This window comes from Hoplias malabaricus, chromosome 2 (assembly GCF_029633855.1).
Source record: "Hoplias malabaricus isolate fHopMal1 chromosome 2, fHopMal1.hap1, whole genome shotgun sequence".
NCBI lineage: Eukaryota > Metazoa > Chordata > Actinopteri > Characiformes > Erythrinidae > Hoplias > Hoplias malabaricus.
The window spans coordinates 53816046-53876993 of NC_089801.1; the positions used below are offsets into that span (position 1 = coordinate 53816046).

At 39.0% G+C, this 60948-nt stretch overlaps 4 protein-coding genes across 8 annotated transcripts; 2 read left to right on the forward strand and 2 right to left on the reverse strand.

Annotated features, from left to right (window-relative positions):
- Positions 1 to 15386: 15386 nt before the first annotated feature.
- On the reverse strand, positions 15387 to 29312 carry LOC136687641 (coiled-coil domain-containing protein 81-like). 3 transcript variants are annotated; one of them, XM_066662148.1, is made up of 14 exons: positions 29225 to 29312; positions 27633 to 27694; positions 26945 to 27098; positions 25941 to 26197; positions 25664 to 25829; positions 25379 to 25493; positions 22326 to 22431; positions 21642 to 21788; positions 20532 to 20639; positions 20096 to 20262; positions 18179 to 18257; positions 17371 to 17597; positions 16113 to 16238; positions 15387 to 15524 (listed from the first exon to the last, which is right to left on the reverse strand). In XM_066662148.1, the coding sequence occupies exons 1-14, from the start codon at positions 29259 to 29261 to the stop codon at positions 15404 to 15406; spliced, it is 1872 nt and encodes a 623-aa protein (XP_066518245.1). In that variant the 5' UTR covers positions 29262 to 29312; the 3' UTR covers positions 15387 to 15403. The 3 variants fall into 3 exon arrangements, with proteins under 3 accessions (XP_066518245.1, XP_066518246.1, XP_066518247.1); XM_066662149.1 differs by having other exon boundaries at positions 26945 to 27114; positions 29225 to 29291; XM_066662150.1 differs by lacking the exons at positions 27633 to 27694; positions 29225 to 29312 and adding an exon at positions 27223 to 27348.
- Positions 29313 to 32046: 2734 nt separating this feature from the next.
- LOC136687276 (uncharacterized) lies at positions 32047 to 38975 on the reverse strand. Of its 2 annotated transcripts, none has more exons than XM_066661617.1 (19): positions 38675 to 38975; positions 37226 to 37329; positions 37057 to 37116; positions 36462 to 36572; positions 36249 to 36347; positions 36085 to 36129; positions 35891 to 35971; positions 35455 to 35586; positions 35313 to 35359; positions 35139 to 35208; positions 34965 to 35051; positions 34768 to 34866; positions 34588 to 34671; positions 34334 to 34438; positions 33728 to 34199; positions 33549 to 33630; positions 33146 to 33445; positions 32941 to 33040; positions 32047 to 32861 (listed from the first exon to the last, which is right to left on the reverse strand). In XM_066661617.1, the coding sequence occupies exons 1-15, from the start codon at positions 38862 to 38864 to the stop codon at positions 34059 to 34061; spliced, it is 1455 nt and encodes a 484-aa protein (XP_066517714.1). In that variant the 5' UTR covers positions 38865 to 38975; the 3' UTR covers positions 32047 to 32861; positions 32941 to 33040; positions 33146 to 33445; positions 33549 to 33630; positions 33728 to 34058. The 2 variants fall into 2 exon arrangements, with proteins under 2 accessions (XP_066517714.1, XP_066517715.1); XM_066661618.1 differs by lacking the exon at positions 38675 to 38975 and adding an exon at positions 38212 to 38424.
- A 4222-nt stretch (positions 38976 to 43197) lies between these two features.
- On the forward strand, positions 43198 to 49547 carry LOC136677017 (uncharacterized). The gene is made up of 19 exons (XM_066654367.1): positions 43198 to 43327; positions 44673 to 44776; positions 44886 to 44945; positions 45430 to 45540; positions 45655 to 45753; positions 45873 to 45917; positions 46031 to 46111; positions 46416 to 46547; positions 46643 to 46689; positions 46795 to 46864; positions 46952 to 47038; positions 47137 to 47235; positions 47332 to 47415; positions 47565 to 47669; positions 47804 to 48275; positions 48373 to 48454; positions 48558 to 48857; positions 48963 to 49062; positions 49142 to 49547. The coding sequence occupies exons 1-15, from the start codon at positions 43198 to 43200 to the stop codon at positions 47942 to 47944; spliced, it is 1395 nt and encodes a 464-aa protein (XP_066510464.1). The 3' UTR covers positions 47945 to 48275; positions 48373 to 48454; positions 48558 to 48857; positions 48963 to 49062; positions 49142 to 49547.
- A 4033-nt stretch (positions 49548 to 53580) lies between these two features.
- LOC136686894 (uncharacterized) lies at positions 53581 to 60106 on the forward strand. 2 transcript variants are annotated; one of them, XM_066660965.1, is made up of 19 exons: positions 53581 to 53881; positions 55227 to 55330; positions 55440 to 55499; positions 55984 to 56094; positions 56209 to 56307; positions 56427 to 56471; positions 56585 to 56665; positions 56970 to 57101; positions 57197 to 57243; positions 57349 to 57418; positions 57506 to 57592; positions 57691 to 57789; positions 57886 to 57969; positions 58119 to 58223; positions 58358 to 58829; positions 58927 to 59008; positions 59112 to 59411; positions 59517 to 59616; positions 59696 to 60106. In XM_066660965.1, exons 1-15 carry the CDS (start codon positions 53692 to 53694, stop codon positions 58496 to 58498), a joined length of 1455 nt encoding a protein of 484 aa, XP_066517062.1. In that variant the 5' UTR covers positions 53581 to 53691; the 3' UTR covers positions 58499 to 58829; positions 58927 to 59008; positions 59112 to 59411; positions 59517 to 59616; positions 59696 to 60106. The 2 variants fall into 2 exon arrangements, with proteins under 2 accessions (XP_066517062.1, XP_066517063.1); XM_066660966.1 differs by lacking the exon at positions 53581 to 53881 and adding an exon at positions 54133 to 54344.
- The last annotated feature ends 842 nt before the right edge of the window (positions 60107 to 60948 follow it).

Sequence of the window (60948 nt, forward strand, 5' to 3'; positions counted from 1 at the left end):
CCTTCGCAGAGTGACCCACACTCACACCTATGGACACTTTTGAGTAGCCAGTCCACCTACCAACTTGTGCTTTTGGACAATGGGCGCAAGCCGCAGCACTGAAACCCACAGCGACACAGGGAGAACACACCAAACTCCACGTGGAAGGGAGTTTGAACCCAGGACCCTGGAGCTGTGTAACAGTGACACTACCTGTTGCACCACCGTGCCACCCATGCTATAAAATGTATTGAAAGTTATGAGGTAGCTTGTTTTACAAAAATTAGTGCAGGACCACGGTAAATTAATCTCTTCCTCTTCACCTCTGAGCTCATTCATCTGACTGCAGAAGACATGCAAACAGGGGAGGTTTGTACATAGGGCGATGGGGTGACGCAACACTAAAAGGAAAAGGGAGGATTTTTTTTTCATTCTACTACAGTAAAATAACATAGCTCTGTATTAACCAAATTCTACCAGAAGATTTGTCCCACCTCTAAATATCACAGACCAATCAGTGTTAGGCTGTTCCGTACAGTCCCAAGCTGCAGGGCCTTCAGTACATTCTCAGTGGTTTCCAGGAGGGCTTGCCCCATCATAATTTTACACATACAAGTAATATACAAAGTGAGACATGAGACATGGCCCCTACTCTATTCCCTACATTGCTCACTGTGAAGTGAAGTATATAGTGAATAGGGCACTGATTAATTTTGGGCACAACCATGCATGAATACCCAGAGCATCCAGAGCCATGTAGAAAGAGCAGCTAGAGATCTGGTCAGTATGACTTCTGTAAACTTTACAATACTCTTTATTCTGGAACTCCTGCACCTAAAATTAAATATCTGATGAGTGAAATTTTTATATAATTTTATGTAAGTAGTGCTAAAGCGGGTCTCTCTTCAAAAAAATCTGTGAAGTCGACTCAATGGCAATTTATTTGTTTATGTGCACAGTTGATTGATGATTTGCTGTAAAGGCAAAGCAACTTTATTAAAGAAGACCTTTATAATGAACTCCTGGATAAAGCTCTCTACAAATACTGTACTGTATGATAAAGAGAAAGCTTTATGAATCTAGTGGTTACTGGTGGTGTTTCTACATGAGGTGACCACAGAGATAAAACTCTTCAACGTGAGAGATAACACTTTCAAGTTAGATTAATTTGTATGGTACAATGTGCCAATTGTCTAGATGACAAGCTCTTAATTTGTCCAGTGAACAATTCACCTTAGCAGATATCGCAACAATTGCCCCCTTGAGAGATTTGGCAGGAATCACCACTGCATGCAAAATCGTGATGTGAACAATGACAGGTGATAAAGTATGTTTAAAGACACTGCAAAGAGACAAGAAGCTCATCTTGTTCTCTGCTTAGTCCATGTCAGGGTCATGGTGGCAATTTTTGTGAAAATAATGGTGAAAATTTGGTGAAAATAATGTGTCCAGTCTGTCCTGGGTCTACCCAATGGGCTCCTTCCAGGTGGCTGTGTCTTTATCAGATGCCCCAACTGCCACAAATGGCTCCTCTTAATGTGAAGGAGCAGCAGTTCCACTCTGAGCTTCACACTAATCTCTAAAATTCTCACCTGATCAAAGAGTGTATGCCTCACCCTGGCCACTTGTATTAGCAATACCTTTCTTTCAGTAAATACCCTGAGCCCATGACACTAGGTAAGAATGTATATGTAGACTGAGGGGTAAAAATACTGAGCTTTACTCTATGCCTCAGCAGCAGTCTCTTCACCACAGTGGTCTGGTACAGTGACCACATTACTGCAGATGGTTCAACTAACATACAATTAATTTCATTGTCCCCAGTGGCTTGAGACTTTGAGGTGTTGATCTGTATACTAACTGCACTCTTGGCTGCAAACTGCTCAAGTGGACGCTGGAGGCCTCATAGGATGCCAAAAGTACATCGTCTGCAATTAGCAGAGATGACACCTCCCAAGTCCCACAACTGAAGCCTTCCTCATCCAGGCTATGCTTTGCCTCACTGTCCATGGAACATATCCATATCAGGAACAGTAGTGGAGACAAGGCACAACTCTGACATTGTCTAATGCCCACTGCAAACAGGCCTGACTTACTGCTGAGAATGGAATGATTCACCTTAATGACACTGGTAACCATACTCCCACATAGTATATGTACAATGGAGCAGCAAACCCCTATGCACCCTCAATTATCTGTGAGTGAGTGAAGAGTTGATCTGCTGTTCCATGGTCAGGATAAAGTCCTGATAAAGGTTTGACTTTCGGATGGATTCTCCTTTCCAGAACCTTGGCATAGACTGTTGCAGAGAGTGATGCCATGATAACTGAGCCACACCCCTTTCTTAAAAATGAACAGTCTTTCTGGTGTACATGCAATATTGTAGAGGCGTGTCAAACAATACAGCCCCTCAATATTGAGGGCCTTCAGAGATTCTGGGCGAATCTCATTCATTCCAGAGACCTTTACACAGCAGAGCTTTATGACTACTTAATTGGCTTTGGACAAGGAAATGGAATCTAGTACCCGACACACCTCTGGCACTATGTCCTGCATAAGAAGCATGTCTCCTGAGTTTAGGAATTCTCAAAGTATTCCTTCCAGTGCTTGACAAAGTTGAGTTCAGAGTTTCACCATTGTTAGAAATTCGGCATTGAAGAGTCAGGAGACTGGAGTTCGGCGTTGACTGGAGTTTATTTACACATACACAGGATCATGTATGAGTACAACTGGATGAACTCAGTCTATCTCAGGATGAACTGAAGTTTGGAAACTGGAGGTTTAGAGGTTTCCTTCACGTGCATGCAGAAAAGCACGGGCACAGCTTGGTCATCAGTTTGTTACCAGTTCAGTCTATAGTCAGTTCATTCTGTACCCAATCCAGTCTGTTTTCAGTCCAATCTGTGACTGTTGCCAGTCCATTCTGTTCCCAATCCAGTCTAACACCAAATATTTTAGAAAGGCCTTATATACATTGGAGTAGTGGGGGAAGGGAATTGGAGGAAGAAGAGGAGTTTGAGGAGGGGTAAAGGGGATGATGAAGATGATCAAAGAATGAAAGAGATAAGATAGAGGAAGGAAGGGTAAGAAGAGGTGTGAAAGGAGGGGTATGATATAAGTGGGGGAATGATTGGTGGGAATGGGGGATGGGACTATGAGAGGGATAACAAAAGGTCACACAAAGATACAAAAAGACCATATAGTTTCTTTCACCATCCTTGCTCAGCACAGCTTAAAGAGTGTCCCCCACTGAGCTGCCAGAGTGTTTGTCAGAACCTTTTGGAGAGGCCATGGAGAAAGATTTCTGTGCGGCCTCAGACCCACATGCTCTGGATTTTGATTCTGCAACTGCCAGAACCCTAACCTTTTTTTGCCTGTCGTGCCCTTCCAATGAATCTGGAGTTCCCTGAACCAGCTAAGTTTATAAGGCCTCCTGGAGTTGTATAGAGATATTTCAACTGAATGAAAATAAAAACATATTTGAGCGTGGGCTTTGGTCCTCGCCCTAAAACATGTGCTTGTTGGCGACTGAATATGCTTCCCTTATTTGATGAAAACAAACCAAGACTACAATATCCTTTCCAAGAATACATCAACACTACTTGGTTCCAAGGAACCTGCTTATGCTTCTGGTGAAATAGCTTAGGTTTAGTATTGAAAACACACAGCCTGGAAAAATAATTTGCACAGAGTTCACATGATGAACAAAACAAAACCAAACAAACCAACAAATAAAAGCAACAAAAACATATTGCATTAAGTTTGCTGCATTTGTAACTCTATATCATTTACATTAATCTGTACTGCTAATCGATGTATATTTAGCTACATTTTGTACATTTTCTACCAGTAAAACTGGTCTGAGCTCTCTGCTGTTCTTTAAATCGGTTCTGTGGTGGTCATGACCACTGAAGAACAGAGCAAAAGGGGCAAACATATATGGAAAGCAACAGATGGACTATAGTGTGCAAATATAAAACTACAAAGTGCTCATGAATGGTCAGTGGAGGTGAGACAATGAAGAGCGAGTGCAAAAATAAGGAAGTAGTCATAATATTAGGACTGACTGGTGTCTTTTTGACTCCACCATGCCCTACACTACTTTAATCTGCCCAACATTTTATTCATGTTATAAACGATTTTATTTGTATGTAACTAGCTATAATTTAACAATTTAGGCACTAATCAGTCAATTCATCAATGTCCCTTAAATATTATTTGCAAATGCTAAATCTGTCTATGATTATATTCAGTCAACTACAAACACCTACGAGATGCAATATGTGACATTTTTCCAGCAGATATGGCACTGGAGCACTTGAATCTCAGACCAAAACAAACCCTTCCTTTTCAGCCCTCCCCCACCCCGCTTATGTCGAGCAGAGTAGAACAAGAAGCATAAGAACAAATCTTGCCTACTCTAACCAGTCACTCATGAAAACCAACTCTGAACATTATTTAGCCATCCTGTTATTTACGCATCAAGGAAAAGAAACCCCAGTTTCGAATTATGTTGAAGGTTTTCATGTCTACTTTGTTTGGTCGGAACAAACATATCAGGTTTGAAAGCTGCCTCAGACCACAGTCTGGCCCAGAGGATTTAGTCTGAAAAGAGGTGGTCACAGTCCAGATCAAAGAAAACATTGGTTTGGACATTCAGACCAATTACAGGTAATGAAGACAGTATAAATCAATCAATCAAATTTTATTTATATAGCGCTTTTCACAACAAAAGTAATAAATATAAATTGAAAAAAAAAAAAAAAAGTATAAATGAGAGAGATGGATGCAACCAGGTGATTTACTCACTGCTTTCAATAAAAAAACTGAAACCATGGTAAAAAAAAACAAAAAAACCACAACCACAACCACACTATGCTGCCTTATGTGAAATTATTTGATATAAAACATTTTCTGGGGTGCCGACTATTTTAACGTCCAGATTCCCAAAGCATAACTTTTGCTTTAGCTCACTACTTTGGCTATAAAAAAATACAATATTATCAGAAGGGCACTATAAATGTTAAAAGTGCAATCAGGTCGTGCACAGCAAGCACAAAGAATTCGGCTATTTAAGGTGGAATCAAAATTACGAATGAGAAGCCAGTAAGTGAGCAAACATTTAACAACAAAGTTCTTGAGTCGGCTCACTAAACTGCAGTGTGAAACCAAGACTTGTTTTGAGTTTTTTTTTTTATCCGAACAATCAAAGTTTGTTCTCTCTATCTTGCATAGCTCTCTGCTTTCTTTTCTCTCAGGTTTTAGTTTGCCCTCCCCAGAGACAAGTCAGTGACCATAAATAGCACTGTACATATTTATGGTCACTGACTTGTCTCTGGGGAGGGCAAACTAAAACCTGGAATTTTAGGAATAACATATAGGCTCCACCAGACCAGCTATGAACACACAGGCGAGTAATTTCACTGCTGCTCAGGACACATTTACTCCACTTGTACATTGAAATTAGTTCTTTGCTACTATATTTGTGATTAAAATGTCAGATATTGCACCTTATGGTAAGTAACAGAAAATTAAATATTTGAAATAAGTGTGTGATAAATTCAGACATGCATTTTGCACAAAATACTAATCAATGGCTATAAGCTTCCATTACACTTCTTAGCCACAATAGTCATGGGACCAAAAATGTCGGACTATATAGTCTAAAAGGAAAATTGCGTAAATCTGTTTTTATTCAGTGCTTTTCCTGTTGGATTCACTCACTCTTTGCAGTGTCAGTGTAACACGTCCCCCTCTCCTTTTTCTGCTCACTGTGGTGATTAAACAGCACCTTATTCTTTTTGGTGTTCAGATTCTCCTGGTAGGGCATCTGAGCTCTCTGCTGTTGTTCAGCCAATGCAGCTGGAGCTCTAACCCTCACTTCGAACACAGGGAGTGAGGGGGGATCTGAGGGGGATCCCTGTGCCTTTGCACTCCAGCTGAGGAGTATATTCAGGAACACACGCTGGTGAGTGTGTGATAAATTCAGGTATGTAATTTGCATAACTCTAATGTATAGCTGTGCCATTGCTTGTTAGCCACAATAGCCATGCAGCTCCCATACAAAACCAATGAAGTAAACATCTGATACTACAGTTTCTGATCAACTACATTTCGGCTATTGCAAATATCGTGTAAATTAAATTTTTTTGGCTGAAGCATGCGTTTTTTTAATTCAGAGCTGATTTGTGGTATGCAATCATTTGTTGAATATGCGTTGTATCACATCCATCTTGTTCATGGTGTTGGATTCTCCTGTTTCTCCAGATTCTCCTGGTAGAGCATCTGAGCTCTCTGCTGTTTTTCAGCCAGTGCAGCTGGAGCCCTAATCCTCACTCCAAACACCGGGCCATCTGTGTCAGGCTGCTGAGAAGGGATCCCTTGTGACTAACACATTCACACCTTTACACATACTGAAACATAAGACACCTGTCTCTTTATCACCTGTCATGCCTAGCACTAAGCCAACCAGCAAAAGCCATTTCATGCAAGCTAATAAACATAAGCTGTTTTTACTTAATACTCGCTGTAAAGTTTAAATTTGCCTATGACTATATTCATTCATTCTTGAGGCTCTCGACCTTCTCCTTGTGCTGTTGAACATCCTTAGATTGCCATTCTGCAATCCTGAAGAAAAAAAGAATACATGATTACATCACAGGTTTTGAAACTTGCTGATGGATCACAGGAGGGGGATAAACTGACAAGCAGCGTGGGGAATAAGGCTGTGAGGAATATGCATCAGTACATATTTTGTGTTTCCATAAAAGCAGAGTTAAATGACCTGGGTAAATTTGTACTGCACAGCTGCCATTCCAAAACGCTCCTGTATAAGAAATGTGGTCTTTTAATTGGCCACAGAGGCATTAAATGTAGTTATTGCTTCCTCAAGTATATATAAAAGAAGATAGTAGTGGTTACAGCATTTAAAATGTATGCCATTTGTCACCTGCTTCATGCCACTAAAATGAATCTTACAACCATCATGTAAAAAGTGTTATACAAATATTGATTATGATACAAAACATGCTTGCTTTAGACTAATTTCTGCTACCAGTATTGTAACACACCTGTACATTAAAAATCCAGTAGATCCAAATATATATATATATATATATATATGGTGTTTTATTTACGCTGGAAGATCTATCATTCATTCAATGTTTGAAACCGCTTATCCAGTTCAGGGTCGCGGTGGGTCTGGAGTCTGCCCGGAATCACTGGGCGCAAGGCAGGAACACACCCTGCTTCACAAGGTGACACACACTCACACCTATGGACACTTTTGGGTCGCCAATCCATCTACCAACATGTGTTTTTGGACAATGGGAGGAAACTGGAGCACCCTGAGGAAACCCAAGCGGACATGGGGAGAACACAGCAAACTCCTCACAGACAGTCACATAGAACGGGACTTGAACCCGCGACCTCGAGCTGTGTGAAAAAACCTGTTCAAAAGTATATTGCACATGACAGATGTTACAGCATGATTATCTGTAATTTAGTCCGTTTAAATGAAAGCGTATCATAATTTTTTCATACTTCTCCTTTAACAGCTTGCTTCCACTATTTGTTAGTTGACTGTCTTTGTAGCTGCAAAACAACTGGATGTGGTCTGAGGCAAGTGTAATGATTTGGCATGACATTTGTGTGATGCAAGAGAGTGATTAATGACTTCTTTTAAAAGTTTCCACTACATGATCCTCTGTGTAAAAGGAGATGAAATCCTTATACATATAACAAATACAGTGGTTCTTTATTTTAATTCGTCAAGTTGGAATTCATAACTCTTTGAAATCCACAGCCAAGTCACATTTTCTTTCACGTGTTTCCATCTTAAATTCTGTTCTGAAGCTACGAGGCAGCTATCAAATTTCAATACAATTCAGAATCTAAGGTTGCTACAAATATTCTCAACTTCATGATATAGCATTTTTGATGTAATATACTGTCACTGGCCAATTAAAACATGAATCTCCCAAAATGCTGACATTACAGGAGTAGGAAAAATCCTTTGTCATTTTCAATGGAAGTCAGTGTAAACATTTTGGAGCATTTCTCTTGGTTCATTCATCATGACATTTTCACACAGTGTGAAGGACTGGTGCTGTGTCCAAATGATAAAATCTACCAAAATGGAGATACAGGTTTTAATTGGACAGTGACAATATGTAAATGTATGTCATAAAATGTAAGAAACAATTTACAAATATCTATTTAAATTTAGTTATCTATATTTATTAACATAAATCTAATATTTGAGATGTGTGTATAAGGCATGCACTTTGCGCAATAATAATGGAAGGCTATAAGCTCCCATTGCTTGTTAGCCAAAATGCACATGCAGTTCCTATGCAAAACCAATTAACCAAATGTCTGATACCAAAAATATCTGACTGACTACATTTAAACTAAAAGCAATATGCTGTAAATATTATTCCTGACTGAATTATCACATTAATTTATTCAGTGATGTTCATGTTGGATCCACTCACTTGTTGTGTATGCGCTGTATCATGTCCCTCTCCTTGCTCTGCTAGTTGTAGCAAATAAACAGCATCACTGTCTTCTTGGGGCAGCATGGTGGTGCAGTCACACAGCTCCAGGGACATTGAGGTTGTGGGTTCGATTCCCGCTCCGGGTGACTGTCTGTGAGGAGTTGGTGTGTTGTGCGCATGGGTTTCCTCCCACAGTCCAAAAACACACGTTTTTAGGTGGATTGGCGACTCAAAAGTGTCCGTAGGTGTGTGTGTGTGTCTGTGTTGCCCTGTGAAGGACTGGCGACCCCTCCAGGGTGTATTCCCACCTTGCGCCCAATGATTCCAGGTAGGCTCTGGACCCACCGCGACCCTGAACTGGATAAGCAGTTACAGATAATGAATGAATGAACTGTCTTTTTGGTATTGGCAGCATTCAGGTGCCTCAGGCTCTTTGCCATGCACACTTTGTACTACACAAATGAGACATAAGTCACATCATATCATTGAGGCACCGCCATACATACAAATATATCTTCAGTGCCCTTTTTTAATTTGGCTGTTAAAAGCTCACATTTTGTGGGGACCTTCCCTTAAATGGTGAAAACATAAAACATAAAACCGTCTCTTTTCTCCTATCATGCCCTGCACTCCTTCAACATACAAAATACATTTCACATATGCCAATAAATAAACTCTTTTTAACAAACCATTTTAGCCTTTAGCAGTCACTCAGTAATCAGTAATCACCCTTTAATACTATTCACAAATGCTAAATCTAACTAAGATTATTTTCATTTCCTCACTTGGGAGCATGAGGCATTATTGAGGCTCTCGACAAATCAAGTCAAATCAAGTCCTTCTCTTTCCTCCAGTCTTGGAGGCAATTTAACCGCACCTCATTCTTCTTGGTGTTGGCGGTGTTCAGCTTGTCCTGGTTCAAGGTCTGAGCTCTCTGCTGTTGTTCAGCCAGTGCAGCTGGAGCTCCATCCATCACTCTGAACACAGGTCCATCTGAGTAAGGATGCTGAGTGAAGATCCCAGTGCTTTGGCACTACAGCTGAAGTGTGTTCACACACGCACACACACACTCACATTTACACTCTACAGACACATCTCCTGCAGTTCAAAAGTTTAGAGTGCACAAAGAAACTATGCTGGGGTGGCCTATCTAATTCAAAAAAGGCAATGTGGCTGTAGGTTCATTCCAATCAATTTAAGTTGATTTAAGTTTCCACACGTTTAATCAGTTGGTCTTAAGATGTAGAAAGCCATTGTAGGTTAGGTCTATATAGAGCACTATTTAATTTAATTCATGCTTCTATAACTTAAAATGTGCTCATCAGAAACTTCAAATTATTTGTTATGATATTATAATTACAACATGTGATCTAAAGATTTTAGTTAGAAATAAAATGAACTGCGTGTAATGGCCAACTTTATTTTCTTTCTTTTTCCTGTCATCAAAGATAAGAGCTGCACAATATACTATAAATACACTGTTATTATATTAGCCTTTCCAGTACATTTGTGCTGCAATAAGAAAATGAACCAACCAAGTTTACAGTGTGCTGTAATTATCAGGAAATTTCTAACCAATCCTGATCAAATTTCTAAGCAGTTTAATTCATCAAATACCAACACAATGGATTCTAATTTCATATACCATACAAAACTGTGAGAAATACAAATTATGAGCAAAACATTACTCGATTTTTCACCACCACCCTTATTTGCAGTGTTTCAAATATGCTGTATGTTATACAGATATAATATTTACTATATTCTGCCAGACATTGCTACATGCAGTGATTTTTCTCGAGTGCCCTTATATTTGTATCACCTTTTCTTGCTACATGCCTAAATCCCTGTCTCTTAAATGCTCACATATGGTGAAACGCAATTTCCTTTCTGTTTTATCCTCAGATATGCCCTGCACTCCTTCAGCCTGCTCTTCAGTTGAACTACTTGAGATCTCTGTTTTGCAATTCTGAAGAGAAGAGGATTTCATCATTTTATCTTTCATTCATTCATTATCTGTAACCGCCTTTTCAGTTTAGGGCAGCGGTGGGTCCGGAGCCTACCTGGAATCAGTAGGTGCAAGGCAGAAACACACACTGGAGGGGGCGCCAGTCCTTCGCAAAATGACACACACTCACACATTCACACCTATGGACACTCTTTGAGTCACCAATCCACCAACGTGTGTTTTTGGACTGTGGGAGGAAACCGGAGCACCCGGAGGAAACCCACATGGACACGGGGAGAACACACCAAACTCCTTACAGACATTCAGTCACTCAGAGCAGGGCTCAAACCTACAACCCCAGCCCCAGGACCCTGGAGCTGTGTGACAGCGAGACACCAAGTCGCTCAGATCATCATATTAGTAGTTGTCAAACGGTGCATCAAGATTTGCTGGTAAGGTGCACAGTGGAGGCAGAGTGGGTCGCAGTGTTGGCAATAAACAGCACTGCATACCTGCCTTTCCAAAATGGCCCTGTATACATAATCAAAGATTAAAGAAAAATTCTTCTGACTGAAACTTTTTTGCAGATTCTTATAGGATTTCAGGTAAAAAATGCAGAGGCAATGTGTACTTCAATGGGGTTGAGGTCAGGACTGATGGCAGGCCATTCAATCCTATCCACTCCCAAATTCTGGAGTTAGTTTCTGATAAACCCCGCTCTGTGGGGGGTGAATGTTGTCATTTTGGAGGATAGAGTTTGGTTTGAGACTGTGGAGATATGGGATTGTCACTGGTTTCAAGTTTTCTTCTTGATATCTTGATATCTCTCTGCGCTGAGATTTCCTCCAATGATGACAAGCATTGTTTTTCCAGTGAGGGAGATGCCGCCCCACACCATCACACAAAATAAGCTGTTTGGCATTGGCAGAGAGGATTTGGCAAAGTTTTCATGGGCATAACCCACATACTCAGCTCTATTGCTCAACCCACAAATTAATGTTTCTTACAAATGTGGCACCATTTAAAAGGGAAATTAACAGGCTTTCAAACGGTATAAGATTTATTGTCAAGAAGCATGTTACAACAAAGAAATAATCTACCAAACACAAATTTCCTTACATTTTGTGCATTTGTGTGTTTTCTCTCTAGTTTTTTCCTTATTAGTTTTGTTTTTCTTTCTCTCCATCACACACACACACACACACACACACACACACACACACACACACTTCCTCTTCAAGCTGAAATTGTTGCTAATATCATTACACTGCTGGCTGTGTCTTTTGCTGCCTCCTGCAGGTCAGTTGCAGTCTGGGAGGGCTGACTGGGTCGCCACGAAAAATATACAATTCTTACAGGTGTATTTATGTCATATTATTAGATTTATAATGACAGTCAGAGGGACAGCTTCTTCTATATAAAAGATTAAAGCTAAAGAAAAGATTAAGTATGTTTAATTAAAGTATATCCAGAAGCTCAGAAACTGAAAACACGAATCAATTATTAATTAGTAAAAATAATAAACCCATAAACTGAGGCTTACCCGTCCGACTCTGGGGTAATCATGGCAGGTCATAATGGAACTGGAATCTTTCCCTTTTTCCACTTGTTCCACACTGACCTCTGGTGGCTTTGAGAATCCAGCGCATCTAAATATGAGTTGGTAAGAGTTTTAGTCTTTTGAACTCATTGGGTTTGTGCAGAGATGAATAGCAGCTAGTGAAATTACTCATATACATGTTCTTAATTTTCATGGAGTTGCACGTTCTTCAGTATTATATGTATTCAAAAAAACACATTTTTAAACTATATTTACATGTGTAAATGAACTTAAAGGCTAAGCACCACTTAATGGACCTCCATGAATATTTCACGTTATTTTAGTTACTGACATATATAAGTATGAATTAAAATGAAAATAGCATGCTTAATTTGCTTTACAACTGACAATTTTATTAAATTGACGGAAAAACCCGAGCTCGCTACGGAAATTCTTGAACGCAACCGTAACGTCACTGGTCGATAACAGCTGAACAACGCCGCGGTAAAACACTGTTATGACTGACTGCTATGACAGTATCTGGGGGGGGGGGGGGGGGGGGCAACGGTCTTTTAAACCTTATTCCTTGAATTAGTAAAAAATACCATGTTTTCTGACTATCAATAAACACAAGTTAGGAACTCAAATTCCATTGTATTTATTTGTTTGACCCTCCCATAATTTTCCTCCCCCGTTTTACAGAACTTAATAACATATTAGCGGTTTCATTAGGCAATATAAACCCAGTGTGGCTAAGTCAGAAGGTAGATTACAATATATAATACTCTCTCTCTCTCTCTCTCTCTTTCTTGCACGTATACACACACACACACACACTCAGAGCTGCTGCGAAAATGTTTTCCTTGTGCCTCGCTTAATCCACACTTTTATCTTTTACTGTGGTTGAAGATGGAAAATGGACGCGTTTGGTTGTCTGTGTAATTTTTTCAATTAAAGCTTGTCTCCGAAATTCATTGTTGTGGACTCTCTCCCTAATGTCATAAAAAATACTCTAAAATGTTATAATAATTAAAAAAAAAAAAAAAACGCAACTACATGACAAGTCATTAGGCACTTATTTTAATATGCACAAAGCACTGTTCTGTTCTTAAATTTTAATTGTAAACAGAAAAGGACATTTTATTTAGAATATTTGTTAATCTTAATTTGTCAAATCCCATGAATATTTAAATAAACGGCAATCGTAATTTGAATTCACATTCAGTTTTTGTCAACTAAATAAAATGTTGATATAACTACTATGCTACTTCAATATACAGAACACTGATCATAATACAAGTTAGACATTATGATGTTACAACATTGGTTTGAGGAAGCTTTCTCTAACTGGACCTTCCCTGATAGCCATGAGACGGTGGCCCACTGTTGGCCCACTGAGGGAACAGTTGGAGGTCCACTAGTGTTTTGCACAGCGTTTTCTGGGCAGACCACTGGTGATTAACCAGAATTTTAGACAAAATGTAACATTTTAGCACTTTTACATTCTCAGTCCAATTTAAAATGGTTTCCTTAATTATTTATCTTTTGTTATCTTTTATAAATAAGAATACTAAATAATTTTAATCCAGCACAGTATCAACATTTTTTGTATAATCATTTTATATCAGGCTTATACTCATTATATATCTCATAGTTGTTGGTAATATTTGTATTAGTTGGTTTTCCAGAATAAAAGTGTCTGTGAATTTATAATCGGTTTGAGGAGATTATAAATGAGTTATGTCCTCTACAGGACAGTAATCTGAGCGGTCCGATGGTGGTCTACAGTCAGTAGTGGTCTACAGTCAGTGGTGTGCCAGCCTTTTTATGCCCGTGGACTGATATATGCTCACTGTCTGGGTTAATGAATTATAATTAAATAGTAATCGGTCTCAATGAACATGAGGAGAGATGAACCATGTGCATATTAAACATCTGTTCTGAATATATACTCTGTAATTGTGACTGTTCGTTTTCTGTTTGCATTTCTAGTTCACTAATCCTGTAGGTCTATTCAATTCACACATGGCAGAGATATGTACAAATGTAGATCAGCATGTGTTTACAAATGGTTCCTGGCTCACTCCCTCTTTCTCTTATTTTAGTTGGGTCAAGCTAAATTTATTAATTTTAGCAAAAACAGAAAACTAGACTAGACTTAGGACTGTGATGTACAGAGTGTCCCAAAAGTAAGGAGACAGAAAAGAAAGGAAACATCCATATAAAACCATGGCCTAATAGGTTTTGCTCTTCCCCTCCGTCTTGTGTCTAAAATTGGACTTTTTTATATTGGTGTTTCCTTTCTTTTATCCCCCCTTATTTTGGGAAACCCTGCAGTTTTGGCTTTTAAACGGCTAATGTATAAAAGGGTGAATGTGTATTTGATGTATTAATTTGCTGTGTAATTAATTCTGTGTGATTTTAGCTCTTATTGAACTTACAGAAGGATGTCTTTAGATATTTAACACAATTTTCCATCTTTGTAAATGACTGTATTCCATTTATTGCTCTGCACACTTTGTTAGTTTCCTTTCACCGTGGTGTGTTGATGTTGGATTGGTTTAAATGGATCAGACACAGCAGTGCTGCTTATGTTTTTAAATATGGTGTCTACACTTTTTATACTGTATTAGACACACCTTGTTGGTCCACCTGCAATTTGTGTTAGTCATCCTGCAGTCCTTCATCAGTGGCTGGATGTTTTTCGTGGGTGGACTAAAAGTAGTCCAGCAATGACATTGAGGTGTTTAAAACTCCAACAGCACTGCTGTGTCTGATCTACTCGTACAAACACTACACACAGTAAAATATTGATACCTGCTCTGTTGTGGTTCCTTTGGGGTCTTGAATGTTAAAGAAAAGATTGAAAAGTGGCTCACAATATATGGAGATTGGTAAAATATATGGAGATTGGTAAAATGGACAGTGAATTTAGAAAGAAATATGTCATTTAAATATTTTGGCTGAGCTGTGCAAAAAGAACATTAATTAATTAATTCATTCATTCATTCATTATCTGTAAACGCTTATCCAATTCAGGGTCGCGGTGGGTCCAGAGCCTACCTGGAATTATTGGGCGCAAGGTGGGAATACACACTGGAGGGGGCGCCAGTCCTTCACAGGGCAACACAGACACACACACATTCACTCACACACTCACACCTACGAACACTTTTGAGTCGCCAATCCACCTGCATCGTTTGTTTTTGGACTGTGGGAGGAATCGGGAGCACCCAGAGGAAACCCACGCGGACACGGGGAGAACACACCAACTCCTCACAGACAGTCACCCGGAGTTGACTGACAGTTGTTGTGACTTGTTGAACATGTTGGAACTTGTTGTTGTTTACTATTTGGTGTAAGAGATTCAGGTCTTGCACTCAAGTCTCTTTTTTTCTGATTTTATTTCCTTCAAAAGGATGTTGGATTGGGCGGGGGCTACAACAGCATCCTGGAGCCGGGAATGAAATAGGATTCACCACGGTTGCCTGGTGTCCTCTTGCAGTGATAGCAGCGACGATACTGGGCGCACTGCTCCATCAGTACCCCGCTGCCATACCTGACCACACGAAAACAATTCAGTAAGTCATTATGAACAATGATGCTGTGGACGTAAGCACTGTTTAAGCTGCAGAAAGGGTATTGTTTTAGATCTCTTTACTATAAAATAAATAGCTTATTTAGTGGGTTTCCCCCTTTTTATGGTAATGCGCATGTTTTCTATGAATTATATCGCAGGGTCCCATCATTCTTATGGGTTAAAAAATGCCAGGTTCTTTAGCCTGCATATTCCCTGCTTTTTCACAGTTTGCTATAGAGGGTGGAACACTGATGACTGATAGATAAAAAGGTGGGAAGGCATAGTTGTGCTAAAAGTAATGTCACTGCTTCAGAATTTCAAGGTGCTGGGTTGGATCCTTGCTTTGGGGCACTGACAAAACATGTTAGTATATCTAATGGCATACAGAATCTAAAGTGGACACTGGTACTAAGATTTTTTCTTTTTGGCCAGTGATTACAAAATAAATTTCACCATATTGACCATTTATACATATTTCCATGTACAATATAATATTTCTAAATTATATTTTCTATTCCCACCCCCACCCCATTCTAAGATTTTCTCTATGTCTAAGAAATTTGTCACCGGATGAAAGCTTCTTCTTCGCTGTCTCTTCTTTTTTTCAGGACAGCGCTATGGCTCCATGACGTAGCAGTTGCATCTTGCAGTTTCTGTAGAGTGTTAAAATGTTTGAGCCGGTCTGCTATGAGTCTGCAAAACATTGAAGAACACAAAGAAAAACTTATATAACCACTCTTACACATGCATCTGACAAAGCTGGGACACTAGTTTTTTGACACTGGTACATTTCAGTTACCAACATCTGTGTGTGTGTAAAAACATGAAAATCTGGTAGTAACAGATCATTCAAAAAGACTTGCATTCAGTCTTTAAACATTCACACAAAGTTATTTCCTACACATCTGTTATAGAAATCCATTGCATTACCTGTTTATCCCATAAAAATATTCCAAATATATTCAGTGACACCAGGTTCTGTACTGAAAGCTACTTTGATTTGCACATTTTCTTGGCTTTTCTCCACTTACTCACTAACTGCTTCTTGACATGGTTTACATAACAGACTGGCTATAGGAAACTTTTTTGTCTCAGTGTATTTTTGATGAAATTTCAATGAGAATCTCTTAATTTGCTGAATAAAAGTGTCAGGGAGAGCAACATGATGACAAAAAATGGAGATCTCTGAATAATGCTCAGTAGTTTATATCAGGTTTCATCAGACAGGGACCTGGAGTTGTGGGTTCAAGCTGTGGATCAGACACAGCAGTGCTGCTGGAATTTAAAAATATTATTTTAAAATCGTCCACCAACCATACATTTTTAAATCTACTATTAATGTAGAATATGTGACAATTATGTTCCCTAACTAAAGGTACTGAATATGTACCCTTGCGGGTACCACCACAGTGAAAGTTTTTCTGAGAATGTAGGTGTGTCTAATTTAGTGGCCAGTGAGTGTGAGCAAATGTTTAAAACTCTAGCAGCACTGCTGTTTCTGACCCACTGAAAGGTGCTGTGTTCAAATTATGTAGTAATCTAAAAGTCGACAAAAATGGAGATACATGTTTTTCACGGGACAACAATGATTTGCTTTTGTACAGCTGGTGTTGTTTCTGACATTGAAATAATGGTGTATTTAAAAAGACACAAGAAGTTGAAAAGTGCATAACAAAGTAAACACAGCAGTGTTAAAGCATTCATTTTTAATTCTGGCCAAAACGGCCTCTCACAGATTTAGACTAAGGGGAGTATGGTGTAAATATGTTTTTGGCTGAATCATCACATCTATTTATTCAGTGCTGTTCTTGTTGGATTCACTCACTCTTTGCGGTTGCGTTCCATCATGTCCCTCTCCTTCCTCTGCTCGCTGACACGATTAAAAAGCACCTCATTCTTTTTGGTGTTTGCCATGCTCAAATTCTGCTGGTAGTGTGTTTGAGCTCTCTGCTGTTGTGCAGCCAATGCAGCTGGAACTCTATCTTTCCCTCCGAACACAGGGCCATCTGAGTCTGGCTGCAGAGCTGGGATCCCTGTGCCTCTGTACTCCAGCTGAGGAGTATATTCACACACACACACACACACACTTACACTCATCAGACACTAATCCAATGTGACTGAAAAAGCACAAAAGCCATAATCTCAGAACAATGCATATGTTGTACTACACGGATAAGACAAAGCGCATCATGTCAGTGAGTCACCTCCATATATATACACAATTTTAAAGTAAAAGTTTTGCTCTAAAGGTTATGCTCTAATTTGGTATGTTTGGTCTCACAATGGTCTCCTCCACTTCCACAACAGCAGTGAAATGAACCAATCAAGATTACAGTGTGCTGTACCAAATTTGAAGATCACTCTTTCTTCCTACACGACTAAAGCCCTATCTCTATAATGCTCGCATTTGGGGGGGACCTTCCCTTGATTTTCAGAAACACAACTCCCCTTAGAATTTTCTCCTCTGCCCTGCACAACACATTTCACACATGCCAATAAACATTATAGTTTTAATCTAACACTGGTTGTAAACTAACTCACTTTTACCCTTTAATAATCATTCAGTTTAGCTATCTTCCTTAAATATAACTCACAATGGCTAAATCTGATTATGATTATTTTCATTCACATACTTGGGTGCATAGGGCCTTCTTGAGGCTCTCGACCTTATCCTTCTTCTGTTGAAGTTCTTCAGATCTCAGTTTTGCAATCCTAAAGAGAAGAGGAATTCATAATTATATCAGTGCTTTCAAACTGTGCATCAAGATCTGCTGGTGAGACACAGTGGGGCGCAAGCAGGTTGCAGTGTGGGGAATAAACAGCCTGTGAGGAACCTGCATCAGTACATATAAGTGTTATCACGAAAACAGGGTGAATTATATTGTTTTGCACTGCATAGCCGCCCCTCCAAACTGCTACAATATTAGCAATGTGATATTTAAACTCGCCACATGTGCAGTAAATGTAGCTGCATTTTCATCAAGAGTCACACAACAGAAGGGACAAGTGGTAACAGCACTCCAAACTCATGTTGCTCATCACAAGACACAAGTGAGTAACAGTCTTGCAGCTAGCACACAGAAGTGTCACAGAAACTTCTTTAAACATCTTTATTGTCCCTATTGGTCCATATGGAGGTGGTGGGCTTGAACTGCACATTCATTTTTCCATGAGTACCAATTGAAGACAAAGGGTTAATGTTACATCTAAACCACTATGTTATAAAAATATAGATGTCTATATTATATAAATACATAAATGTTACAATAATTTTTGAAGCTGCAATTTTAAGGTAAAATTGCTACCTACTGTTCCTTTAACTAACAAAAGAAAATAATATATTCCCAGGCTTTTTACTGGACAAATTAATACTATGCTGTAACCATAAACAAATGAAATTTCAAATTAGAAACAATCCAAAATCACCTTTCCCATTAATGTCACTTTTTTAATTGTTTAAGAGCTTCCTTGTCACCAGACTTCAGCTGCAGTTCAACAGTTCAATTTTCTGATTCCCTTCCTCATGTGCCATATTAGAATGACTTGGATTGGAGTCACATTCTGTTCATGAAGTCACTTTGTTTTAGCACATAGATGATGCCTGGAATTTGTGCCATGTGCCTGTATTTATCACAGTACCATGATGGTTTCTCATTCGATGGTCATGTACAATCAAGTGTTTCCTTGTGTTAGATTAGTAGTAGTGAGATATGTCTGAATTCTCTTAATCTTTAGGCTTTACTAATGTCTTTTAGTTGTAAAAAATGTCTTTTTCCAACAAAGTGGTGAGCCTTCAAACATCGTGTATTTGTGTATTGTGTATATATATATATTTACCTGCTTATAGTGGAAACTTTCAAACTTTCAGTGCATTCTAACTTTCTAAATTTCTTTATTTTGGAGAATGTTGTAAGCATCAAATTCTTATAATTGCTTATAATTACAAAATACAATCAAGATGGTCTGTGAAAATACTTGAAGAAATTCTGTATATTTTTGTCAGTTAAACAAAAGTATAACAAAATTAAATATTCAGTTATTACATTTTACAATTTTACAAACCTTTCTAAAACGGGTTTGAAATAATATTAATTATACATGATGTGAATTTAAAAACATACTGGATTGTCAATATCAAAATCTTTATCTCCAGCATAAATTTACCAGCATGTAAAATAGTAGAAGTCATGTTTATGTTGTTTATATATATTTTTTCTATTAATCATGTTAAACCTTTTATATTTGAGATTACCTCACAATTCGATCGACTCGGTTTAACAGTCTGGTTATAAACTCCCTTAAGTTAGCCTCACAGCTCCACTGCACAAGCAAGAACGCAAACTTCTGACACAAATTCTGACTGCGTTCATGTCAAATTGAAAATGGATTTTTTTTTTTGGAAAAATATTTTAGTGTTTTAGATTTGTCTCAGTTACTTTCTTGTTGTGTTTCTCTCTCGTTTTCATTCTCTCTCTCTCTCTCTCTCTCTCTCTCACACACACACACACACACACACACACACACACACACACACACACACACACACTTACTCCTCTGCCAGCTGAAACTGGTGCAATTTGCCACTAATAGTGTGATAATGCTGGCTTTGCATCTTCTGCTGCCTCCTGCAGGTCACTTGCTCCATCAGCTCCTGCATGAAGTTTCTCCTCCTCAACAGCTTGGGAGGGCTGACTGGCCGTCGATGAAAGATATAGTTCTATGAGTGTGGTAGTTATAGTGTTAGAAAAATAAAGATTATTGAATCAGTAAGAGACAATGCAATGAAATAATCCATATACTAGTCATGTCCAAATTAAACAAAGTGAAATTACAGTTGTTTAAATCATAGATTTATTTGGAACCCATTACAAAACAAATCTAGCTTTCAGTCAATTTGTCACTCAGTCAGAGGGACTGCCTCTTTTAGGCTATGCATATGTGTGTGTGAGTATGTGTGTTTCTTTGTGTTGCATTGCTAAGACTGACCTCAGACTGAGAGGGCCCTTCAAAGTGCTCTGCTCCCCTCAATGTAGCCTTGTGCAGGTTAAATTCTGCAGTCTCTATGGCAATTTTGCGCCTCTCTTCTTTTTCATCCTGTCATTTCAAATGGACCACCACAGTAATGGATACGATACTGGGTATACGTATGCATTTGTTTATGTGAAAGTGCAGGAAAAAAAGACCCAGCATGTCAACTACTCCCCTTACATTTGTCAGGCTATATTCCCATTAGTGGTGTAAAACAACACAAATTCAAACTGTAACATATCTGTCCTCAGAGCCATGTGAATACAAAAATCTCATCATTTAAAATTAGATCCATACCGAGCTGCTAAAGTCTAAAGATGGTAAATATAATAATTTATGGACTATGTAAGGAACAACACATAACATTTTTAACTGAAAATTACAGCTTTAAAGTCCTGTAATTAGGAGAACAGTGGCCATGTCATTGCTACTCAGCACTGCAGATACTGCACTATGTAACTTGTGGAGGACAGTAGGAAACCAGAGCCCCTCCCCCTGTCTCCCCATTAATTTCAATAAATATGAATTACACAAAGGGGAAATCTTACCTAGTGTTGCTTTAAATAGTAAATGAAGGAAACAGATTGTTAAACTGAGAGAATGATTTATTCTGTAATGATATTTATCTCTTTTAGACTTAAGGGGCTCCGTTGATGTAAATATCTTTGCCTCATTCAAAAGACTCAAACTGAAACACTTCTTTAAACTTAAATGAGTGTAAACAAGAAAACAGTATGAAATTTTAATATCAAAATCATCATGGCCAAAATTATCAGTTATTAATATTACCACGGTATTGTAAAACGTGTTGAAAAGAAATGACCTATACAAACACTTAAATCATTTTACTGCATTTTATATTTTTGGCATTTCTATTCGTTTATTCATAGTGTACTTTTCACACAATTAAGCACAGCTTTTGTTTTCAAATGAAAACAAAAATAAAAATAAAAATAAAAATCCACATATATATGGAAATACATGTTTCTAATTCGACAGCGACTATTTTTATCTTTCTGAGCAGCATACCCCTTCAATTCCCATAAATAATGTGACAATTGCTCTTACATGTTCTCTCTGCAGAAACTGCTCATCTTTCTGTTGTTCAACTAAATTCAGGATCTTCTCCTCCTCTTGCTCATTCCTCCGTCTCTCCGCCGCCAAATACAGAGGCACATTACGCTGAGCTCGTTGCATACACACATAGCAAAGTTCCTGAACAATTACACACACATATGTAAAGAATGAATGTAAATTATCATAATTCATGGATGTGAACGGTGATTAAACTGGTTTGAATTTGGAAAAAACACAGGGATCAGTCCTTGGTCCAATTCTATTCATGTAAATGCTTCCTATTAGAAATATAATTGGTGAGTGTGACATAACGTTTCACTATTATGCTGATGATACACAGCTGTTTAAAAAGATTCATTTTACTAATTCTATGGCAATATACAAGCCTAATAGTTTTTTGAAAGACTTTAGAGCCAGGACTAATTAAAAATTTGCAGGCTATTTTGGTAGGATGTCCACTGCTCCAATGCAAAAATTCCCATCTGAACTTTGAGGCTTCTTCACCCCTTGGTTTCATCAAGACATGATAACTGTAATGCATTTTCACAGGACTCTCAGCCAAGAACAATCAGAAACTCAGAAAAACAATATGGATCCAGCACCTTCTGTGCTTGTTCCCCTAATTATGAATCAATTATGTTTTACTATATAATAAACATATAAACGGAGGCTTACCTGTCCAGCTCGGGGATGGTCATGGCAAGCCAAAGCGGAGGAACGTTCTCTCCATTTTTCCACTTGTCCCACATCGTCCTCTGGTGGCTGAGAGAATCCAGCAAATCTAAATATGAGGTAGAGTTTAGACAGGTATTTGTTGTTGGACCTCACTGGGGATGGGCAGAGATGGATAGCAGCTAATCACATTTATTCATATACATGCACTTACAGGCAATTTTCATGGACTTGCACTTTCTTTAGTAACATCTTATTTCAGATCAAGATTTCATTATAAATAAATAAATAAACCTGAATTCAGACAGGTACTGTATTTATTGAGCAATTCTACTATAAATCAAAGTTAGTGTACTTCACCAGCCTCTGTATTATATAAACATATAGCATTCACTTACTCTGAAATGTAGTTTGGAATTATAACTAATTTACAAAAGACGTTACAAGCAGGTAATATGGTATCTCATGGGTAAGAGGTTACAGATTTTGAAAGATTGAATGTTACAGAAAAGGTCAAATCTATTTGGAGATAAACAACGAAAAACTGTCCACTACAAATTTATTGACATTCCTAGTTGAGTAAAAGAAAAAAAGATCAACCTTAGAAGATGTTATAGCAGATGATTAAAGGCTGTTTTATTGGCAAAAGAAGTTGTTCTAATTAATAAAGTCTAGGTTAATCAACAGTTAATCAAAAAGTGAATTAACATTTAGAAATTCTAATTGATGCAATATTGCCTATATCAATTTTTCTTTAAACTATGTGTTCTGTGCATGTACTGTCCTCTTAAAACCGCACTACCACACATGTATTCATGTGATTCTGCCACATTTAATCTAACACATGAAAGCAACATGGAGGAGAACCTAAACATAGTCTCCCACCAAGCAACTCAAGCAACTTGTACCAAAGAAGAAATGCTGTGTCTGTCGTTTGGACACGTTTTGAGTTTAGTGAAGAAGACACTGAACATAAAGAAGTCAAATGTAAAAGCAGACAAAAAGAGTTTCAAAAAAAGTGAATACCACCAGTCTGTTTAACATTTGAAGCACAATCACATCACCATGTATGAACAGTGCATGGGGTAAAAACAGACTGACAAGCTCATTACATTAGAAAAAATATGCCAGCATTTATACCTGAGAATATTTACAGTACAAGCTTTGTCAGTGAACCATGAGGGGGCAAAACCAAAAAAAAAATTCTTTAATCATTATGGAGATAAAATATTCAAATAATCATGCTATTGATGTGCTGTCATATCACCTACCACTAATAAAAGCAGTTTTACCTATAATTTTAGGACATGTGCTTTTGTTAAAATAATGATTTATTAATGTTTTTTCAAAGAATATGTTTTCTTTAGTTAAATTTTGGCTTTTTCTAATTTTTTCAGTGTAAAATTAAGCCTTTTGTCAGATATTAATCAGGTTACTAGTCTTTATGAGGATGTCCATCATTTTGGAAGCAATTGCATTTCAAGCAAAAAAAAGATCATTTCCAGGATAATTGTTGATGTTAATAATATCAACCTAAAATACGAACATCTCTACATCAACAGAACATTATCTCCTGTAAAAGCAGCACAAACACTGTTCAAAATGTTTTCTTTTTCTATTTATAACATATTTATCAAATATTTTCTCACATTTGTCAGAATTCCCATCCCTAACCATTCTAACAGCTTAAATCATCTGATTATTATTAAAATAATAAAATTAATGAAGCTCACGTACAGAAATGGATTTAGCTTTATAGAAAGTCATTAAAATATTGTGAACAAGGGGTGAGGTAATTCATTGGAAAGCTGCAACAACACAAAATGTTCTTTTATCCTTGTAAGCCATAGCTAAAAGATTTGATGCATAAAATATACAGTTATTTTTCAGTCCAAACAAGAAGTAAATATGTAGTTTCAAAGGGCCCTGGAAACTGAATGGGAAACGTAAGGTATATGTTTTTCCCCCAAACTGGAAAGAACATATCAATCATCCATGAGCTGAAACAATCCTGGGAGGCAGTGAATGAAAGCCAGTCTGTCAGCATGTCTCCCGCTGTGCTGTAATCTAAGTCCATTCAGTCTCCACACTGTAAGAGCATGCACAGATAGTGAATAGGCCTTTAAAACTATTCACATGTAATGCAGCCTTGAGCCCACAATGTGATACAGAGCAAACCAAGTGCAACAAAGAAAACACTGCCTTATCATTTGACTAATAACTTGATGAAACTCTAATAACGTGAGTCTTTTCTTTAAATAGGGGCTTTAAAATAAGCCAGTGAATAGTAATAAGAAATGACAATATCCGTATGTCCAATGTTCCATTATCTCCTTGAGTACATTAGTATGAACAGGTAATGAACTCAGTATTGTGTGAGGCAGCATAACAAATCAAAGACATTTTCTATTTGTTGGATTAAATGAACATCCCAATTCATCAACACTCATCTGAAGCTGTAATTTGTCAAAATACCAAGAGGCCCCGTTACAAAAAAGTGATGGAACAGGGGACTCATTTATTTGAGAAGCTCTGTGGTAAAGTGCTATTTAACAAGGTTTGTTGTTATAATGTGGCAGCGGTGAAGTTGGTTCTAGGTCAGTTTACAGACTATCACCATAGAAACCTAAGGCCCAGTTATGCACATTTTGCTATTTTTAAAATAAAAAGCTTTGAAACATTTTACTTTATTAAATAAAGCTGCGTTTAACAGCTTTGGATTTGACTGTAGTTTTAAGCAGCATTTGAAATGTCAATAAACAAGTTACTAATTTTAATGTTTAGAAGTAAGGCGAATATTTTGTTATAAACCCAAAAGTACAATAACTAAGTACAAAAGTAAAATAAAAAAATGAAGATTGAAGAAAAAAATGAAGATGGTGTTTGTATTATCTTTAGATTTGAATTGGAAGTTACCGTTTTAAATTTTCTTTTTTTCTTTTTTATTGGTAAAATCTTTTATATATCTTTTGTATTGGGTAGTTTTCATTACAGCCAATACCCCTGGAGGCCTCAAACCTTCCTTTATGCTTAACATGCAACTCAGTCTACTGTACCTTTTTAATTTATCTGGTGAAGCCGTAGGATCTGGGTTATCTGTGGAACAAAATGCATTCCTCTCTTGGATACACTGCCTGGACTTGTGTCGTGGTGAGTTTTGGATCTCTGACACTACAAACACACACACACACGAATCAAAAGGTTAGTTCTCTTAATTTTCCCAAACTGAAATTCAATTTAGGATTGTATTTTAAAGCTGCTGAAGCTCAATTCTATTTCAACAAATGAAAAGGGCAGATGAAAGCCAGTCAGAGGAATGTGTTATGTGAGTAATTCAACACCTGTTCTGTTTTCCTCTTGTCCATCATGAGGGTTGGATGGTGAATCATTTTTCCCATCTGTCTCGAATTGTGACTCGATTTTGGGGAGTAGGACTGCGTTGCTGCTTATGGATCGTTCAAGACTGGACTGTTTCCCCGAGAGTACAGAGCAGCTCGTTCCTGGCCTCTGAAAAGCAAGCTCAGTTTTTATTTACTAATTACTCATTTGTAATTCAGCAAAATATCATTTGACCAGAGGTGCACATAACTGTAGGTAAACATCGCTTATATAACTCACATTTTTCAAAGCACACAAGAGTTTCCCTGTGCCATCCATAGAAGAGACAAAATCCTTATAGAACTTCATCTTGACGCAGCTGTGGCGGAACAAGAGGACACCTATGCTTCTGAAGGTGAAGAGAACGGTGTGCTGGGCGGAAACGGCACGGAGCAGCAGGAGAAGTGTCTCCCTCACACAACCTTCCACCACGTCCCGGTCAAATGAACTGTCCATTGATATGGCAGTGAAGTTGAGAGGCACCACTGGAATGTCCCCTGATAATGCCATCAAACACAGCACTGTTAGAATTCTCACTGAGTCCCCTACTGGCTCTTTCTTAGTCTCCTACATTACAGGGTTTAGGGTCTCCCTTTAACACACAAATATCTATCAATTCATCAGAAGAATACTGAGCCCTGGGTGTGTTGTGCCAAATGTGTTAAAACAGAGAAAACCCAAAACTAGTGGTTCTGTGGACCTCCAGAAATGCAGCTGGATACAACTCACTGGAATTCTGGACATAACACACACACCAAACAAAAAAAACAAAAAAAAAAAAACACGACCCTTCTGTGAATAAATTATTTCACATTAATTGTTGAAAAAAATATTTACACAGTAACCAGACATGTAGGTGATGTGCAGCTTTTTTATTTGATAGGTAAAAAACTACCTGTAATTGAGACAGCTGCTCAACAATGTATATTTTGGACTAAGAATTCTTATTGGCTCAGTGATGCTAATAGATCAGATCAGATCATAAAACAGGCCACAGCAACCATCGTGGTTAGGTGTAGAATACTATTTTACAGAAACGTTAATCTGTACATTATATTAGGAATGTTGTGGTAGCTGGTAAGAAGAAGGGTGGCTGGGTCATAAGTGAAGCTCTAATGGACTTGAGTAGGATAATATACATCTTGTCCTGTTTACAGTTACAACTAATTATAGAAGGTTTCTTAAACTATCAATAAATGTAAACCCAGAAAGCAGATTTAAAATGTCTAATGAGATGCTCTCACCTGCAGCAAAGGGTTTGGTCTGTTTGAGACCATGAGACTGGAGAAGTCTCTCCGATAAGAGGAAGACTGGCCGCTGAATTAGAACATGTTTGCTGCCTATGTCCATCTTTATCTGAGAGAAGGTAAATGTTCCAAGTCCAGATATGCAAACACCCTAAGACACATTAGACCTGATTACGGTGAAATCCAACCCAAAACTTCAGTTCACAATGTCATTACAGTTGTTTTACATTACACAAACTGTTAAAGAACACAAGTAGCACAGATATATCATTTACCCATTAATGCATCTTTAACGCTGTTTCCTTTCGTCCACATATTCTCTGATCTTGTTTGATCATGAATCTGAATGGCTTTAAATTTTCAAGCGTCTGTACATCCCCTTGGACCACACCCCAAATTACATAGGTTCCAAATGGACAGTGATTACATTTCACTGTGACACAAATACCTCATTTTCCACATTCTGCATGGTAAAAGGAAAAGCAGACATTGTGCATGGAATTTCACAATTTCCCACTGTGAAATGTTGTTCAGTTGTTCACTAATTCCTCCATATTGATTACACCAGAAAAGATCAGTAACGTCATAGTTTCAGTTTTAAATCCAGTGTGAAACTGACTAAACCAGTAAAGGTAAACAGCAAAAACTGATTATGTTCAAGTTCTGCATGACAAAGGTATCTTACCTTGCCCGTGGCCATCTGTTGCTGAATAAAAGAGGCCACTTTTGTCCAGATATAATCGACGTCTGTGCAGAAAAAAATGTGTAAAAATGTGTTTTGGTTTGGAACATTTTCATTTGTGATATCTGAGAATCACTGGTAAAATAGGGAGTTCCAAAATGCAGCTTTTCTTCATTTATGGCTACAATTTACAAGCGATTACCTCATTTTATAAAACATAACCCACATTCATTTTGTGCCCAATTCAAAATAATAAACACAAACTATTTATACATGCATAATAATGAATAATAAAACAACTTCCTCAATTTAAAGACCCCCAGCAGGATTTTTTGTTTTAACTTGGTGGAATGGCCATGTAGAGTGTTTTATATGCTAGAAGGCACTTGAGTGAAAAAAGCAGTGAACACCATGGCTGGACAAACTACAGTGTTCCAAAGACAGTCTCAAACCCACAAATTCAGAGGGACATCATCTAACTGCAGATTCATAGATATATGAGTATCTACCGAATTAAAGTGAATGTGTAGAGCAGGGGTCACTAATAGGCACTGTCCTCGTGTTTATTTTAACTGATTTCAGTTAGTGCACTATATAATCAGGAATGTAGGGAACAATTAGTAGAGAGCCATTTCAAACACACCACTGGTGTAACTTGTCTTGTCATTACAGTACATGACTCTTTCTCTGTGTGTTCTTGCGTGTCCTTGTGTCATATTTCATTGCTGAAGTTTTGTTCATATACTCAAGAATACACACGGTAAGATGAATACTCATGTATAACACGTGACTACCATCTCCCACGATGCACTTGAAAGTCAATCAGCTTTTTGTTTAAGAATAAAGTCCCACCTTCCAACCAAAGAACCAATCGGATTGCTGATATTGGGTAATGTCCCACCCTCCATCTAAAAGAGTCAATCAGATTGTTCAATGTGGATGAAGCCCCACCTTCCATCCAAAAGAGCCAATCAGATTGAAATATCATTAGGCTCTTGGTAATATGCTATTTATTTTTTTATATATTTTTTTGTTATCATTTTTTTAATGAGAAAAGAGCTTTTGATGATACACTGAACTGTAATTTTATTTGGCATCCAGTTTTTAACTATAATGTTGACTACTAGGTTATGGCACTGATCACAAGTTAGACATAATAAATGTTCTGAACCACGACTTGAGGACATTTTCTCTAACTAAATATCCCTGGTTTAGAGTTAAGTCAACCCACTTTTAAACCATCAGTGAAAACTACACTTGGAAATAATCGTATATACAATATGGGTAGTATAAATGCGGACTTTATTTTAACAAATAAAAGACTTTAGTGAATTTTTAGAAGCTAAGAAATTGTGGCCGCAAATTTAAAAACACAAGTGTCTAAGGTTTAAAGAAAAAGACAGACTTATATCATGACGGGTGTTTGTGTGTGGTCACCGTTTTAGATGAATTGTAGGGAATCGGTTTATTTTCTCTAACCCTGGCTCTGTACTAAACGTTAGTACGGCCTAAACAGAAAATCAGGTTTACATTTAAAACACACGAAGAGTGAATCAATGTGTGAGTGAGTTTAGCTTTGAACTGGAGAAGTTTACCTTGCTCGCTGAGCTTGCTGCGGAGTGAGCTCTCCATGCTCCCTCCCGGTATCTCTCCTTCTTTTTCCACCTCCTCGTCGCGACACAGAACTTTTGAACGCTGTGGTTGCTAGGAGACGACGTCACAGTGAACTCCAAGAGTGCAGTCGCGTATGGCATGCATTTGAGGCCAAAATCGTCTTAATTCTAACGCCTGAACACGTAAAATATGTACGTTTACAGACGGCAAAACATAACGCTTTAACGCCTCTTCGTACCTTATTGCCAATCAGTGAACTATAATATGAATATAGCTGCATGTGAATTAAGGGACCGTGACAAAAGCTGACAATGTGCAACGTTTGGTTTCCCATATTTATGAGACACTTACACGTTACAACGTATTGCCTACTAAGCATGACACACATGCAAACGTAGAATTGCGTTATTTTACAGTGGACACTGAAATAATTATATTACCACCATCATCACTGCTTTCATGATCTACTATTTCTACTATCAGTACACATGATCATAACAGCATACATGATGGTACAGGGACATTTTGTCAATAATTTGTAGGTAGTCTGACCAAAGGAGGATATATAGGTCCTCCCTTGTGAGCTTTGGTTCCTCCGTAGATTTCTTCCTCAGCTCTGAGTTTTTGCTCACCTTGGGGTTTTATGTTTCATTTTAAAACTTGTATCTTTACTGGATTTCTGTGAAGCTGCTTTGTGACAACATCAGTTGTAAAAAGGATTATACAAAAAATGTATTTGATAACCTAACAGTTCACATATTTTCCACTCACAGATATGCAATATTATTACAGTATATATTTGAATATGATAATCATAATTATTATTATCTCTTAATTACAGGTCTGTGAAGCATCACAATGACTTTAAAGCTGTAACCTTCAGTTAAAATGTTGTGTGTTGTTCCTTACATAGTCCATAAATTATTATATTTACCATCTTTAGACTTTAGCAGCTCGGTATGGATCTAATTTTAAATGATGAGATTTTTGTATTCACATGGCTCTGAGGACAGATATGTTACAGTTTGAATTTGTGTTGTTTCACACCACTAATGGGAATATAGCCTGACAAATGTAAGGGGAGTAGTTGACATGCTGGGTCTTTTTTTCCTGCACTTTCACATAAACAAATGCATACGTATACCCAGCACCGTATCCATTATTGTTGTGGTCCATTTGAAATGACAGGATGAAAAAGAAGAGAGGCGCAAAATTGCCATAGAGACTGCAGAATTTAACCTGCACAAGGCTACATTGAGGGGAGCAGAGCACTTTGAAGGGCCCTGTCGTTACCACGACGTATTAATCTTATATCTAGTCTAACTATAATACTCGAAAGAATAAGTTCTAATAAAGTTTCTAGTTCTTAAAAAATACTTGAAAGACGAAGACGACCTCTTGGAAGATCAGCAGGTTCTTTATTTGGAGAGCAAACACAGAAGGCCTCCTGCAGAATCACTCACAATGACATACTGGAAACCACACTTTACATACACTTTTTGGGGTGAGATCATCTCGCCCCTCCCATTTTTTAAATTAGGTTGCATTCCATAGGACCCCAATTAAATGGTACCCTTGTATCCTTAAGGATGTAGTATATCATAGGAGTCCAACTAAGAAGGTATCCTTAACTTCTAAGGATATCGTATATCACACCGTAACAGACAGTCCCATGCTACACCATTCTCCTTTTTTTCTACAGAGTTCAGGCCTGAGTTATGAACTCAAGTATCACCAGTATTTGACCATTTTAATATTTATTCCATAAAACTTGTTTAAAATAATTCTCATGTGTTTATATCATTTGTTTATTACAGTCACATGTTTTCTATATTATTTGATTATTGCAGTCACATGTCTGTACATCTTTGCCTCTGGGGAAATATCCCATGCCTGATCTATGAATAAGTGAATTCTCCATCAGCCCTCTCAGTCTGAGGTCAGTCTTAGCAATGCAACACAAAGAAACACACACACTCACACACACATATGCACAGCCTAGAAGAGGCAGTCCCTCTGACTGAGTGACAAATTGACGGAAAGCTATAAAGATTTGTTTTCTAATGGGATCCAAATAAAGCTATGATTTAAACAACTGTAATTTCACGTTGTGCCCTGTGAAGGACTGGCACCCTCTCCAGGGTGTATTCCTGTCTTGCGCCCAGTGATTCCAGGTAGGTTCTGGACCCACTGCAACCCTGAACTGGATAAGCGCCTACAGATAATGAATGAATGAATGAATTTCACTTTGTTTAATTTGGACATGACTAGAGTATGAACTATTTCGTTATATTGTCTCTTACTGATTCAATAATCTTTATTATTCTAAAAATATAACTACCACACCCATAGAACTATATCTTTCATCGACGGCCAGTCTGCCCTCCCAAACTGTTGAGGAGAAACTTTATGCAGGAGATGATGGAGCAAGTGACATGCAGGAAGCAGCAGAAGATGCAGAGCCAGCATCATCACACTATTAGTGGCAAATTGCACCAGTTTCAGCTGGCAGAGGAGTAAGTGTGTGTGTGTGTGTGTGTGTGTGTGTGTGTGAGTGTGTGTGTGAGAGAGAGAGGGAATCAAAACTAGAAAACACACATTGGTAGGTGGATTGGCAACTCAAAAGTGTCTGTGGGTGTGAGTGTGTCACCCTGTGAAGGACTGGAGGGTGTGTTCCCACCTTGCGCCCAGTCATTGTGAGTAGGCTCCAGAACCACTGTGACCGTGAACTGGATAAGAGATTACAGATAATAAATGAATGAACAAATTTATTGCTCTTGTGGCCAGTTTAAAGATCACATTGCTAATATTGGAGCAGTTTGGAGGGGCAGCTATGCAGTGCAAAACATTCACCCTGACCATTTAATTCTGCTTTCGTGATGACACATATATGTACTGATGCAGGCTCACTGCAACCCCACTGTGTCTCACCAGCAGACCTTGATGCACAGTTTGAAAGCAATTATATACTTATAATTCCTCTTCTCATCAGGATTGCAAAACTGAGATCTGAAGAACTTCAACAGAAGAAGGATAAGGTCGAGAGCCTCAAGAAAGCCCTATGCACCCAAGTATGTAAATGAAAATAATCATAGTCAGATTTAGCCATTGTGAATTATATTTAAGGAAGATGAACTGAATGATTATTAAAGGCTATGTGGTAGTGAACTAAGTGATTTAGTTCACTACCAGTGTCAAGTTAAAACCATAATGTTTATTGGCATGTGTGAAATGTGTTGTGCAGGTTGGAGTGCAGGGCATTACAGAGGAGAAAAGCAACAGTAGAGTTGTGTTTCCACAAATCAGGGGAAGGTCCACATCAAATATGAGGATTTAAGAGGCATGGATTTAGTCGTAGGAAGAAAGGTTCATACAAATAAAGAAACATTGCATGTAGAACTATAAATATACATGTATATAAATATAAATGTATCTGCTCTCTTTGAATCTCAGTGTCCTCTCCTATTAACTCTCATGCAGCTGTTGGAAATGCATTAGAACTGCAGTGCGTTGTAGATTGAGCGGGTTGCTGTTGCAGGACTCAGAGGTGGCCAGGTACAAGTAGGTGCTTCTGTTTTAATAAGAGTTTCAACATCACTCCGGCTCTTGACAACGTCCCTAGAAGAAGATGTTCATGATTATGCAGATGCTCATGTATTAATCATACTGTAGCTAGTCTTGTACACAGTTGGCTTGCCTCGTCTCCAGCGCTGACGATGGAGGAATCACTCTTTCTGGTGAAAGATGTTTCTGAGGTGGGACTAGGTTCCTATGAAGGAACTCCATTCAAACACACGCTGTGGAAGTGTGGAGACGTGATTATCGTTGCATAAAGAATGAATACGGAGATATTCAGGTGATAAAAGTAAAAATAATGGGTTGTTCTTGTCAGATTGAGTTACCTTTTCGCTCTGATGCTTCCTGTTGTCTGTCATCAAGGCTCTATGGGATCTGCATGTGTCTGTGTGGTGAGACTCCACCACACAGACACGTACAGACAGGGAGGAAAGGTAGAAATATGGGATCAGATTGTGTTTCTCATCTATACACAGAACCATTCAGAATGGAATGTAGCCAAACAACAGGATCATTTATTTACAGGAGGGCGTGGTGGTGACCAGTCAGTCCAGCAGAGATGATGCACCACTGGACTGACTGGCGTTGGCTAAAGGATGGTGTGATCACCTGGTACCTGGCATTCCCTGCAAATACAGCCAAGAAAGAAATAAGGAATCACGTCACACACATTTCTTGTAGCATCTAGACATACAGTATAAACGCATCTAAGTAATATCTTTGCCTCACCTTTAATGTTCCACCACACTTAGATTACAACAAACACAACAAGGAGGTCCGCATTAAGGTCACACAGCTCCATGGGCCATCCCTGCATCGGCAGAAGACATAGAATTCAGCGAATAGATTAATCAGACAATTCAGTAATGCTCTCATCTGTAGACTTTCAGTTTAGTCCAAACACTTACAGCTCGTCTAACGCCTCAAACTAAGACGTCAGTTCCAGTGGGAACCCTGCAAACAGAGACAGCAAGAGGAGAGAGAGACTGCAAAATAGTTAACATTCAAATAAACGTGTGTATATTTACAGATCATGTACCTACCTTTAACACCTACAAACAGAAATGAAACTTACCTTAAACTGGACAAAGAGAACTAAATCAACATAGATACAAATAATACACTTACTCTACGCTAATAAGTTGCATGCATTACACTAAATTATTAATGATATTTTTATGAAATAAAGAAAAGTAAATAAGAATTGAAAGAGTGAGGAGCTGAAGGGGGCGTAGATGTTCAGACATCCTTAAGCCTGTCCAGGAGATCGTCAACGTGGCTCTCGAAGATCTCCCACACCACTCTGAACAATGACCCAGGAGCGTTGTACGCTGACTCCTCCAGTGTGAAGATGCTCTCCAAAAAGAGCAGCATGGCACTCTGAGAGACAGAGGTAGAGATTCTGCTCAAACGAGGCACAAACGGACAAAACCCTTCTGTAGAAAAGCACACCATTTCTACCCTGAACTGCTGCTACATGGGAGTGTTGTGTGGTGAGGGCTCGTGAGTGTTACCTTCACCAGGAGCAGGTAGCGGTCAGCTCTGGGTCTGCTCTGCCCGGTGACCGCAGAGACAGAGGAAATCACGGCCAACAGATGGTGGAGGAAACCTTCTGGCCTCTGTAAATGAAGTGAAAAAGACATGAGCACGGCGTACACTGTGGAGGTCCTGATCTCGCAGGACACAACATACACTAGACCTGTGCTGGCTTCTTCTGAGCATCATTATACTGTCCATGTTTTTAACAATCATTTGAAGTAACTCTTACCGGACAGATCGGAGGCTGCGCACCCGCCTGGATTCTCAGCAACACAACCTCAAAGACGACGTCCATGAAGTTGAAGTTCTGGATCTGAGAGTGAGAGACAACGTTAGTGACACACACAGTCCGGTTTCATAAGTAGTGCTGATGTTTTTTTTTTAATCCCATCTAGTTATTCCAACTCACTCCACTCTCCGCCAGCTCCTCTACGATCACTTCACGATAATAAGGAGACTCAGCCATCAGCAGCAGACGATGGTAGAGCTCCTGGAAGAGTCTCACATCCTGCAGGAGGTAAAGAGTTGCACAGAATCACATCAGTGAATCATTTAAAATACATCATATCATTTGGATAAATGTGACACACTGATCATATGTTTTACCCTGTCATTAAGGGTGGCCAGGTCCTCCAATATCATACTGCCAACGTCCCGGAGATTGTGGCGACAATCTGGTTCGCTGAGCATGATCTACAGAAACAAAGAAACAAGGGTCAGAAAGAACGGACTGGAGCGCCATCATGCCTCAAATACTCTAGTTTTATGTGGTTTCCTTACAGTGAATGCCTGGCGCAGGGCTCGAAGTTTAAGAGGAAAGCTGGTGATCCTCCTAATCTGTGAGTAGACGCTGTGGAGAAGCAGCAAGGTTTGCATGAGTTCAGTTCGGTTAATAGACGTCAATGTTTTTATTCCATGTGGAATGTAAAGGGTTAAAGCTGGCACTGCACTCACTGCAAAGAGGGCACCTCCCGAGCCACAGCCTCTGCATCTCCAGATGTCTGTAACATAATACCAAATATTCAGCTTCTGACAGAGTCCTGTATAATTCAGGATGGTAAAATTACCGTAATGACCATAGTATATCATGCCTTACCTCAGGAGTGGACTCAGGCTGAGGATCAGGGAAAGGGTCAGGGTGGATCACCTCTGTGTCAGAGCTGCTTGTGAAGTACCACGCCTCACGTCCGGAAAAGAAGGACCGGCACGTGCGTAGCACCTCCGTCACCTGTGCAACACACACTCTGTACTTCCTTTGCAAACACATGTTCTTTCAAAGTGCATTCTACAAAACTCAGGTCCAGGACATTGGGACATTTAATATAAATAAATATTCTTACTAATAACTCCATAATATAAAGCACTGAGTATGTGTTGTAAATTAAATGCAGGTGTGACAGAACAAATAGCTGCTATTTCTGTGTTTGTTTGTTTTTTTTTGTAACTATTTCTAAACATTCCCCACTCTTTTGGAACTGAGATCTGTACAAGGTCAGATGTGTTAGTGTTTTACTAGAACATGGTGAACGTACCTCAACACCTTCAGACGTTTTGGAGGTGTGTTCCTTGGTGAACAGGCAAGATGCCACTCGCGTCAGTTGGCCTTCAACTCGCTTAAAACAAATAACAACAACAACAACTCAGATCTTTATACCTGCACAATGTGTGAAAGGCTCCATAAAAAGACCAGACTAAAGTGAACACAGACACGTCTGAGGGATCTCACCTGGGCAAGAGTGACCCTCGCGGTTGATGACATCAAAATGGGGCCCTGCAAGAGACGTTCTGGTCGTCATATGGGTAATATAAACTACCAAAACTCATAACTGTAATACGGAATATGAAAGAACGGTGTTGGAAATGAATGCAATAAGAGGAGGTGGTTTGGACCTTAGAAGATGGAACATAGAAATCATTGGTGTGAATCCACCAATGATATGTACGTGCCCCCCGGATCAGCTCAACATAGTGGCGCCTGACACAGACCCTCTGGAGAATAAAAAACAAATCACACACAGACACACGGCCAAGTAAGACACCACAAAGCTACACGTATGATTAAGAGTGCCACACAGGTGGTCTTGAACTAACAGAGCGGCATACCTTCTTGTCTACACGAAGCCACTCGGTGCAGGAGAAACACAGAGTCCAGAAGGTCTTCTGCATTCCTCCATGACTCTGAACGAACAGCCGCTCCAGAAAGAGCCTGGGACACTGAAGTAGTGCAAGAATACAACACATTAGAACTAACCACTACATACAGGAGTTAAAGGGCTCTATAGGTGAACACTGCTATGTTACAGAATATACCCTTCACTCTAGTGGTGCACATAAAAACAGCACAATTTGAATTTGTAGTAGTTGTGGCAGCTCATAAACCAAAATATTAAAATACATCCTCATATCCATGGGTTGCAGTCACATGACATTTTTGGCATGGGCACCACTATGTGGAATGATCGTCTGGTGTCAGAGCACAGCAGTAACAAGTAGGTGGGAAAGATGGATAAATTTATCTTATACACAGATCCTCTCCCTGCACTGGAGAGAGTCTCACAGCACTCAGAAGCACAGACGCTCACCACCTCTTTGTGGAACAGGGCTCTTTTAAATATAACACACATCTCCAAAAAGATACACATCTTTAAACTACTTAGTGACTAAAATTCCAGTGAAATTCAGCGAAACCTTCACTTACACTGTATGGGATCATAGGGCCCGAGGGGATCACAAGTGTCCCAGTCTCATCCGTGCTGACCTGCAGTAAAGAAAGAGACAGGTAGAGATTAGTGTCTGATCATTATATCGAAGACTGGAGTTACTCTCTGCAGTTGCATTGTGTTTGATGGGAGTGCGTGGATAATCACCTCAGGCTCGTCTCTGGTGACCTGTCCGACGAAGCCGACGTACGGATGACACAAGACGTCAGGCTCCACTGGGCGGACAGCGTCTCGCAGCCTCTGCTCTGGGTCTGAAAATGTTCCACACATCACTAGAGCTGAAACAGTTCCTTTCAGTCTGAGAACTGCTCTGAAGCTCATGCACACTTTCCCTTTTTCACTTTGAATGATACTGAATCTCAAATGGCTCCCTATTCACTATCCCCTACATTATTCACTGTACTGTTTCGGGAACATGAATTCAGGAGGGTAGCGAACAACGTCAGACCCTAACTCATACGGGTTTTTACCAAACAACGGAGTATATTATCCGTATCCGCTATCCACGTGGGTTGTACACTACATGTTTCAGTGCATTGTGGGATTTTTCAGTGCACTAAATAATGTCCACTGTTGTTTTGGACACTGCTACAAAATGGTGGAACACAAAGTAGTGCACTATATAGTCACAGTTTCAGTCTGATCGTTAGACCTGAACATGACCAACCGCTTCTTCCCCAATCACTGTCCGAAATGGCTCATTATTCACTATACCCTATGGTTTCACTCTTTAATGTACTATTATAGGGAAGTGAATTCAGGTGGGTAGTGAACGATTTCAAACAGTTATTTTACTAAACAATGCAGTGGATTTTGGGGTACCTGCTGTCTAAATCTTGCAATGCATTGTGGGATTGTCTGAGTGCACTGTAAATTGTGCACTATGTTTTTGGACAGTACTACAAAATGGCGGAACCCCAAAACAGTGCACTATTTAAATAGTTTCCTCGAGACTTGCCCGATTTGAACTGCGCATGCGCCGACCTTCACGCAGGTAGCTGATAGCGGCAGAGCTCTATGTGTTTTCCAAAGCAGAAAGGCACTTTATCTTCAAGAGACAGTAACTTTAAACACACACAGACATGAATTTGTCTTTCATCGCTGTCCTTTACAGATTTAAACAACTGGATCACCGTTTTACAGCAGAAGTTATCCGTGTAGAAATGATGAGGTATTCTTCTGTTTAAACAAAACATGACGAATAACGCTGTGGGACACAATTAAAATATCACCTATCAGCAAATTGCACGCAAGCATGCGCAGTCTATTTGCGCTGCTGCCCGATTTGGACTGCGCATGCGCAGAACATCATGTTTCTATGTACTGCTGATAGATCCGATATTTTATCAATTTGTCATTCGAGGATAATGAGTCATAATATTGTCAACTGTAAATACACCAATTTTTGGTAGAGGCCAATTTTCCCCAACGAGTAAAATGTTTACATTTAAAAACATGAACAAAAACAAGGCCAATGTAATAAAACATATTAGATAATATACTTACAACAAGTGTATTAAATTGGTTGCCTACGTTAAATCATACAGATTTGTGTCTGTGTTTACTGTTAAAAGTTTGAAATGTATCCTAACTGACCTTCAGCGACTGTCTGGGCGGCGGTGTTCGCCGTGGCGGTCTTCTCTGGGTGTCCAGTCCTGGACGAGAGGATAAAATAAAGTCCTGCTCCGGCTGCTGCGGCTCCAGCCACGAACCAAAGGCGGCGCCATCGCAGCTGCGTCGCAGACGAGATGATGTTGAGGAGTTGTAGAGTTGGAGTAGCAGTCATGGTGAAAAGCGCAGTAAAGTCGTGTTGTCTGTGTGAGTGTTTATGAAAGAATGAGGCTCAGTGTTCTTTTATCTATCTGTCTCCAAGGTGGGCTTTTTGAATGTAAACTTGACTACGGCGTACATTGTAAATGGATAAAGTTGCGATATTTTATTTCAAGATACATATTTTTTTGTTATTTTAACGCAGTATTTTAAAAATGAAGATTGACGTTTTGAGAATCATTAATGTTTTTTTTTCCAATTAATTTTATATTTCGAGAGTTATTATTTTTCAAAATTAAAGTCTAATTGGAGAAAACACTTTTATTATTTCGAGAAGAGTTCAGTCCGTATTGTTATTAAGAGCTGTAAGATTTTGAGAAAACATTCAATTTGTTAAAATTTAAAATCTATAAATTTATAATATAGTTGTATCATTTTGAAAATAAAATCGCTATATTAAAAAAAAAAGATTTCAAGAGTATAGTCGAAATTTCAAGAAATGTCATAGAAATGTAAATAAATGTATGTAAAAATACACATGTTTATACATTTAATAATAACAGTTATATTGTTACATTACATTACATATAAAAATGTTAGGACAATAAAGGAACAAATAAAGAATATGATTTTATATAGTTTTCATGAATTTCTGCAGCTGCATTCCATACTACATCCTTATCTTAAAGTTAAAATTAATCATGAAATGCAGTTTCACAACATATGCACACTGACGCTCTATTCATATGGTCTCTTCTTCCACTTTCCAAACTGACAGAGGTTGGGGGCAGACTAACAGGCCATTACCTACGAGAATGGGAAGGAGTACATACCTTACTCATGAATATTCAATGTTTGAGTGATTAAAAATGTAAAAAAAAAATGTCACTTCAGATTGGTAATTATACAAAAGTAAAGTTACATAAAATATCAGAAAGCTGTAAACACCAATGTGTAGCCAACACCCCTGTCTATAAGAGCAGAGTTATTCAGTTAATTAAAAATATCATTATACATTCAAAGGTGACTGATTCGCTGCCCACATTAAAAGTAAATGAATATAATTTAGTTGACTCCAAGTGTAATAATAAGATTATCAGTGATGGTATGAGACAAAAGATTTATTTTGAATACAATAAAGAATCTTTCAAGAAACTTCCTAACACAGTTTTCAAAACCACAATGACTTTTGCTCATTCAGAATTGATCAAATGGCCCATATCTCCTAAGGTAAAGGAAACCCATTTAAAACTAATAAATATGATATATCTTGTAGCTGTGTTTCTTGAAAAACGGTTTAATTTTGATGTTGACTTATGTGTATTTTGTAAGTCAGAAAATGAATCTCTGGAACATTAGTTTTTTTTTTTTCATTAGAAATTGGATTAATCTCAAACTTAACATTCCTTCCTTTGATGTTGATGCCATTTTATTTTATATTGAAAACTTAAGTTCAGCTTTCTCTGATGCTATAAATGTAATCATACTCTTAGGAAATACCACGTTCACTGCAGTAAGTGGAGGGGAAATAAGCCCTCTTTCCTCTGTTTCACGAATGAATTTAATTCATATTATTCTGCTTTAAGTAGATTAAAAAACTGGAAAACTGCTAGAATCATCTCACACCAGATCTCTCAAAACTTTTGATTCTAAGCTTCTCTCTCTTTTTTTTTTTTTTTTTACATAGAACTCATTTGGAATAAAGAAAGGAGAGGTTTTGTGACACAGTGCTGCTGTAAAACACCAGTCCGGTCCTTCATTTAAAAAACGAAAGTGATTTGTATGAAACAGACGGACATTGGTCAGCGCCTGAAGCCTCGTTCTTTGTGCGTGCGGCTCAGGTTAGGAGTGTGAAATCAGATTGATGACGAAATCAGATTTGTTACACTTTTACCTGTTGTGTGAACGTAGCCTAAGATACTCACCCGAGAGCCTCTGGAAGAGCCAGCTGCCGGGATGCCGTTGTCTTCCCAGGTTCAGTGAACTGCCGTGGTGGATCCGCAGATGATTTCTCAGGTTTGTTTCATTGGCCCCTTTTACAGCCACCGTTTAATAGCAAGTCCGACTGTTCTGACGAGTTGTGCTACCTTGTCGCTATGTGCCACATAGTGTACTTTCTGTGGCAGATGGTGTTTCTATTTATTTCCATTTAATATTCAATCACCACCTTTGAATTTGTAGCACTGACTTTTTTTTTCGGGATACAAAGGATAAGCAATCGATTCATTAGGATTTTGTGTTTCACCGTAAATGGTGCAGTAGTTGCATTCTGTCGCCGCTAGATGGCAAAATACAAACACAACTTCCATAAGGTGGAAAAACTACACGTTTAGCGTCCTTCCCGGGATATTATCTCTCTATTTTCAAAGTGTCTCGAAAATCTGGAAGGCTCACTGAAGATACAGTATAACAGACTATAATATATACAATATAACAGACAAAACACATAGCAAACATTAATAAAGTTTTATTTTCAGCTCTGATTTTTTTTTTACTTTCTATTATCATATTTAACAACACAAAATACAGAATAATAAACAATAATACAGATTCTGGAGGATATTATATCCACAAACTTTCCGCTAGGGGGCGCACACTAAGGAAGATTTTAAAAAAAAGAGAGAGAAGCTTAGAATCAAAAGTTTTGAGAGATCTGGTGTGAGATGATTCTAGCAGTTTTCCAGTTTTTTAATCTACTTAAAGCAGAATAATATGAATTAAATTCATTCGTGAAACAGAGGAAAGAGGGCTTATTTCCCCTCCACTTACTGCAGTGAACGTGGTATTTCCTAAGAGTATGATTACATTTATAGCATCAGAGAAAGCTGAACTTAAGTTTTCAATATAAAATAAAATGGCATCAACATCAAGGAAGGAATGTTAAGTTTGAGATTAATCCAATTTCTAATGAAAAAAAAAAACTAATGTTCCAGAGATTCATTTCTGACTTACAAAATACACATAAGTCAACATCAAAATTAAACCATTTTTCAAGAAACACAGCTACAAGATATATCATATTTATTAGTTTTAAATGGGTTTCCTTTACCTTAGGAGATATGGGCCATTTGATCAATTCTGAATGAGCAAAAGTCATTGTGGTTTTGAAAACTGTGTTAGGAAGTTTCTTGAAAGATTCTTTATTGTATTCAAAATAAATCTTTTGTCTCATACCATCACTGATAATCTTATTATTACACTTGGAGTCAACTAAATTATATTCATTTACTTTTAATGTGGGCAGCGAATCAGTCACCTTTGAATGTATAATGATATTTTTAATTAACTGAATAACTCTGCTCTTATAGACAGGGGTGTTTGTTGGCTAAACATTGGTGTTTACAGCTTTCTGATATTTTATGTAACTTTACTTTTGTATAATTACCAATCTGAAATGACATTTTTTTTTTTTACATTTTTAATCACTCAAACATTGAATATTCATGAGTAAGGTATGTACTCCTTCCCATTCTCGTAGGTAATGGCCCGTTAGTCTGCCCCCAACCTCTGTCAGTTTGGAAAGTGGAAGAAGAGACCATATGAATAGAGCGTCAGTGTGCATATGTTGTGAAACTGCATTTCATGATTAATTTTAACTTTAAGATAAGGATGTAGTATGGAATGCAGCTGCAGAAATTCATGAAAACTATATAAAATCATATTCTTTATTTGTTCCTTTATTGTCCTAACATTTTTATATGTAATGTAATGTAACAATATAACTGTTATTATTAAATGTATAAACATGTGTATTTTTACATACATTTATTTACATTTCTATGACATTTCTTGAAATTTCGACTATACTCTTGAAATCTTTTTTTTTTTAATATAGCGATTTTATTTTCAAAATGATACAACTATATTATAAATTTATAGATTTTAAATTTTAAATAATACAATTTTATTTTAACAAATTGAATGTTTTCTCAAAATCTTACAGCTCTTAATAACAATACGGACTGAACTCTTCTCGAAATAATAAAAGTGTTTTCTCCAATTAGACTTTAATTTTGAAAAATAATAACTCTCGAAATATAAAATTAATTGGAAAAAAAAACATTAATGATTCTCAAAACGTCAATCTTCATTTTTAAAATACTGCGTTAAAATAACAAAAAAATATGTATCTTGAAATAAAATATCGCAACTTTATCCATTTACAATGTACGCCGTAGTCAAGTTTACATTCAAAAAGCCCACCTTGGAGACAGATAGATAAAAGAACACTGAGCCTCATTCTTTCATAAACACTCACACAGACAACACGACTTTACTGCGCTTTTCACCATGTCTGCTACTCCAACTCTACAACTCCTCAACATCATCTCGTCTGCGACGCAGCTGCGATGGCGCCGCCTTTGGTTCGTGGCTGGAGCCGCAGCAGCCGGAGCAGGACTTTATTTTATCCTCTCGTCCAGGACTGGACACCCAGAGAAGACCGCCACGGCGAACACGCCGCCCAGACAGTCGCTGAAGGTCAGTTAGGATACATTTCAAACTTTTAACAGTAAACACAGACACAAATCTGTATGATTTAACGTAGGCAACCAATTTAATACACTTGTTGTAAGTATATTATCTAATATGTTTTATTACATTGGCCTTGTTTTTGTTCATGTTTTTAAATGTAAACATTTTACTCGTTGGGGAAAATTGGCCTCTACCAAAAATTGGTGTATTTACAGTTGACAATATTATGACTCATTATCCTCGAATGACAAATTGATAAAATATCGGATCTATCAGCAGTACATAGAAACATGATGTTCTGCGCATGCGCAGTCCAAATCGGGCAGCAGCGCAAATAGACTGCGCATGCTTGCGTGCAATTTGCTGATAGGTGATATTTTAATTGTGTCCCACAGCGTTATTCGTCATGTTTTGTTTAAACAGAAGAATACCTCATCATTTCTACACGGATAACTTCTGCTGTAAAACGGTGATCCAGTTGTTTAAATCTGTAAAGGACAGCGATGAAAGACAAATTCATGTCTGTGTGTGTTTAAAGTTACTGTCTCTTGAAGATAAAGTGCCTTTCTGCTTTGGAAAACACATAGAGCTCTGCCGCTATCAGCTACCTGCGTGAAGGTCGGCGCATGCGCAGTTCAAATCGGGCAAGTCTCGAGGAAACTATTTAAATAGTGCACTGTTTTGGGGTTCCGCCATTTTGTAGTACTGTCCAAAAACATAGTGCACAATTTACAGTGCACTCAGACAATCCCACAATGCATTGCAAGATTTAGACAGCAGGTACCCCAAAATCCACTGCATTGTTTAGTAAAATAACTGTTTGAAATTGTTCACTACCCACCTGAATTCACTTCCCTATAATAGTACATTAAAGAGTGAAACCATAGGGTATAGTGAATAATGAGCCATTTCGGACAGTGATTGGGGAAGAAGCTGGTGGTCATGTTCAGGTCTAACGATCAGACTGAAACTGTGACTATATAGTGCACTACTTTGTGTTCCACCATTTTGTAGCAGTGTCCGAAACAATAGTGGACATTATTTAGTGCACTGAAAAATCCCACAATGCACTGAAACATGTAGTGTACAACCCACGTGGATAGCGGATACGGATAATATACTCCGTTGTTTGGTAAAAACCCGTATGAGTTAGGGTCTGACGTTGTTCGCTACCCTCCTGAATTCATGTTCCCGAAACAGTACAGTGAATAATGTAGGGGATAGTGAATAGGGAGCCATTTGAGATTCAGTATCATTCAAAGTGAAAAAGGGAAAGTGTGCATGAGCTTCAGAGCAGTTCTCAGACTGAAAGGAACTGTTTCAGCTCTAGTGATGTGTGGAACATTTTCAGACCCAGAGCAGAGGCTGCGAGACGCTGTCCGCCCAGTGGAGCCTGACGTCTTGTGTCATCCGTACGTCGGCTTCGTCGGACAGGTCACCAGAGACGAGCCTGAGGTGATTATCCACGCACTCCCATCAAACACAATGCAACTGCAGAGAGTAACTCCAGTCTTCGATATAATGATCAGACACTAATCTCTACCTGTCTCTTTCTTTACTGCAGGTCAGCACGGATGAGACTGGGACACTTGTGATCCCCTCGGGCCCTATGATCCCATACAGTGTAAGTGAAGGTTTCGCTGAATTTCACTGGAATTTTAGTCACTAAGTAGTTTAAAGATGTGTATCTTTTTGGAGATGTGTGTTATATTTAAAAGAGCCCTGTTCCACAAAGAGGTGGTGAGCGTCTGTGCTTCTGAGTGCTGTGAGACTCTCTCCAGTGCAGGGAGAGGATCTGTGTATAAGATAAATTTATCCATCTTTCCCACCTACTTGTTACTGCTGTGCTCTGACACCAGACGATCATTCCACATAGTGGTGCCCATGCCAAAAATGTCATGTGACTGCAACCCATGGATATGAGGATGTATTTTAATATTTTGGTTTATGAGCTGCCACAACTACTACAAATTCAAATTGTGCTGTTTTTATGTTCACCACTAGAGTGAAGGGTATATTCTGTAACATAGCAGTGTTCACCTATAGAGCCCTTTAACTCCTGTATGTAGTGGTTAGTTCTAATGTGTTGTATTCTTGCACTACTTCAGTGTCCCAGGCTCTTTCTGGAGCGGCTGTTCGTTCAGAGTCATGGAGGAATGCAGAAGACCTTCTGGACTCTGTGTTTCTCCTGCACCGAGTGGCTTCGTGTAGACAAGAAGGTATGCCGCTCTGTTAGTTCAAGACCACCTGTGTGGCACTCTTAATCATACGTGTAGCTTTGTGGTGTCTTACTTGGCCGTGTGTCTGTGTGTGATTTGTTTTTTATTCTCCAGAGGGTCTGTGTCAGGCGCCACTATGTTGAGCTGATCCGGGGGGCACGTACATATCATTGGTGGATTCACACCAATGATTTCTATGTTCCATCTTCTAAGGTCCAAACCACCTCCTCTTATTGCATTCATTTCCAACACCGTTCTTTCATATTCCGTATTACAGTTATGAGTTTTGGTAGTTTATATTACCCATATGACGACCAGAACGTCTCTTGCAGGGCCCCATTTTGATGTCATCAACCGCGAGGGTCACTCTTGCCCAGGTGAGATCCCTCAGACATGTCTGTGTTCACTTTAGTCTGGTCTTTTTATGGAGCCTTTCACACATTGTGCAGGTATAAAGATCTGAGTTGTTGTTGTTGTTATTTGTTTTAAGCGAGTTGAAGGCCAACTGACGCGAGTGGCATCTTGCCTGTTCACCAAGGAACACACCTCCAAAACGTCTGAAGGTGTTGAGGTACGTTCACCATGTTCTAGTAAAACACTAACACATCTGACCTTGTACAGATCTCAGTTCCAAAAGAGTGGGGAATGTTTAGAAATAGTTACAAAAAAAAACAAACAAACACAGAAATAGCAGCTATTTGTTCTGTCACACCTGCATTTAATTTACAACACATACTCAGTGCTTTATATTATGGAGTTATTAGTAAGAATATTTATTTATATTAAATGTCCCAATGTCCTGGACCTGAGTTTTGTAGAATGCACTTTGAAAGAACATGTGTTTGCAAAGGAAGTACAGAGTGTGTGTTGCACAGGTGACGGAGGTGCTACGCACGTGCCGGTCCTTCTTTTCCGGACGTGAGGCGTGGTACTTCACAAGCAGCTCTGACACAGAGGTGATCCACCCTGACCCTTTCCCTGATCCTCAGCCTGAGTCCACTCCTGAGGTAAGGCATGATATACTATGGTCATTACGGTAATTTTACCATCCTGAATTATACAGGACTCTGTCAGAAGCTGAATATTTGGTATTATGTTACAGACATCTGGAGATGCAGAGGCTGTGGCTCGGGAGGTGCCCTCTTTGCAGTGAGTGCAGTGCCAGCTTTAACCCTTTACATTCCACATGGAATAAAAACATTGACGTCTATTAACCGAACTGAACTCATGCAAAACCTTGCTGCTTCTCCACAGCGTCTACTCACAGATTAGGAGGATCACCAGCTTTCCTCTTAAACTTCGAGCCCTGCGCCAGGCATTCACTGTAAGGAAACCACATAAAACTAGAGTATTTGAGGCATGATGGCGCTCCAGTCCGTTCTTTCTGACCCTTGTTTCTTTGTTTCTGTAGATCATGCTCAGCGAACCAGATTGTCGCCACAATCTCCGGGACGTTGGCAGTATGATATTGGAGGACCTGGCCACCCTTAATGACAGGGTAAAACATATGATCAGTGTGTCACATTTATCCAAATGATATGATGTATTTTAAATGATTCACTGATGTGATTCTGTGCAACTCTTTACCTCCTGCAGGATGTGAGACTCTTCCAGGAGCTCTACCATCGTCTGCTGCTGATGGCTGAGTCTCCTTATTATCGTGAAGTGATCGTAGAGGAGCTGGCGGAGAGTGGAGTGAGTTGGAATAACTAGATGGGATTAAAAAAAAAACATCAGCACTACTTATGAAACCGGACTGTGTGTGTCACTAACGTTGTCTCTCACTCTCAGATCCAGAACTTCAACTTCATGGACGTCGTCTTTGAGGTTGTGTTGCTGAGAATCCAGGCGGGTGCGCAGCCTCCGATCTGTCCGGTAAGAGTTACTTCAAATGATTGTTAAAAACATGGACAGTATAATGATGCTCAGAAGAAGCCAGCACAGGTCTAGTGTATGTTGTGTCCTGCGAGATCAGGACCTCCACAGTGTACGCCGTGCTCATGTCTTTTTCACTTCATTTACAGAGGCCAGAAGGTTTCCTCCACCATCTGTTGGCCGTGATTTCCTCTGTCTCTGCGGTCACCGGGCAGAGCAGACCCAGAGCTGACCGCTACCTGCTCCTGGTGAAGGTAACACTCACGAGCCCTCACCACACAACACTCCCATGTAGCAGCAGTTCAGGGTAGAAATGGTGTGCTTTTCTACAGAAGGGTTTTGTCCGTTTGTGCCTCGTTTGAGCAGAATCTCTACCTCTGTCTCTCAGAGTGCCATGCTGCTCTTTTTGGAGAGCATCTTCACACTGGAGGAGTCAGCGTACAACGCTCCTGGGTCATTGTTCAGAGTGGTGTGGGAGATCTTCGAGAGCCACGTTGACGATCTCCTGGACAGGCTTAAGGATGTCTGAACATCTACGCCCCCTTCAGCTCCTCACTCTTTCAATTCTTATTTACTTTTCTTTATTTCATAAAAATATCATTAATAATTTAGTGTAATGCATGCAACTTATTAGAGTAGAGTAAGTGTATTATTTGTATCTATGTTGATTTAGTTCTCTTTGTCCAGTTTAAGGTAAGTTTCATTTCTGTTTGTAGGTGTTAAAGGTAGGTACATGATCTGTAAATATACACACGTTTATTTGAATGTTAACTATTTTGCAGTCTCTCTCTCCTCTTGCTGTCTCTGTTTGCAGGGTTCCCACTGGAACTGACGTCTTAGTTTGAGGCGTTAGACGAGCTGTAAGTGTTTGGACTAAACTGAAAGTCTACAGATGAGAGCATTACTGAATTGTCTGATTAATCTATTCGCTGAATTCTATGTCTTCTGCCGATGCAGGGATGGCCCATGGAGCTGTGTGACCTTAATGCGGACCTCCTTGTTGTGTTTGTTGTAATCTAAGTGTGGTGGAACATTAAAGGTGAGGCAAAGATATTACTTAGATGCGTTTATACTGTATGTCTAGATGCTACAAGAAATGTGTGTGACGTGATTCCTTATTTCTTTCTTGGCTGTATTTGCAGGGAATGCCAGGTACCAGGTGATCACACCATCCTTTAGCCAACGCCAGTCAGTCCAGTGGTGCATCATCTCTGCTGGACTGACTGGTCACCACCACGCCCTCCTGTAAATAAATGATCCTGTTGTTTGGCTACATTCCATTCTGAATGGTTCTGTGTATAGATGAGAAACACAATCTGATCCCATATTTCTACCTTTCCTCCCTGTCTGTACGTGTCTGTGTGGTGGAGTCTCACCACACAGACACATGCAGATCCCATAGAGCCTTGATGACAGACAACAGGAAGCATCAGAGCGAAAAGGTAACTCAATCTGACAAGAACAACCCATTATTTTTACTTTTATCACCTGAATATCTCCGTATTCATTCTTTATGCAACGATAATCACGTCTCCACACTTCCACAGCGTGTGTTTGAATGGAGTTCCTTCATAGGAACCTAGTCCCACCTCAGAAACATCTTTCACCAGAAAGAGTGATTCCTCCATCGTCAGCGCTGGAGACGAGGCAAGCCAACTGTGTACAAGACTAGCTACAGTATGATTAATACATGAGCATCTGCATAATCATGAACATCTTCTTCTAGGGACGTTGTCAAGAGCCGGAGTGATGTTGAAACTCTTATTAAAACAGAAGCACCTACTTGTACCTGGCCACCTCTGAGTCCTGCAACAGCAACCCGCTCAATCTACAACGCACTGCAGTTCTAATGCATTTCCAACAGCTGCATGAGAGTTAATAGGAGAGGACACTGAGATTCAAAGAGAGCAGATACATTTCAATACTGCAGATGAGAGTCCGCAGCATAACTGTTCACCAGTGTAAATGCTGACACAGACATCAGAAACAGGAAGTAAAAACAGATCGGAACATCTGTTACGTCTGAATAGATTTTATGAAATACAACACCTGTAATAACATTTTGGAAAAAGTCAATAAAAAAATAATACAATGTAAACATTTCAGTGAACATCAATCAGGAATATGAAAGAGTAAATACAAACCTGTTTGATGGTATGTTTTTTTTTTTTTTTTTGTTTTTTTTTTTTTTTTAAATGGAGGATAGAGCCCCTGTCATTGCTACTCCAGTCTCCATAAACAGCTCTATGTAACTTTTGGAGGAGTGCTGGAAACCACATCCCTTCCCTTCCCTCTTCCAACTTTCTTGGGTCTCAGATCATTCTCAGCACACAATCACACTGAAGTGGAAGTGGTGTGCTAGAGGGTGTTGTACTGGTAAAAGTGGATCAGACACAGCAGTGCTGCTGGAATTATAAATTATTGTTTTAAAATCGTCCACCAACAAAAAATATCCAGCAGAGTACACTCACAAAATATGTATTTAAAGAAAAGTCCTGGAGATGAAATTGGGTGTATGAAATCTAAACATGTTTAAAAATTAAAATTAATATAGAATATGCAACAATTATGTTCCTTAACGAAAGGTACTGGTTATGCACCCTTGAGGGTACCACTCCAGTGACTGTAGTTTTTCAGAGAGTGTAGTTATGTCTAATTCAGTGGCCAGTGAGTGTGCACAATGTATAAAATTCTTGCAGAACTGCTGTTTCTGATCCACTGGTTTTAGCCCTTTTATGATCCACCACTCAAATCATACCTGCTCTGTATTAGCTCTGTCCATTATAGAACAGGTTAAAAGGGAGTTAACAAAATGCACAGAGCAACAGAGAGTATAGTCTGTATTTGTAGCACAAAAGTACCTTCAAAGTAGTAACTTTATAGTTTCAGTGTAAGCCAACGTGAAAAGAATTTATTCCAAGTAATTCTTGGAGCATTTCTATAGGTTCCTTCATCATGAAATGTTCACACAATGATTAAAGACAGCGGCTGTGTTCAAATGACGTAATAAACTAAAAAGTGACAAAAAATGGAGACAGAGAGGGGACAGAGATGATTCACAGCTGGTGTTGTTTCTGACATTGAAATAATGGTTTATTTTAAAAGACACAAGAAGTGGGAAAAGGCACAACAAAGTAGACACAGCAGTGTTAAAGCATTAAGTTTGAATTCTGGCCAAAACCGCCTCTCAATAATAAATAAATAAATAACCCTGAATTCAGACAGGTACTGTACATATTAGGCAGTTCTACTACAAATCAAAGTTAGTGTACTTCTCGGACCTCTGTATTAAACAAACACACGAATACACAAACTTTTTTTTAGCATTCTTGTAATCAGGAGTGTAGTTTGGAACTCATTTACAAAAGACGACACAAGCAGCTAATACGGCATCTCATGGGAAAGTGATTACAGACCAGGTCAAAGGATTTCCGTTTGGTAAAAATACTGGGAAACGAAAAACCTGTGAAGCTCCTGAAACCAGGTTGCTGTCTCTCATTTATGATGTCGGCATGAAGCTGTATAAATGTGGCTCCTGGAAATATTAAACTCATTATGTCTGTGCTCGTCTTCTTCTCTTTTGAGACTCGTGTTCGAGAGAGACCCGGGAAATCTGCGCTTAGAGTGAAAGAAAAATCAGTTCAATCAGTCTTAATACTCTGTTTTTAACATAGAACTCATTTGGAATAAAGAAAGGAGAGGTTTTGTGACACAGTGCTGCTGTAAAACACCAGTCCGGTCCTTCATTTAAAAAACGAAAGTGATTTGTATGAAACAGACGGACATTGGTCAGCGCCTGAAGCCTCGTTCTTTGTGCGTGCGGCTCAGGTTAGGAGTGTGAAATCAGATTGATGACGAAATCAGATTTGTTACACTTTTACCTGTTGTGTGAACGTAGCCTAAGATACTCACCCGAGAGCCTCTGGAAGAGCCAGCTGCCGGGATGCCGTTGTCTTCCCAGGTTCAGTGAACTGCCGTGGTGGATCCGCAGATGATTTCTCAGGTTTGTTTCATTGGCCCCTTTTACAGCCACCGTTTAATAGCAAGTCCGACTGTTCTGACGAGTTGTGCTACCTTGTCGCAATGTGCCACATAGTGTACTTTCTGTGGCAGATGGTGTTTCTATTTATTTCCATTTAATATTCAATCACCACCTTTGAATTTGTAGCACTGACTTTTTTTTTCGGGATACAAAGGATAAGCAATCGATTCATTAGGATTTTGTGTTTCACCGTAAATGGTGCAGTAGTTGCATTCTGTCGCCGCTAGATGGCAAAATACAAACACAACTTCCATAAGGTGGAAAAACTACACGTTTAGCGTCCTTCCCGGGATATTATCTCTCTATTTTCAAAGTGTCTCGAAAATCTGGAAGGCTCACTGAAGATACAGTATAACAGACTATAATATATACAATATAACAGACAAAACACATAGCAAACATTAATAAAGTTTTATTTTCAGCTCTGATTTTTTTTTTACTTTCTATTATCATATTTAACAACACAAAATACAGAATAATAAACAATAATACAGATTCTGGAGGATATTATATCCACAAACTTTCCGCTAGGGGGCGCACACTAAGGAAGATTTTAAAAAAAAGAGAGAGAAGCTTAGAATCAAAAGTTTTGAGAGATCTGGTGTGAGATGATTCTAGCAGTTTTCCAGTTTTTTAATCTACTTAAAGCAGAATAATATGAATTAAATTCATTCGTGAAACAGAGGAAAGAGGGCTTATTTCCCCTCCACTTACTGCAGTGAACGTGGTATTTCCTAAGAGTATGATTACATTTATAGCATCAGAGAAAGCTGAACTTAAGTTTTCAATATAAAATAAAATGGCATCAACATCAAAGGAAGGAATGTTAAGTTTGAGATTAATCCAATTTCTAATGAAAAAAAAAAAACTAATGTTCCAGAGATTCATTTTCTGACTTACAAAATACACATAAGTCAACATCAAAATTAAACCATTTTTCAAGAAACACAGCTACAAGATATATCATATTTATTAGTTTTAAATGGGTTTCCTTTACCTTAGGAGATATGGGCCATTTGATCAATTCTGAATGAGCAAAAGTCATTGTGGTTTTGAAAACTGTGTTAGGAAGTTTCTTGAAAGATTCTTTATTGTATTCAAAATAAATCTTTTGTCTCATACCATCACTGATAATCTTATTATTACACTTGGAGTCAACTAAATTATATTCATTTACTTTTAATGTGGGCAGCGAATCAGTCACCTTTGAATGTATAATGATATTTTTAATTAACTGAATAACTCTGCTCTTATAGACAGGGGTGTTGGCTAAACATTGGTGTTTACAGCTTTCTGATATTTTATGTAACTTTACTTTTGTATAATTACCAATCTGAAATGACATTTTTTTTTTTTACATTTTTAATCACTCAAACATTGAATATTCATGAGTAAGGTATGTACTCCTTCCCATTCTCGTAGGTAATGGCCCGTTAGTCTGCCCCCAACCTCTGTCAGTTTGGAAAGTGGAAGAAGAGACCATATGAATAGAGCGTCAGTGTGCATATGTTGTGAAACTGCATTTCATGATTAATTTTAACTTTAAGATAAGGATGTAGTATGGAATGCAGCTGCAGAAATTCATGAAAACTATATAAAATCATATTCTTTATTTGTTCCTTTATTGTCCTAACATTTTTATATGTAATGTAATGTAACAATATAACTGTTATTATTAAATGTATAAACATGTGTATTTTTACATACATTTATTTACATTTCTATGACATTTCTTGAAATTTCGACTATACTCTTGAAATCTTTTTTTTTTTAATATAGCGATTTTATTTTCAAAATGATACAACTATATTATAAATTTATAGATTTTAAATTTTAAATAATACAATTTTATTTTAACAAATTGAATGTTTTCTCAAAATCTTACAGCTCTTAATAACAATACGGACTGAACTCTTCTCGAAATAATAAAAGTGTTTTCTCCAATTAGACTTTAATTTTGAAAAATAATAACTCTCGAAATATAAAATTAATTGGAAAAAAAAACATTAATGATTCTCAAAACGTCAATCTTCATTTTTAAAATACTGCGTTAAAATAACAAAAAAATATGTATCTTGAAATAAAATATCGCAACTTTATCCATTTACAATGTACGCCGTAGTCAAGTTTACATTCAAAAAGCCCACCTTGGAGACAGATAGATAAAAGAACACTGAGCCTCATTCTTTCATAAACACTCACACAGACAACACGACTTTACTGCGCTTTTCACCATGACTGCTACTCCAACTCTACAACTCCTCAACATCATCTCGTCTGCGACGCAGCTGCGATGGCGCCGCCTTTGGTTCGTGGCTGGAGCCGCAGCAGCCGGAGCAGGACTTTATTTTATCCTCTCGTCCAGGACTGGACACCCAGAGAAGACCGCCACGGCGAACACCGCCGCCCAGACAGTCGCTGAAGGTCAGTTAGGATACATTTCAAACTTTTAACAGTAAACACAGACACAAATCTGTATGATTTAACGTAGGCAACCAATTTAATACACTTGTTGTAAGTATATTATCTAATATGTTTTATTACATTGGCCTTGTTTTTGTTCATGTTTTTAAATGTAAACATTTTACTCGTTGGGGAAAATTGGCCTCTACCAAAAATTGGTGTATTTACAGTTGACAATATTATGACTCATTATCCTCGAATGACAAATTGATAAAATATCGGATCTATCAGCAGTACATAGAAACATGATGTTCTGCGCATGCGCAGTCCAAATCGGGCAGCAGCGCAAATAGACTGCGCATGCTTGCGTGCAATTTGCTGATAGGTGATATTTTAATTGTGTCCCACAGCGTTATTCGTCATGTTTTGTTTAAACAGAAGAATACCTCATCATTTCTACACGGATAACTTCTGCTGTAAAACGGTGATCCAGTTGTTTAAATCTGTAAAGGACAGCGATGAAAGACAAATTCATGTCTGTGTGTGTTTAAAGTTACTGTCTCTTGAAGATAAAGTGCCTTTCTGCTTTGGAAAACACATAGAGCTCTGCCGCTATCAGCTACCTGCGTGAAGGTCGGCGCATGCGCAGTTCAAATCGGGCAAGTCTCGAGGAAACTATTTAAATAGTGCACTGTTTTGGGGTTCCGCCATTTTGTAGTACTGTCCAAAAACATAGTGCACAATTTACAGTGCACTCAGACAATCCCACAATGCATTGCAAGATTTAGACAGCAGGTACCCCAAAATCCACTGCATTGTTTAGTAAAATAACTGTTTGAAATTGTTCACTACCCACCTGAATTCACTTCCCTATAATAGTACATTAAAGAGTGAAACCATAGGGTATAGTGAATAATGAGCCATTTCGGACAGTGATTGGGGAAGAAGCTGGTGGTCATGTTCAGGTCTAACGATCAGACTGAAACTGTGACTATATAGTGCACTACTTTGTGTTCCACCATTTTGTAGCAGTGTCCGAAACAATAGTGGACATTATTTAGTGCACTGAAAAATCCCACAATGCACTGAAACATGTAGTGTACAACCCACGTGGATAGCGGATACGGATAATATACTCCGTTGTTTGGTAAAAACCCGTATGAGTTAGGGTCTGACGTTGTTCGCTACCCTCCTGAATTCATGTTCCCGAAACAGTACAGTGAATAATGTAGGGGATAGTGAATAGGGAGCCATTTGAGATTCAGTATCATTCAAAGTGAAAAAGGGAAAGTGTGCATGAGCTTCAGAGCAGTTCTCAGACTGAAAGGAACTGTTTCAGCTCTAGTGATGTGTGGAACATTTTCAGACCCAGAGCAGAGGCTGCGAGACGCTGTCCGCCCAGTGGAGCCTGACGTCTTGTGTCATCCGTACGTCGGCTTCGTCGGACAGGTCACCAGAGACGAGCCTGAGGTGATTATCCACGCACTCCCATCAAACACAATGCAACTGCAGAGAGTAACTCCAGTCTTCGATATAATGATCAGACACTAATCTCTACCTGTCTCTTTCTTTACTGCAGGTCAGCACGGATGAGACTGGGACACTTGTGATCCCCTCGGGCCCTATGATCCCATACAGTGTAAGTGAAGGTTTCGCTGAATTTCACTGGAATTTTAGTCACTAAGTAGTTTAAAGATGTGTATCTTTTTGGAGATGTGTGTTATATTTAAAAGAGCCCTGTTCCACAAAGAGGTGGTGAGCGTCTGTGCTTCTGAGTGCTGTGAGACTCTCTCCAGTGCAGGGAGAGGATCTGTGTATAAGATAAATTTATCCATCTTTCCCACCTACTTGTTACTGCTGTGCTCTGACACCAGACGATCATTCCACATAGTGGTGCCCATGCCAAAAATGTCATGTGACTGCAACCCATGGATATGAGGATGTATTTTAATATTTTGGTTTATGAGCTGCCACAACTACTACAAATTCAAATTGTGCTGTTTTTATGTTCACCACTAGAGTGAAGGGTATATTCTGTAACATAGCAGTGTTCACCTATAGAGCCCTTTAACTCCTGTATGTAGTGGTTAGTTCTAATGTGTTGTATTCTTGCACTACTTCAGTGTCCCAGGCTCTTTCTGGAGCGGCTGTTCGTTCAGAGTCATGGAGGAATGCAGAAGACCTTCTGGACTCTGTGTTTCTCCTGCACCGAGTGGCTTCGTGTAGACAAGAAGGTATGCCGCTCTGTTAGTTCAAGACCACCTGTGTGGCACTCTTAATCATACGTGTAGCTTTGTGGTGTCTTACTTGGCCGTGTGTCTGTGTGTGATTTGTTTTTTATTCTCCAGAGGGTCTGTGTCAGGCGCCACTATGTTGAGCTGATCCGGGGGGCACGTACATATCATTGGTGGATTCACACCAATGATTTCTATGTTCCATCTTCTAAGGTCCAAACCACCTCCTCTTATTGCATTCATTTCCAACACCGTTCTTTCATATTCCGTATTACAGTTATGAGTTTTGGTAGTTTATATTACCCATATGACGACCAGAACGTCTCTTGCAGGGCCCCATTTTGATGTCATCAACCGCGAGGGTCACTCTTGCCCAGGTGAGATCCCTCAGACATGTCTGTGTTCACTTTAGTCTGGTCTTTTTATGGAGCCTTTCACACATTGTGCAGGTATAAAGATCTGAGTTGTTGTTGTTGTTATTTGTTTTAAGCGAGTTGAAGGCCAACTGACGCGAGTGGCATCTTGCCTGTTCACCAAGGAACACACCTCCAAAACGTCTGAAGGTGTTGAGGTACGTTCACCATGTTCTAGTAAAACACTAACACATCTGACCTTGTACAGATCTCAGTTCCAAAAGAGTGGGGAATGTTTAGAAATAGTTACAAAAAAAAACAAACAAACACAGAAATAGCAGCTATTTGTTCTGTCACACCTGCATTTAATTTACAACACATACTCAGTGCTTTATATTATGGAGTTATTAGTAAGAATATTTACTTATATTAAATGTCCCAATGTCCTGGACCTGAGTTTTGTAGAATGCACTTTGAAAGAACATGTGTTTGCAAAGGAAGTACAGAGTGTGTGTTGCACAGGTGACGGAGGTGCTACGCACGTGCCGGTCCTTCTTTTCCGGACGTGAGGCGTGGTACTTCACAAGCAGCTCTGACACAGAGGTGATCCACCCTGACCCTTTCCCTGATCCTCAGCCTGAGTCCACTCCTGAGGTAAGGCATGATATACTATGGTCATTACGGTAATTTTACCATCCTGAATTATACAGGACTCTGTCAGAAGCTGAATATTTGGTATTATGTTACAGACATCTGGAGATGCAGAGGCTGTGGCTCGGGAGGTGCCCTCTTTGCAGTGAGTGCAGTGCCAGCTTTAACCCTTTACATTCCACATGGAATAAAAACATTGACGTCTATTAACCGAACTGAACTCATGCAAAACCTTGCTGCTTCTCCACAGCGTCTACTCACAGATTAGGAGGATCACCAGCTTTCCTCTTAAACTTCGAGCCCTGCGCCAGGCATTCACTGTAAGGAAACCACATAAAACTAGAGTATTTGAGGCATGATGGCGCTCCAGTCCGTTCTTTCTGACCCTTGTTTCTTTGTTTCTGTAGATCATGCTCAGCGAACCAGATTGTCGCCACAATCTCCGGGACGTTGGCAGTATGATATTGGAGGACCTGGCCACCCTTAATGACAGGGTAAAACATATGATCAGTGTGTCACATTTATCCAAATGATATGATGTATTTTAAATGATTCACTGATGTGATTCTGTGCAACTCTTTACCTCCTGCAGGATGTGAGACTCTTCCAGGAGCTCTACCATCGTCTGCTGCTGATGGCTGAGTCTCCTTATTATCGTGAAGTGATCGTAGAGGAGCTGGCGGAGAGTGGAGTGAGTTGGAATAACTAGATGGGATTAAAAAAAAAACATCAGCACTACTTATGAAACCGGACTGTGTGTGTCACTAACGTTGTCTCTCACTCTCAGATCCAGAACTTCAACTTCATGGACGTCGTCTTTGAGGTTGTGTTGCTGAGAATCCAGGCGGGTGCGCAGCCTCCGATCTGTCCGGTAAGAGTTACTTCAAATGATTGTTAAAAACATGGACAGTATAATGATGCTCAGAAGAAGCCAGCACAGGTCTAGTGTATGTTGTGTCCTGCGAGATCAGGACCTCCACAGTGTACGCCGTGCTCATGTCTTTTTCACTTCATTTACAGAGGCCAGAAGGTTTCCTCCACCATCTGTTGGCCGTGATTTCCTCTGTCTCTGCGGTCACCGGGCAGAGCAGACCCAGAGCTGACCGCTACCTGCTCCTGGTGAAGGTAACACTCACGAGCCCTCACCACACAACACTCCCATGTAGCAGCAGTTCAGGGTAGAAATGGTGTGCTTTTCTACAGAAGGGTTTTGTCCGTTTGTGCCTCGTTTGAGCAGAATCTCTACCTCTGTCTCTCAGAGTGCCATGCTGCTCTTTTTGGAGAGCATCTTCACACTGGAGGAGTCAGCGTACAACGCTCCTGGGTCATTGTTCAGAGTGGTGTGGGAGATCTTCGAGAGCCACGTTGACGATCTCCTGGACAGGCTTAAGGATGTCTGAACATCTACGCCCCCTTCAGCTCCTCACTCTTTCAATTCTTATTTACTTTTCTTTATTTCATAAAAATATCATTAATAATTTAGTGTAATGCATGCAACTTATTAGAGTAGAGTAAGTGTATTATTTGTATCTATGTTGATTTAGTTCTCTTTGTCCAGTTTAAGGTAAGTTTCATTTCTGTTTGTAGGTGTTAAAGGTAGGTACATGATCTGTAAATATACACACGTTTATTTGAATGTTAACTATTTTGCAGTCTCTCTCTCCTCTTGCTGTCTCTGTTTGCAGGGTTCCCACTGGAACTGACGTCTTAGTTTGAGGCGTTAGACGAGCTGTAAGTGTTTGGACTAAACTGAAAGTCTACAGATGAGAGCATTACTGAATTGTCTGATTAATCTATTCGCTGAATTCTATGTCTTCTGCCGATGCAGGGATGGCCCATGGAGCTGTGTGACCTTAATGCGGACCTCCTTGTTGTGTTTGTTGTAATCTAAGTGTGGTGGAACATTAAAGGTGAGGCAAAGATATTACTTAGATGCGTTTATACTGTATGTCTAGATGCTACAAGAAATGTGTGTGACGTGATTCCTTATTTCTTTCTTGGCTGTATTTGCAGGGAATGCCAGGTACCAGGTGATCACACCATCCTTTAGCCAACGCCAGTCAGTCCAGTGGTGCATCATCTCTGCTGGACTGACTGGTCACCACCACGCCCTCCTGTAAATAAATGATCCTGTTGTTTGGCTACATTCCATTCTGAATGGTTCTGTGTATAGATGAGAAACACAATCTGATCCCATATTTCTACCTTTCCTCCCTGTCTGTACGTGTCTGTGTGGTGGAGTCTCACCACACAGACACATGCAGATCCCATAGAGCCTTGATGACAGACAACAGGAAGCATCAGAGCGAAAAGGTAACTCAATCTGACAAGAACAACCCATTATTTTTACTTTTATCACCTGAATATCTCCGTATTCATTCTTTATGCAACGATAATCACGTCTCCACACTTCCACAGCGTGTGTTTGAATGGAGTTCCTTCATAGGAACCTAGTCCCACCTCAGAAACATCTTTCACCAGAAAGAGTGATTCCTCCATCGTCAGCGCTGGAGACGAGGCAAGCCAACTGTGTACAAGACTAGCTACAGTATGATTAATACATGAGCATCTGCATAATCATGAACATCTTCTTCTAGGGACGTTGTCAAGAGCCGGAGTGATGTTGAAACTCTTATTAAAACAGAAGCACCTACTTGTACCTGGCCACCTCTGAGTCCTGCAACAGCAACCCGCTCAATCTACAACGCACTGCAGTTCTAATGCATTTCCAACAGCTGCATGAGAGTTAATAGGAGAGGACACTGAGATTCAAAGAGAGCAGATACATTTCAATACTGCAGATGAGAGTCCGCAGCATAACTGTTCACCAGTGTAAATGCTGACACAGACATCAGAAACAGGAAGTAAAAACAGATCGGAACATCTGTTACGTCTGAATAGATTTTATGAAATACAACACCTGTAATAACATTTTGGAAAAAGTCAATAAAAAAATAATACAATGTAAACATTTCAGTGAACATCAATCAGGAATATGAAAGAGTAAATACAAACCTGTTTGATGGTATGTTTTTTTTTTTTTTTTTGTTTTTTTTTTTTTTTTAAATGGAGGATAGAGCCCCTGTCATTGCTACTCCAGTCTCCATAAACAGCTCTATGTAACTTTTGGAGGAGTGCTGGAAACCACATCCCTTCCCTTCCCTCTTCCCACTTTCTTGGGTCTCAGATCATTCTCAGCACACAATCACACTGAAGTGGAAGTGGTGTGCTAGAGGGTGTTGTACTGGTAAAAGTGGATCAGACACAGCAGTGCTGCTGGAATTATAAATTATTGTTTTAAAATCGTCCACCAACAAAAAATATCCAGCAGAGTACACTCACAAAATATGTATTTAAAGAAAAGTCCTGGAGATGAAATTGGGTGTATGAAATCTAAACATGTTTAAAAATTAAAATTAATATAGAATATGCAACAATTATGTTCCTTAACGAAAGGTACTGGTTATGCACCCTTGAGGGTACCACTCCAGTGACTGTAGTTTTTCAGAGAGTGTAGTTATGTCTAATTCAGTGGCCAGTGAGTGTGCACAATGTATAAAATTCTTGCAGAACTGCTGTTTCTGATCCACTGGTTTTAGCCCTTTTATGATCCACCACTCAAATCATACCTGCTCTGTATTAGCTCTGTCCATTATAGAACAGGTTAAAAGGGAGTTAACAAAATGCACAGAGCAACAGAGAGTATAGTCTGTATTTGTAGCACAAAAGTACCTTCAAAGTAGTAACTTTATAGTTTCAGTGTAAGCCAACGTGAAAAGAATTTATTCCAAGTAATTCTTGGAGCATTTCTATAGGTTCCTTCATCATGAAATGTTCACACAATGATTAA

What these genes read in the sequence shown, in the direction of transcription:
- LOC136677017 (XM_066654367.1), top strand. Translation starts at nt 43,198, where the DNA reads ATGGCGCCGCCTTTGGTTCGTGGCTGGAGCCGCAGCAGCCGGAGCAGG. An exon ending in CGCCCAGACAGTCGCTGAAG is followed by an intron (nt 43,328 to 44,672) that starts GTCAGTTAGGAT and finishes GAACATTTTCAG; the next exon opens with ACCCAGAGCAGAGGCTGCGA. An exon ending in CGCAGCCTCCGATCTGTCCG is followed by an intron (nt 47,416 to 47,564) that starts GTAAGAGTTACT and finishes CTTCATTTACAG; the next exon opens with AGGCCAGAAGGTTTCCTCCA.
- LOC136686894 (XM_066660965.1), top strand. Translation starts at nt 53,692, where the DNA reads ATGACTGCTACTCCAACTCTACAACTCCTCAACATCATCTCGTCTGCG. An exon ending in TCTATGTTCCATCTTCTAAG is followed by an intron (nt 56,308 to 56,426) that starts GTCCAAACCACC and finishes CGTCTCTTGCAG; the next exon opens with GGCCCCATTTTGATGTCATC. An exon ending in AAACGTCTGAAGGTGTTGAG is followed by an intron (nt 56,666 to 56,969) that starts GTACGTTCACCA and finishes TGTGTTGCACAG; the next exon opens with GTGACGGAGGTGCTACGCAC.
- LOC136687276 (XM_066661617.1), bottom strand. Translation starts at nt 38,864, where the DNA reads ATGACTGCTACTCCAACTCTACAACTCCTCAACATCATCTCGTCTGCG. An exon ending in CGGGAGGTGCCCTCTTTGCA is followed by an intron (nt 35,209 to 35,312) that starts GTGAGTGCAGTG and finishes GCTTCTCCACAG; the next exon opens with CGTCTACTCACAGATTAGGA. An exon ending in CCCTGCGCCAGGCATTCACT is followed by an intron (nt 35,052 to 35,138) that starts GTAAGGAAACCA and finishes TTGTTTCTGTAG; the next exon opens with ATCATGCTCAGCGAACCAGA.
- LOC136687641 (XM_066662148.1), bottom strand. Translation starts at nt 29,261, where the DNA reads ATGGAGAGCTCACTCCGCAGCAAGCTCAGCGAGCAAG. An exon ending in ATGGAACGCAACCGCAAAGA is followed by an intron (nt 16,239 to 17,370) that starts GTGAGTGAATCC and finishes AATGTTTTGCAG; the next exon opens with ACTCATAGCAGACCGGCTCA. An exon ending in GAAGAAGAAGCTTTCATCCG is followed by an intron (nt 15,525 to 16,112) that starts GTGACAAATTTC and finishes TCGTGTGGTCAG; the next exon opens with GTATGGCAGCGGGGTACTGA.